This window comes from Phragmites australis, chromosome 22 (genome assembly GCF_958298935.1).
Source record: "Phragmites australis chromosome 22, lpPhrAust1.1, whole genome shotgun sequence".
NCBI lineage: Eukaryota > Viridiplantae > Streptophyta > Magnoliopsida > Poales > Poaceae > Phragmites > Phragmites australis.
In genome coordinates this window covers 5,589,014-5,661,102 of record NC_084942.1, presented here as the reverse complement: position 1 = coordinate 5,661,102, position 72,089 = coordinate 5,589,014, and the positions used below count along the sequence as shown (strand labels likewise).

At 42.7% G+C, this 72,089-nt stretch overlaps 1 protein-coding gene across 1 annotated transcript; it reads left to right on the top strand.

Annotated features, from left to right (window-relative positions):
* Window positions 1-32,713: 32,713 nt before the first annotated feature.
* On the top strand, window positions 32,714-34,676 carry LOC133905423 (amino acid permease 3-like). The gene is made up of 3 exons (XM_062347188.1): window positions 32,714-33,498; window positions 33,595-33,737; window positions 33,815-34,676. The coding sequence occupies exons 1-3, from the start codon at window positions 32,838-32,840 to the stop codon at window positions 34,448-34,450; spliced, it is 1,440 nt and encodes a 479-aa protein (XP_062203172.1). The 5' UTR covers window positions 32,714-32,837; the 3' UTR covers window positions 34,451-34,676.
* Window positions 34,677-72,089: the final 37,413 nt, after the last annotated feature.

Sequence of the window (72,089 nt, the reverse complement as noted above, 5' to 3'; positions counted from 1 at the left end):
CCATAAGAAGAAAGGCGTGAGAAAGGAGTACACCACATCTGGGAGTCGGGTCTTCTCTCCCAGTGACAAGCTCAAGCCCAACAATGCTAAGGAGGATGGCATTCACGCTGATAAATCTGCTAATGACAAGCTGGAGTCTCTGAAGGCTTATCGAAGAGCTAAGGGGCTGTGCTTTACCTGCGGGGACAAGTGGAGTAAGAATCACAAATGTCCTAATCAAGTACCACTGTATGTGATTAAAGAGCTATTGGAAGTTTTTTAGGTGGGAGCAGGTTCTCGATTAGACTCTGATTCTGATGAAGAGGTACCATCTGTGGCAATTTTGTCGATTGAAGCTTAGGAACCAAATGTTAAGAAACTGTGCAAGACCATGAGGTTTTAGGGTTTCATTGGTAACCATGCTATTCTTGTGCCAATGGACTCTGGAAGTGTTGGCACTTTTGTCGGTGAAGCTTTGGTTCAATGTTTGAAGTTACCTATTCAGTCGATTAATGCTGAAAATTCTCTGCTGTTAATGGGGGTGTCATGACATGTGATTCTATAGTCAGGCAACTGCAGTGGTTTATTCAGGGATTCAACTTCTCTAGGGATGTCCAGATTCTGCCATTGCAGTGCTTCGATCTCATTTTGGGTGCGGATTGGCTGGATGACCACATCCCCATGTGGGTTCATTGGCGGGACAGGCAGATGCACTTCACTCTTAATGGACGCCGTATTCTCTTACAATGAATTACTGATGATGTATCTCAATGTGCTGAAGTGAGTGCCCGCAAGTTAGATGGGTTTCTTCGGAGAGGATCAATGGCCTTCAGGGTGGAATTGCTGCATGTATGTTCCATTGTTGTGTTGTCAGTTTCCGCTAGGTTGTCCGTTCCAGACGAGCTACAATGAGTTTTCTGCCTTGTTTGCTGAACCAATAGTGCTACCTACTTCTCGAGCGTATGACCATCACATTCAATTGATTCCTGGGGCACAACCGGTCAACATGCGACCCTATCGGTATGACCCTCTAAAAAATCAGAGATCGAAGCTCAACTGCAGGCTATGTTGGAGCAAGGGGTCATTCGGCCAAGTTCTAGCCCATTTGCCTCTTCTGTACTTTTGGTGAAGAAGAAGGATAGTACATGGCGATTTTGTGTTGGCTATCATCATCTCAATGCTATCACAGTGAAGAACAAGCACCCTTTGTCGATTGTGGATGAACTGTTAGACGAATTGGCTGGTGCTTCCATTTTCACAAAGCTTGATTTTTGTTCTGGTTTCCACCAAATTTGTATTGCTGAAGGGGATGAGTTTAAGATAGCCTTTCGTACTCACAATGTGCTCTATGAACTTCTGGTTATGCCCTTTGGACTCACAAATGCGCCAACGACATTCCAGGGAATCATGAATCAAATCTTTGCTCCCTTGCTGCGTCGGTGCGTTCTGGTCTTTATGGACGATATATTGGTTTAAAATAGGAATTTTGCCGAGCATTTGGTTCATCTTCGACAAGTTTTTGTTATATTTTAGCACCATCAATTCTTGGTACAGCCGTTGAAGTGCGTTTTTGCTTAGTCCTCAATTGAATATTTGGGGCATATCATTTTAGTTCAAGGAGTTGCCACTGAACCTTCTAAAGTGTTGGTTGTTGTCAATTGGAATGTTCCTTCTTCACTCAAACACCTCCGTGGTTTCTTGGATTTAACTGTCTACTATCGTCGGTTTATCAAGAATTATGGGATCATCAGCCGACCCTTGACTCAATTGCTCAAAAAGGGTGTTGCCTTTCAGTGGACTCCTTACACTGAACAGGCATTTCAGTTGCTGAAAAACTCATTGAGTCAGGCTCCTGTTTTGGCCATTCTGGATTTCTCTAAACCTTTCATGGTGGAAACTGACACTAGTGATTACAGCATTGGAGCTATGCTCATGCAGGATGGACACCCGATTGCCTATCTCAGTAAATCACTGTGTGCGCGCAATCGTGGTCTTTCTACATATGAAAAAGAGTGTTTGGCTGTATTGTTGACAGTTGATAAATGGCGTGCTTATCTTCAAGTGCGTGAATTTACTCTTCATACTAATCATCTTTTTCTGACCGAACAGAGCGTCACCACTCGTTTGCAACAAAAAGCTATGCTCAAACTCATGGATTTGCATTATAAGATCCAATACAAACAAGGGATCACCAATGCAGATGCTGATGCGCTATCTAGGCATCCAGCTCATGTTCTGGTTACTGCAGTCTCTTCTTATACTCCTTGGATTGAGCGGCTCATATCCGGATATGCTGATGATCCTGAGTGCAAGCAGTTATTGACTGAGGTCAATGTGTCACCTGACAACAATAACAAATTCTCTCTTCTAAATGGAGTCATTAGATTTAAAGGTCATGTGTCGGTCGGTAATAACTCTTTGGCTTTAGCAGTGGAATTGGTGGTCATTCAAGGTTCCATGCCACTTATCACAAGATTAAAGCCCTGTTTGCCAGGCCAAAACTTAAGGAATCGGTCAAGCTCTTTGTGCAGTCTTGTGAAATATATCAGCAAGCCAAGATTGAGCATGTGAAGCTGCCAGGCCTGCTTGAGCCTCTTCCTATTACCTCTCAAGCTTGGAGTACCATTAGCATGGACTTCGTTGAAGGTTTACCCAAGTCCAATGGCTTTGATGTGATTTTGGTGGTGATTGACAAATTTACAAAGTATGGCCATTTCTTGCCCCTTGCTCATCCATTCACGTCTCTTCAGGTAGCTCAGTTGTTCCTCAACCAAGTCTACAAGCTCCGTGGCCATCCTCAGGATATCATTTCCGATAGAGACAGTGTGTTTACTAGTCATCTTTGGCAAGAATTGTTCAAACTCATGGATACTCGGTTGCTCATGATTTCTTCGTACCATCCTCAGACCGATGGTCAAACGAAACACCTCAACCAGTGTTTGAAAACTTTCCTCTGCTGCACGGTTCATTCTTGTCCCAAGCAGACTTTCCTCCACTGCACGGTTCATTCTTGTCCCAAGCAGTGGAGTAAGTGGCCGCCGCTCGCGGAGTTTTGGTATAATACATCTTATCATTCCTCTCTTGGACACACTCCATTTGAAGTGCTTTATGGCCATCCTCCTCGACATTTTGGGTTATGTCAATGCCGAAGCTTGCATTGTAATGGATATGGAAGATTGGCTGAAAGAAAGAAACTTGTTGACTCATCTTCTTCAGCAATAGCTGCATCGTGCCCAGCAGCACATGAAAGCGTAGGCTGATGCTCACAGCAGTGAACGTGAGTTCCAAGTGGGTGATAACATCTATTTGAAACATCAACCGCATGTGCAGTCATCAGTGGTTTTCCGAGGCAATCAGAAGCTGTCTTTCTGGTTCTATAGCCCCTTCAAGATTCTTCAGCGAGTTGGCCACGTAGCTTACAAGCTGGACTTGCCGTTGCATGTTCAAATTAATCATGTTGTTCACGTTTCCCACTTGAAATGTCATGTTCCTCCATGTCAGCATGTTAGCATTGATCTATCCTTGGTTAGTACTGACCCATCGCTTGTGGTGTTTCGACTGTCTGTGTTACAACGTTCCCTTGTGCCTCGCGGACCTTCTACTGCTCGTCATTGCCTCATCCAGTGGAGTTCGTTGCCAGCTCACCTGTCTACGTGGGAGGATGAATGCAATCTGCGCTGTCGCTATCTGCGCGCTCTAGCTTGGGGACATGCCTCGTCCAAGGGGGAGGGAATGTTAGGTGCCTGAGAGTCTAACGCTGGAATGTCCGGTGCTGCAGGAGTCTGACGTCGGAATGTCCGATGCTCGGAGTCTCATGTCGGAAGTGTTGATGCTTGAAGCTGCGGCGCTATTGTGTGGATCAGTTGGGCTTTGTCTGGACTGGCCTGGGAGTTGTTTAGCTATTGTGTGTGGGCCGAGCCGTGCTAGCTGGCGTTGGGTTGGCGGGGATTGCACCGTTGTTTAAATACTGGCGTTGTAACGATATGAGATTTGGAACAGAAATTAAAAAATATCTCCGGACCTAAATCTCTCTTCCTCTGCTCTCTCTCTCTCTCTCTCTCTGTTCCACCGGGTTCCCTCCTTGCTGGCTAACTCGACCGCAAGACAATCACACAATGGGTTTATTCTTCACTTCATATATTAACTAATGTGATGTCCTCAAGTGTTCTGGCTGCCACCGTGTTGCTCCTCGTCAGGCCGGCGATGGCGCCAGGGCTTCAAGCGTGCCTGCGCAGGGTGGCCACCCATTAGCACCTTGTCAGAGGGTTGCTTGCATCGCTGACGTGCCATGCCGGTCGCTCAGCTTCTTTCGGCTAGAGTCTCACACTGGGGTGGTGGCCTCGCCGTGCTCATCTGGCACTGCGGGCTTTGGATCACCGTGTGGCCTGGTCCCATCGGCGAGGCCGCCCGATCACCGTCGGCCGGTCGCAACGGCCAATCCGCACCATGGCCGGCTGGTTCTATGTGTTGGCGAGTGGTTCAATGTGGTGGCCGACCGATTCTACTTGTTAGCCAGTGGTTCGGTGTGGTGGAGGCCGGATCTATGTTTTGGCGAGTGGTTCGGTGTGGTGTGCTCTCCTGGCGTGGCGGATAGTTGATGGCACGCTGTGGGGTTTGTTGCTGCCGTTATGCTCGGCCCAGCTCTGTCAATGGTGCCCTGGGATGGTCCATGGCTCTCCGTCCTTGGTGGCCTCTGTCCCGGCGGTGTCGGTCCTCCCCTTCTCACGATGGACGCCTCTATGCCTCCCACCACTATTTGTGCTCCTCCCCTTGCTAGATGTATCTCCTTTCCCCCATTCCATCCCGTAAGGAGGCCGACGGCATGGTGATGGTTTAGGGACAGCGCTTGCGGGTGGGGATTACGACCGTTTTCTCAGTGGTTGGGTTAGGGGGCTTCAGGTGAAAGCCTTACTCGGCTTTCTACCGACGTCGATGACGGTGACGCCTTCGAGCGCCACTCCCCTCCCTGGAGGCGTTGTCGAGAACCTCCTACACTCCCTTGCTCACACACGTGGGTTTGGACTCTCTGGGTGAAAACCCAGCTCCAAGCATCTGGATAGGTGATGGTTGCATCCTTGGACGTCGTGCCCTCTTTGGAGGATTCACTTTGGAGGTCCTTTCCTTGGTTTGGAGAGGCAATCCGCTTTGGCGCAGACCTGGACACTCTCGGCGGCGGACTTCAATACCATTGGAGGCTTGGAGTTTTTTCTTCGATGAGTTGTTGCCTCAAATTGAGATGCTCTTCATCTCTCTCAGAGCTCGGCTAATATGTGTTGGGCTAGCTGTGCAGTGGAGAAGTTAGAGCTACTGCATCACCGGTGTTCGACGAAGCTCGGCAACGATGACTCGGTGCACAGTTGTCCCTACGGCGGTTTTAGTGGTGGCCTTTGGGATGTGTGCTTGGTGATTTTGAGGTAGTTGTGGTGTTTTGCCGTAGGAAGTCAAAGTTGCTCTCATGCTTGGCAACTATAACCTACGATGGACCCAGTCGATTGTGGAGTCCAAGTAGTTGGTGGTGTGCCCTTTTTGGGTAGTGGTTCCAGAGAGGACGTCTGTTGAGCAGGGGGTTTCTGGTTTTCCCATCAAATTAACCGTGCAGTTGTGAGGTTTTCGGGCCCAGTTTCACTTATAAACTAGATCAATTCTCACATTCTATAAAAAATCAGCAATGCTCTTGCCATCCTTTCAAAAAAAATGTCCTCAAGACTTCAACGATAGCTGTATGCATGCATGCCAAGTTGTCGTGACCTTTTTGACAAGTTGACTCCACAGCATCACCTTTTTTTCTAATGAAAAGAGATTGCACACTACATTTCAATGGCAAAGTGATCTAAACCATTTCTTTACAAACTTATCTGCACCTTGCCACCAAATCGATTGACTTTATATTCATGACATGCTGATTTCTTCAACCTTGGATGATCCATCTATGTATCTGTCGATGATTTATGAACCACCGATGTAACGAACTTGTTGAAGAATCGGGGATGCTTTGAGTACACGAAACACAAGGGAACACACAGGGGTTTTATACAGGTTTGAACCTCCAAGAGGATAATAACCCTACGTTATGTTTATCTTATATTGATCTGAGCCTATTACAAGGGGTATGTGGCTAGCCTAGATAGATCTAAACCTAGTCGGTGACTTCCTTACTTGGCTTTGGGTGTCTTCTGGTTTGTCGAAAAAGCTTCAGCAACTTCTCTGACTTCTACTAGTTTTAGTTCCACTTGTCTGGGCCTCCTCCTCCGTAGGGCCCCCTGGCTCCGTATATATATGGGGGTGTCGTATGTCCTCTAGAGTCCTCCTTCCCGTTTACAGGATGCCTCGGGTACATACGGGTAGTTTTCTTTCATCCAGGGATTCTCTTCCTGGAGATAGAGATATACCCCAAGAATTATGGGAAACTCTGGGGTGCCCGGATATGGTAATTATCCTATATTCATCGCTAATATCTTTCCAGAAGAAAAGAAAAGCTTGTGACAGTTGCATGCATGTGGATTCTTTCACTAATACAAAACCCTAAGTATAGTTGGTTCAAATACCATGATCGCAGTTAGTTTGAAAACTGACTCTGTGATCATGGTTATCATAGTCGGTTCTTTGCTTCACAGCCTTCTCAAATTGTCAAAGTCGGTTTTTAACCACATACTACTATCGGTTCAACCCAGAACAGATTGGATTTTTTTCCCAACTGCAAGTTTGCCCGATCCGCCATCAAGCCAGTTACTCAAGCCTTCCATGACATAGTACCTGGATCTTCGGTCACGCCTATCAGCAAGATATTGCTTCCTGTCACCTTTGGAAAGCACGATAACTTCCAAACAGAGAAGATTCTGTTTGATGTGGTTGATTTCGAGACGGTGTACAATGCTATCTTAGGACAACCATCCCTAACTAAGTTCATGGCTATTGTGTGCTACACCTACCAGTGTGTGAAGATCTCATGACCCAAGGGAGTCATCACCATCCGGGGTTGCCCCAAGGCAGGCCTCTACTGCGACAAGCCGAGTAGGGGGGGCGAGGAGAGACAAATTTGAATTGGTTACAGAAGCTATTAAATTGATCCTTGTTCAAAAGCGTAATTTTCTCTTAATATTGTTCAATAAAATTTCTATTTTTTAGAAAAAATAAAATACACATGTTACGATGAATCCATATTCCATGATCAGGTTAAAACATCTTTTTTCTTATTCATACACAAGTGTACGATCTTTCCTATAATAGATAATGATAGCTATCGATTCAACGTCTCGATACTGCTTTTTCTAGTTCAATATTGGCCTACCATAGAAATTGCTAAAAAACATCTAAAACTGAAAATAATTAGAGCTCATATCAATAAAGAGTTGAGCAATGTAACATAAATCATGACCATTAAGGACAAACTCTTTAAAATTGATAAAGTTTGGCAAGACAAAAACATTTTGTTTAGATGTATTCACAATAACCATGTGTAGTAAATTATACTCGATGAAATCTAATATCTTAAATGTTTTCCAAAAAAAAGACATAATACTCGAAACATATATAGTAGATAAAATGAGTTTGTATACCAATTAGCTCTTATGTTATTTAGTTTTTATATGCTACTAATTATATATATAGACATATATATATACATACATATATATACATACATACATACTGTATATATATTATTTGCCTAGGCTCAACTTTAGTTACTGTTGCGCCACTCCTAGTTACAATCCAAAAAATATAGAGTTACAATCTGCGAGACAAGGAGTTACAACCAGATGTAAATAAAAAAAATTGAGTTACAATTGCGTTATGAATGAACGTAACTCCTAACGAATTCCTTGCCTAATGATGTACAATCTAAGGAACACGATTATAATCATAGTATAATCTAAAACGTAACTTCGGTCCTTATATATATATTAATTGTAATTGATTGTAACTCATTATCTTCTCGTGTTGCAATTATGTACTTCTTAACGCGTGATTGTAACTGGTCTACCTAGCGGATTGTAACTGATAGTTTTTTGAGTTATAACTGGGGGTGTGCGCAGTGGTAAACTACAATGCGCCTAGGCGCATAATAGACTCACCATATACACACACATATATATACATGTGTATATATACATACATGTATATACACACACATGTATATATATACTATGGAACACATAAGCATAGGGGGGCCTGGCCCTTGGCCACCCCTGTCTCCGCCCTTGGTCTCAGCATCAACCCGACAAGGAGACCAAGAGCTCAAGGACCAAGGTGAACGAGAAGTCTTCATCGTAACCATGGCCAGAGCATCCGAGAAACAGACACAATAACCAGTGATCTAGTTCCATGATTAGTTCGGAACCAATGTAACAACATTTCACTATGTCCGAAGTAGAAGGGTCCTTATATATCGGTTAAGTCTACTTTGTGTCGTATATGTTCACAGTGCAAGGTGGTAGGGTCCTCAATAATTCATGGAACGTCGATTAACTCTGTAAGTCCATATGTAAGTACTAAGAGTACATTCATCGTAATAAAGATCATATTGCCTAAAAAGTTGTATGAATACAATTTTTGACCTTATTTGACGTCCCTTGCATCCTAATGCCTAGCAGCAGGATAAGTCGCCATTCAGGTACCTCTAGCCACGCATGCACCCAAGGTCGTGAAATTTTTTCTACGACTAAGGGGCAGTATGAGTTTATTTTATTTTATTACGTTATTTGTTTCCTAACTTTTAAACTGCCGATCCGAGAATTCTTCCTGGATAGACAGCCGGGGGCTTAACGGGTACTTAATACTAAAAACTGAAAATAACATATTGTGTAAGTTTTGAAAGAAAATTCCAACGAGAAGGGATGAAAGTCATGACTTTGGGGTTGCGAAAAGGTTCCTTATTTCGTTCATGAGTGCTTGAAGGTTATGATGCTTTCCACTCAAATCGGGCCTAAGGCCGACCATAATAAGTGCCTCAACTAGCGGCTCATGCATCCTGAACTAATCAAAGAGGGAAGCGAGTAAAGGTACCACGATATGTTTTCGAACGCATTCAGTACCAGGCACCCACGATGCTCCCAAGTCAAGCACAGAACATTTAAGATAAAAAGCTTAAGTCCTAACAAAATTACCAAGTTCTTATTACAGACTGCAAAGAATAAGAGTCTTAAGGTGATGAGGTAAACATCATCATATCCACGTATCCCTTGGCTGGCCCCAGCATCTCCTCCACCTTTTGGATCGCCGTCCTCCTCCGTTTCCACTGGGAAGTCTGCATGAATGACATCGGTGTCAATATCCCGGTAGTGCGCCTTCAAAATGGCCAGCACCTGGGTGACCGTCTCCTCTGCGCCCCATTGGTCCTGGCTTGAGATGTGGTTGGCCACGTTCAACTGGAAGCCTTCGAAGTTCTCTACAAGCTTGGTCACTCGAGCGGACAGCCTGGTGTTATCAACGTCCTCCATGGGCTCCACCTAGATTCTGACTCTGGCAAGGGCGTTTTGGAATGTATCCATGGCTGCGACAAGCTATTGTCGAATGAAGTTCATTTGGGCTCCCTCCTGGGCTAGGGCCTCATGGGTCTCGGATAGCTCTACATAAAGAAGACATTGAGTTCAGAACAAAAAGACAAGGCGCGATGTGTCCAAGATGTTGGAGGCTTACCCTTGGATTTGATCTCCAGCTCGAAGTGCATCCCCTCCTTCTCAGATACCTCCTTCTTAGATCAGCTTGTGGCGCCGAAGGGGAGAAGCCCTTGGCGGAATCCTGGAGACCGAAGACCATAATTGGATGGCGAGGCCTGCTTTAACTGCCCAGGGCAGAGTTGTAATTATGTAAATATGCTTGATTGTACCATAATGCCCCCAAATATTCTAAGAATGTAGCAGGTAAGGGGGTAGAAACTGTAAACCCCGCGTGGAGTGATTGAGTACGAGCTATAAATAGGACCATACTGTATCCGAGAGAGGGATTGAGACAGTTTACCCAAAGCACGTGTCACCCTAAGAACTCTTCGACATTCTCCATAAGCGAAGGTTCATCTTGTTCGGGACTTCGGTTCCAACAGGGAGGCGACGCTGCTACATGGTCAATAACTGCACACACGCCGAGCTCCAACGATAACTGCCCACCTCGACGTCACGCTCAGCTGTTCGTGGCAACCGTCGACGGCACGCTCAGCCTCTCCTTGTTGCACCTATTCTTTTCTTCTCTTTCTCTTCCCTTTATCTGTTATCTCCTGTCGACTCTCAGGTATTCCTACCATTCAGAGCCAGAGCATTCGAAGGAAGGGAATAGGAAACAGAGGGAAGAGGAGATTAACACCTGACCTCGGAGGAGTGAAGAAGGGTAAGAATCGAAATTGGCTCATCTGAACCTCTCTCTATTTGTTTACTGCTTTGAGTATCTTGCTACTTTTACCCCACCATTGATACTGTTGTATGCATTGATGTCGATGTTCATTTTACAAGCAAAGAATATTGGATGGATTTCTTGTGTTTTTTTAATTTATCCAGTAGATTATGGTTTGTGATGAATGTTGTGCATGTACCTCAGGACACATTGCGGTTTCATGCAGTTTATTGGCCAGCCATATTAAAAAATCATAACCTGCAATATATTAGGAAATTAAATTGCTCATCAAAAGTTGCTTGATGATATGTCCTGGTACGAATATTCCCTTATCCATACAAGGGAATTAATTTTGTTGCGCCCATTCATGTGAGAATGTCACTTTCAGCCGATTTTTGAGTGCAAAAATTGCAGCTGATTGAAAATGTTTGTTAGATTTATGTCTGTTTCCATATAGTTTTTTTTTTAAGGGGGACTTCTCCATATAGTAGTCACTCTGAAATCTATTTATGTTTTTCTCCAATGCACATGTTCTAAGGATAAAGTAGTTTTTCTCTGTAACTTTAAAAATCATAACCTGCAACTTCTTATACTGAAAATATAAGAGTTGACTGGATTGGCCTGCCTATGTCATTTTCTTTTATTGGTTTACTTCTGATTGTTATGAGGATCATGTGTTAGATTTCAAACTAATATAACATGTTTCGTATATGAACTTCACCATGTGTACAACCCGAGTACTCAAATAAAGTTTTTTAGCTTCATCTAAAGAGTAAACACCTAGCCCCAGAAACTTCGGTAATTTTGGCCTTTTTCTATTTGTTTTGTGGATGATTTTCCTGCTTTAGTACAATAAGGTTTTTACATTACATTTGTTAATTGAAACTATCTCTCTGTCTCTCTAACTAAGTAGCCTGGTGATTGTTTCATCTCATTAGCTCTACTGATCATCATATGGTGTTAATTTGTCATCGCGCGTGCCACAACTCAATTTGAAACAACTGTTTGAAGTTTGGTTTACTGAATTAGCATCCTGTTTTTGCCACTTGCTCGTGGCTTATATCCTTGTTAGCGGGCAATACGAGCTAGAAGGCAGTTCACTGAAAATAATCTGACTAGGCCGGTTTTGGATGAAACCCAGATTTCTGAAACCCTGACTGTAGCCTCACTCTCTAAACCTACTGATTGAGAAGACCAACAGGCATATATCTGTTTAAGCATTGTTGTAAGAAATATAAATAAAGATGAATTCTGAATGGCCTGAAGTCAGTTTATGAAAATGTATTTCCAGTCTAACACCACTCACTGAAATGTATCTTTCTTGTTATTTTCCTCTGTTTAATTGTGTATAGTAGTTAATCTAATTAAGTAATTGTTTCAACTTTGCCTTTTGGTCTCAAATCATTTATGTTTTCTGTAAATATGATGTTTTAATTCCTGGATACTTATTGAACGGGGACTTGCGGGATACCAATCCCCCTCTATTCTTAATGGATTCCAGTCCTGCAATTCCTTGTATAGTTTCCTCGGTTATAAATCCTCCTGCTCGCTCAACTGTTTTTCTTTCTATCATAATAATTTGGTTGGTGATGGTATGCCAAATTTGTTACCTTTGCATACAATGAAAAGAAGCAAAATTTTAGGCTCTACTTGAATGCATTTTTTATGACAAAATAGCATGCCAATTAGGTACCAACAAGATATACCATCAAGAAAATAGTCACATCTGACCGTTCCTTGAGAGTATGCAACTAGAATCACCAACGTTTCCAACAATGATACAATTGCCTCTAATGAGGACCACGCATACGTAAGTACCTCAAATTGTGAACTGTGGTATTTTTTTATGGACTCTATGTTTCAGCAATTGGTCTGTCAACTTGCTCAACTCTGATGTGATGTGTGTTTACCAATAAGGTAGATCTAACGTCTAAGCATGTGTTTTAGTGGTTATGCTAGCAACAATGCATCTTAACCTTACAGACGTTGAGACTTTGCTTCCAACTAAATATATTTTAACAAAGATTTTACTTTCTTGAACCATCATCTTGTACAACTAGCTCAATGGCGCCAATTAATGTTACCCAAAAGAGAACTTATGCAGACTTCTCCCACCGCCCAGTGGTTTCTAGGTGAGTTCAAATTCACCTGTCAAATCAAAACTAAAATGATTTGTAAAGAAATGAAGCTAAAATACATTTTTATGATACATATTCAAATTATTTGATGACATTGAAATTTTGGACTTGAAGAAATCATGGAGTGTCATTGTTATGATAGATGTCAAGTTCCCGGTCCAGCCTCGTCATCGTGATAGCCAACACTTTATTATCATGGATATCTGTGTAAGTCACTTGTATAATTGATAGAGAATAACAATCGTGTTATAAGAAAATTTTATCACTACCTAACATTGGTTGTTATTAAATTTTGAAGGGGTCTAAAATAGAAGCAATTGCATCGAACAACAATATTGAAAGATTCAACACTTTACTCGCTGAAGAATGTGTTTATACTCTACATAAAGTGAGATTCGATCCTAACTAGGAGAAGGTGGTGCAATTTTGGAATACTGGGCATCGATATGAATGTGTCTTGAACAATCGTACTAGGGTTGAGCCGTATACCATGCCTATTCAGTTTCTGCTCTACCCAAAGCACCTTATGCCATTCCCTGAAGTGTATCGCTGTACTAATAAGACTTTAGTAGGTAAGTTTCAAGCTTTCCATTTTAGACTTATAAAAAAAGCAAAGAAAAATTGAATTTACATGAAAAACCTCACCAAGAATAATTGGTAAATACATAGCTAGAGTGGTTGTGCATTAGGCGCCAATTGAGCATATTGGTTGTAGCCTCTATAGAGATGTATGAACACAAGGTACCTTTGAGTTCTGTTAGTAGTTTTGTTAGTACAAAAAGGTGCATCAAGATAAAAAATGCTATGACTCATATGCAGAAAAATATGAGTTTTCTATGTTTAAAGGTGCAACCTAATTGTTGTTGGGGTTTGGTGCCACCATTTGGCCCGATATGTGCTTAGCTGGTCATTGGCTAATGCTAACAATGACATAGCCTTGGTAACTATGCTTCAAAATAACATGAGACATGGTAATTGGTTCCTTATTAACCATGGCTACTTAAACATTATACATGTTGAGTTATTACAATAACTACAGATTTTTAATTTAACAACAGGGTGCTTGGAGACTTCAGACCATACAACTTTTAAACTCAAGCCAAGTCATTGCGCCACATGTGCATTGTAGACTGAGTAGTTCTAACACCATCAATAAAAGTCACTACATGCACAAATATTTTCACTAAGAAAAATATATACAGTTTAGTCAAATATTAATTGAAATAATCATATTCGAACATGCAGGTGTGCGAGGATCAGTGATCACAGGATCTATGGATCTCTGTTTCATTAACAAATTTCTTGAAAATAGGTGGGCATACCTAGGAACCCTGGTTTGATTGTGATGGGTACAAGAGCTACTGGTTCTTAGAAGACTACTATGGCTAGATAGTATTCACACATGTTAATGTGTCTATCGGTTATAAAGTTTTTTTTTTTGTTTCCATTGTGATGTTTGTGTATACTAGCATCTACCTTTCTCATTATGGTGTTTTTGTGTTTGTAATATATCCTAAACGCTTGTAATGATGTCTTATCTTGAAGGATCAAAATGCGCTTTCCTCACATTCTGAACCTTGTGTTTATCATCTTGATTATATTTACATGAGTGAACCATGCCAAATGACGTTCCTGGAAAATGTAACCCTATTACTATACTAAACCAAAACAACTTATACTACCAGGAACCAAATTAGAAGCATGCAGTAGTAAGTTGAATCTGAAGCATTCCTAAGATATGCACGAGCATGATCGATACAGTAGTGTACAATGTCGATCACAATAATCCTCGTGAGCATCATTATGCTCTAGACCAAATTAGACTCCTTTCTCTTCTATCTTCAATAGTAGTCTGTTTGTACTACGCATAAGATAGATGAAGTGAGGATTTTTCCTTATGCACTGTAATGTATATGCCTTATTTTCTAAACTATCGAATTATCAAATAATATATTCCTATTTTAGTGTATAGCACATTACCAACAAATTGCCAGAATGTCAGAAGATTGAAACCAGTCAAGAAGAAAAGGAAAAGAAGGTATGCATTTTAACACGCCTAATTGTAATGTTGGCTATATAGCCCATGCTACAACATTAAACTAATACTAAAAACATATGTGCTACTTTCGTTTTAATCTTTTTATAGTTATAGATGGACACCGCAAACAAAAGAGGTCTCACCACAACTATATGCCACATGGCCCTTCTAGAATTTCTATTCAATGAAGATGGGCCACATCAACTACCATCCTCATTTGTAATTCCTACCCAAAGTACCCTCACATCGGCGGGACTATTACGAGGCAAAGGCTCTAATGGGTAATGCTACAAGCTTAAATAACCTCTCATGTAATTTGATTAATGAAACATCATATACCTTTGAATAGGCGGGAATCATAACCTTGATTTCGTAGCAACTCCACCCATTGCTACACCAGAGCAGCAACTACAAACACAGTCAACAAACAACCACTTGTGGGAGGGCGGTGAACCGTGCAGAAGCAAGGTGACAACATGATAGAGCACGCCGTGCAAGCATGACGCCCAAGCAAGTTGCAAGTAGGCGGGCTTGTGCTAGGCAACGTTATGCAAATATGACACCTGAGCAGAGACAAGCAAGGCGAGATAAACAGAACCAATGAAACATGGGAAGACGAAGCACTCCCCATACAAATTGTGTCGTGGGTACAAATATTACCGATGCAACAAATGCTTCTACGGTTGGCTCCAACAATATCGATACAACCGAAGTTATCTACCAAAACCTACCAGATAGCACTCATATGTTGAAACCTCAGCCAGACTATCACCAATGTGGTGCGAGGAGGTTTGAATATGAGTCATTGGGATTTTGTTGCAAGGATGAAAAATTCAAAATGGAGATGCCAGAACCACCTGAAGAGCTTCGACTACTATACATGAGTGGGGATACTTTATCACAGCATTAGGTTTTTTAATGGTCATTTCTCGTTCACCACACTCTACTATGTTTATGACAATGAACTCGCAAGTGCAAGAGAAGGAGTGTACACATTTAAAGCTCATGGACAAATGTACCACAATATACACTCGCTCGGACAACGAGATGATGACCCGAGCCATTTGTAGCTATACTTCTATTATTACGATCCTTCCTTATTACATCGTTTTCGATGCACCTGAGATGAGGCATATAGAGCAAGAGATAGGAGTGTTATTAGAAGTTTGGTGGGCATCTTCAAAGACAACCCCTCCTCTGAAACATTCAGGAGCCTAGGACAAGTTGAAGACATGGACGAATATCGTATTATGCTAAATACTGAATACAAACTGGACCAGAGAGTATATAACTTGCCATTAACATTAGAGGTGGCTGCTGTGTGGGTCGAGGGGAATGAGTTGCACAAACATTTTGATCACGACATAACTCTCTTTGGTAATAGCAACACATATTATTCAATCAGACCTCATCATGGGTGCTATGATCCTTTGTCATATCCTCTACTTTTCCCAAGCGGAGAGCTCGGTTGGCATCCTGGGATACCAAATCAAGGTATTGATATTAGACAGATATAGAGGTCTCGGTCCACAAACCCCAACAACCCAGGTTAGTTAAGTGATATATAGTTGCATCACATCCATTTTCTCATGGTACTTATCAATCTTCTACTAATTAACTGACCATGTTTACTCTTTTCTAATAGACACTAATAGCAAGTTGTGCGTCACTATGTGCGAATATTATTGCTACAAGTTCTAGATGCGTCTTGGAATCTTCAACACCATCTTGCATGGGAAGCGCCTATTCCAACAATTTGTAGTTGATACCTATATAAAGCTTGAAACATTACGCCTGAACTATATTCTGCACAACTAGTCAAGAATACATATAGATCTTTACCAGGGCTTAGTGGATAGTGTATCTGTAGGGGAGAATTGAGCTAGTGTGGTGGGCAAAAGAAAGGTCCTTCCAGCATCATTTATTGGTGGCTCGAGGGATATGAGACGACAATACATTGATGATATGGCCTTGGTGCAGAAATACGGTAAACCAGACATCTTCCTTACCATGACTTACAACCCTAACTGGGAATAAATACTTAGGGAGCTTGAAACTGGCCAGACACCATAAGACCGTCATGATCTTGTTGTGCGAGTATTTAGAGCCAAACTAGAGGATCTCAAGTTTTAGCTCTTCCATAATCATATCCTTGATGTCGTTGCAGCACAAGTCCATATCATCGAGTTTCAGAAAAAGAATCTACTGCATGTGCCCTTCCTCCTTATCCTATAGTTAGGCTATAGGCTAACAAAAGGAAATAAAGGAACACAAAATTGAATATTCATCAAGTCTAGTCAACCTTGACCTGAGCTCAGAGCCAGACATGCATGGTCTCCTCCAGGTCAACCACCAACGGCATTGTGGTGCGAGTTGGTTAGGAACATCAAGAGCACTGACGAGCTCGATCAGAGTATGATAGCGAACGTACTAGCTGCATCATACACTACAAGAAAAAGGCCTTTTATAAAGTGTGTTAGGAGCGTCTCCCTATGGACCATGTCAAGATGTGTTGAGACGAATTTTGTAAACGTGTCTATGAGAAATAAAGACGTTCTATAGATACATTTACATTACGTGTCTATTAGCTTAGACACGTTGTATAATGATGCTTCATTGCGTATTAAATAATATAGATAATGTTTCATAGATACATTTATAGTATGTTTCTACTTATATAGGCATGTTGTATAGTGACATGTCGTTTCATGTTAAAAAATATTGAGCGCTAAGAAATATTGTGGAATTGGAAGAATTGATCCTTGAAGTCAGGACCATATGGACAAACAATCAGTAACCTTACTAACCAACTCACCCTCACATCACTATTTGCATACATTTATAGTATTATGCTTATCAGTAGTTTATAATATGCATCAAACATCTAAATATGGTGTCCCTAGATACGTTTTAGAGCATCTTTAGATGATATTAACAGTCAAATCGTGTCTAATATCGTGTCATATTAGACATGCTCTCAATATCGTATCAAAAGGCATCATATATGGCTAATAATGCTTTTCTGACACATTTTATGACACCTCTACATGATACTCACGCTCAAAGTATGTCTAATATCATGTCACTTTGAGACATTCTCAATATCGTGTTAAATAATATGTCTATTTGGCTAACGCTCGAAGTGTTTCTAATATTACGTCACTATGAGACGTCCTCAATATCGTGTCAAAAAATATCTTTTATGTGCCGACATAGAAACACTTATAAAGACGCTACTACATACGCGTGCCTACAAAGCCTTTTTTTTCTTATAGTGATAGCTGAGCACACGTGAGGCACGGCGAGCGAGGGGGCAGTTCTTCTGGACATGAACAGCAAGACCACTACTGCGAAAAGGATCGAAGGAATCAAGGAACCACGTAGCAGCGACCTAGGTAGTGGTGAGTGTCTGAGTGAGGCGATTGAGGAGCTAGTTGAGGGGGAAAAGAAAAGGCCGGCGTGTTCGATCATATTCATGGATGTATGTATGGTAACCCCAGCCCAACAAGAACTAAGGAACGTGCCACTCAACTGGAAGACAAGAACTGAAGAAGAGAACAAATTGCACTGCTGATGAACATCGCATGCAGTGCTAGGTAGGCAGCAGCACTATGGAAGAAACGCGGCACTAATCAGGTTCTAGTCTATAGTGCCTGCTTTTCATATCATGCTACTAATCATGAGAAGCTAGAATCTCTTCCTCCGCAAAGACAGCGAGCACCTAAACTGCGTACGTGCACGTGTGCAGTTCGCACATACCGCGCGCATCGATCAGAGGTCAGGTGACGCGGTGAAAGTGAGACGCACCGCGAGTTCACCGGGAGAATCTTCAGGGTGATCTTCCCGAGGGAGGATACGATGAAAGAAAAAGATTGAAAATGAGAGAGAAAGGAAACGAACCACACATGGCCTTGCTGGGTTGGCCACATCGCCCCATCTAATCTAACCAGGGCCTACAGCTAAAGAGAGAATAACTAGCCTTTTATATATCCACCAGCTTTCCCCTAAAAAAATCCACCTGCTTAAATCGCAGTCTTAATTTCCACATCAGTGAGTGAGACTGTGATATAATAATCCTGACCTCCACTGACAATTTTATTCCAAATCGAAAGGACCAAATAAATCACCAAAAGCGGCCGGAGGTGAAAGCTACGTGTTTAATGACCTCCACCATTGTATGTTACCATGCCATGACCAGAGTATATATATATCCGAGAAAACAACAAAGAAATACTCTCACGAAAACTGTAAAATTAGGGCCCCACTGATTGATGGATTGGCATAGGATTTTTGGAGGATTGAGATTCCCAAGGAATTTTTCTTATACACCCCTTTGATTCATAGAAATGGAAAAAAAATTCCATAGGAGTGCTTTCCTATAGCTCCATTTCACGGGAAACTTAGCAAGATGTCAGACCTCTTGAAAAAATTCCTTTGAAATGGTGTGCAAGTCTCTCATTTCTATGTTTTTCTTGCGGTGCTACCGAAGGGTTTCCCTTCTGCATTCCTGTGTTTTCAATTTTCATAGGATTGGAGAAGCATGACAACGCGAATCCTATGTTTTTTTTTTCTGTCTTTTGCCTATCCTGTGTTTCAAAGAGGCTTAAAGTGTAAAGCGCAAATTGTTTAAGATATCCTTTTGCTCCTCAACTCCTCGACAAAGTGATGATAAACGTTTCAAGAATTGCATTGGCTAACTAAAGTGACAAGATGCGTTAAATGGACGAGGATTGCGATTGCCTCTATCTTTTACTAGTAATGCTTATTTCTTAATGTTGATGCTTTTTAGGAAGAAATTGTGTGTCAATGATTGTTCAAGTCAATTATTTAAATACTTTTTTAAGTAGGAATACTTGATCATCAACTATGTATATCGAAGAAGAGGATATAGGGTTTTATACCGGCTCGGGTCTCTCTCAGGATGACAACTCTACGTCCTATTTCACTTTGAAGAAGAGGATGTGAGGTTTTATACAGGCTTGGGCCGCCCTCAAGATAACAACTCTACGTCCTATTTCGCATTGATTAATCTAAAAAAAGACAATTACAATGGGGATGTGTTGTCACGTCCCAAATTCTATAATCACATAATTAAGCATAATTATGCTTTTTAAGCATTATGTTTAATTTTGTGTAATTCGTTTGGTGACACTAATGCAATTCGTTTGAAATCATTTGGATGAGAGAAAGAAATCCAAAAGAGAAAAGGATTAAATTCGCAGCAAAAACGGATACTTTTCACTTACTTGTGGGCCCCACCCTCCAACCACTCCAAAGGGGCAGCCCACCTGCCCTCTCTCTCTCCCACCTGCTCCCTCACTCCCACACGTGCAGCAGTAGCTGCAGCTCCCCCTCCCACTCAAGCTCTCACTCCCTCTCTCCATTTTCTTTCAAAATTCGAGCTCAAGTGAAGGATTGGAGGTATGCATGTGGTACCATTGCATTCTAAAGCTCATAAGCTACTCATCCATCCAATTCATTTTCGTTTTCTCGAAAGATTCAAGCCGGATTTGATATCCTTTGGTGTTCATGGTTGAAGCTCAAGAAACACCGGAGCTCTTCGATTTCCCTCCATTTCCTCCACTCCCCAACGGTCACCCAGCTCCACAAGCATCTTGAGTAAGTCTCTTAGGCTTCCCATGGCAAGAATTTGTGGTTTGGTTGATCGATTTCGAGTTTTAGCTAAGTTCATGAGTTTTTGAGGTTTTGAACCAAAATGAGGATTTAGATGAGATTTGAGTTAGGAATCGAGTTGCTAGGTTGATGAATGAATTCTATACTCCATAAACCCTCTCAAACATGTTCCTCTTTAGTTGGGAAAAGATCGCAAATCGAGTTGGCAAATTTTTTCCCAAATCAGAGAAGTTCTGGGAAGTGCGGGGTATCCGCATAAAAGTGCGGATAGTCTGCACAAGTGCGGAGGTTCCGCACCCAAGTGCGGAGGGTCCGCACTTTCTGGAAAAATGGCAATTCAAATTGTATTCAAGATTTTCTTAGGGTTAAGCTGCAAAGTTAATCTAGGACCCTTGGTATGGTATATGCGCAGTTATATGTAGCATAGATTCAAGTTTAGAGTTAAATCGATCAGCGAATCGTCGAAAAACACATTTTCAGCCTAGGTCCGGAGTGTCTGGACAAAAGTCCGGAGGGTCCGCACATGTCTAGAGTATCCGGAGAAAAGTCCGGATAGTCTGGAGTTTGCCTGAGTTGCACAATGTCTGGATGTTCCGCACAATTGTGTGGATAGTCCGCATATGTCCGGAGGTTCCGGAGAATTCTCTGAAGGTTCCGCACTTTCAACAACTTTTCAAATTGGTTTGAGTCCCAATTTTGTTCTAGCTCGCATGTTTGCACTTTTAACATATTTTTCGCATCCTATGGCATACATTGTTGCATTTCTTCCATACTCATGGTATTGCACATGTTATTTTTTTTTTAGAGAATGTCGAGCCGGTGATCCAGGAGAGTGAGGGAAATTTTGGACAGCCATCTAAACAGCAAGGCAAGCATCTATCATATTGAACCCTGTCAGTTGAACTGAATAAAGTCTAAATATTGATAAATTATGCTTATGTATAGGTTTGCATGTATAGGAAATCGATGTCAGGCTTTTATGGGTAGAACCTATGTTGATCGCATTGTCTCTACCTTGAATTATTGTTGATCTATATCCTTGTAGCCTGGGTTTATTCATGATAAGGTATAACTTAAAAGTGATGCGAGATGCTTAGCAATGCATAGGTTCTCGGTAGAAGTCGAGCGGTGGAACGTCCCATCGTTCGCGAGCTATAGGTTAAATTACTTTCATAATAGTTACCGTGTTGGGTTGTTGGTGATGGTTGGTGAGTGATGAGTATGAGGCGAGATATGGGCAGTATTAGGGGTGTCATATGCCTCGGTGGAAAGTCTAGGGGTAGGTCGGGAGAGGAAACCGGAGCATCATAGACCGCTTGCATCGTTTAAGGCCGATCGTCGGGGTAGTTGGCTTTAGCACTTAGCTTACTCATCACATGCTGATCTAATGGTAAGGCGAGCCGAATACCTTCGCAGCTGTGGCTTTGTGGGCATGGACATCGAAGGTGTGAGCGGGCGGGCTTAAGCGATACTAGTTTGCTCCGGAAGTAGTTCTAGTACCGCTGCACCGAGCGATGCATGCCCCACATGGTTGGGGCTGGTTGGGAAAGGTTGTCACGAGTACCCCCTTTGTGCACTTTGGACGGTGGCACAAGCCGAATGGTCCTCATGTCGTGTGGGTCCAGGAGTATCCCCCTGAAGGGTGTATAAACAGTTCAAACTACCACGCTCTCGGTCATGAGAATGCTATTGTTTCATTTGCACCTGGTCGTAGAGTTCTCGTGGTTGGTTCGGTTGTATGGTTCGGATATGTGGTTTGTGGTTCGGATATGTGGGAGGTGGTCGAGATGGCACTTGGTATATATTGATACTAATGTGGTTTCAGTTCATATGATCAGTTGGTAGTTGCAGGGTAATTTCATATATGTTGGTTAAGTTAGTTGCTCACACATATGTCTAGGTTGTTCACCGCATATGTTTTACTTAACCTTGTGACCTACTCTTACTACTAGCTCAATGCATAATCCTTAGAATCGGGATATTATATACTCATATTATGTAAGTACCTTCGTACTCAGGGTGTTGCCCTTAAGTTGATGCAGGTTCACAGGTCGGCGAGGAGGGGGCAGTGTTTTGGCTACTTTGTGCTTGCCGATCAGGGTGGTGCGCAGGAGTAGCATACTCTACTCTGAACTCAGTGTTTTGATATGGAGCATAAGGGCATGTGGCTCCATATCCTTTTGTTGTATAGCTTTTAGTCTTCCGCTGCTTAGTTCTTTTGCTAGTTAGGAGTTGAGCAGGTTTTAGTCTCCTTCTAACTCTCTTTTGATGTAAATTGTGATAACTTATTGCATGCTTAAGAACTTATAATATAATGTTAATTACTCGCTCTTTTTTAAGCTTTGTTGTGATGTACATGTTGGAAAGACGTGTGTTCCGATCTTGGGCACAAAACACATGCCGGGACTACCGGGATGATATTCTGATTAATCATCGAGGTTGTGATTATGAATAATTATCCTCCTAGTGATTAATTAGAATATTATTTGGACGGTTCCTCACATGTGTCTAGATCTAATCCTAAGGAATTCGATAGATTCTCTCGTGTTCTAAATTCTAATGTCCTTGTCGGATGAATCTCATTGCGGTATATATGAATTTGTTATAGATCTCAAAGGGTTGTGTCTGCACCCATCCGACTAGGCTTGCTCTGCATGGCTTGTTCGGCTTCTCGCTTTGGATTTGATTGTTTAGCCTTGGTATCAGATTAGAATGTCCTTGGGCATATCTCCTCCCTCATTATATAGTTGGGATAGGGGAAACATAACATACTCGGAATCTTCGAGTGTAATATTTTTAGATTGTATTACTTTCGAATATCTGAAAGATTTCTTCTTAATCTAATGATCGTTTCTGTATAAAACAAGATGAACTAACATGATTATCGGTACATGCCTTATTTATCCCAAGGTGGTTAAGAAATCTACCATATCGGGTTAAGGATATGTGTACGATGGATACTCTTTTTTGAGCATATACCATATTTTGATTAAATATATAATTATTTATTCCTTGTCACTACGTATGTTGCACGACACGTGTGGTTAATTTGCATCCATTCGAATTGATATTAAGATATATTTGTTTATAGGGAAAATTAAAAAAAAAACCATTTGCAACTTTCACTACTACAGAAATGCCTGTAACACATGGTAGATCACAGATAGTTTTTTGTGAACCGTCACTAAGAAGGACGTCACATACGGTTTCTAACAAGAAGTGTTTGTGGTAGAAACGTGTCATTTACGATTTCTACATACATAAGATGGTTTTTTATTCTAAACCATCTATGGCGAGGCCACAGACGGTCAGATGGTTTAATGTACACCCGTCTAAAATCTTACAGACGGTTTCCCCAAAAACCGTTTGTGGTCATATTGGAGATGGGTTTGAACGTAAACTGTCTGTGGCTACCTATACTTCCCCACGCGCCATCCCGTGTCCTAATTTTTATATTGACCTCGTGGCTGCTAAAGATGGCCAAATGGGCCAATCGGGCCGGCCCGGCACGGGCCCATCTCGGCACGGCCCGAAATCGGCACGGCCCGATTGGCCCATTTACTGTTACGGGCCATGCCGTGCTGGCCCGCGTGCCGAGCTATCGGCCCACGGCACGGCCCAATTGTCACCGTGCCGTGCTGGGCCGGCCCACGGCACGGTCGGCACGATGGGCCCGTTCGGCACGATGGGCCCGTTCGGCACGGTGGAGGCACGATAGGCCCGTTTGGCACGACGGGCCCGACCGGCACGGTGGAGGCACGACGGGCCAGGTCGGCACGGGAAGGCACGACGGGCCCGGCCGGCACGGTGGAGGCACGTTGGGCCCGTCAGCACAAAAAAATTGGAAAAAATCAAAAATAATAGCTAAAAAAATCCAAAAAACAATAAAAAATATGGAAAATAAATACATAACATCTTTATTGATTGTTGCCTTGTTAAAAACCTTTCTACTAGAAGGAAAAAAGAGTACAACCAATGATTATGCTCCGAAAATTACATGGTTTCATTAGAAACCCCAGAATTTTGCTTGCAATTTTTAATATGCTTCCTCAAGTGTCCCGTTCCATGTGAAGATCTGGCAGCTATTTCTATACTGCATATATTACACTTAGCAAATCTTACCTGTTCCCCGTTAATTTCTTTGAAGACCTTTTCAAAATGTTGCCACACTTGGGACCATGCACCTGAGTTCTCGGCGTCTTGATCCATGAATTGAAATATAGAATTAGTTTCTTGATGTGAAGTGAATACTGGCTACTTGGCTAGCAAATAGGAAAAGAGAGATTGGTGGGCAGGGTGGGCAATGAGAATACATGGAGTTTGAGATGGAGTAGATGGTATTTATAGGCCACGATGAGAGGAGAGGTAGGTGGGGGTGGGGCCGCGGGGGGTATTTTAAAAAAATAAACAAAAAACATGAATAAAAAAAACTTAGAAATAATAGGGGCACATGATTAATTCTAAAAATGAGCTTTATTGATAGATTGCCTCATTAAAAACCTTTCTAGCAAAGGAAAAAAGAGTACAACCTAGCTCAGAAAATTTAAAATTACACGTTCTCATCAGCATCTAGATACAAATTTTGGAATGATTCTTCAAGCTCAGTATTTTCTGCAGTGTGTTGCATTCGTGCTTCAGCTTGTTCCCAATCCTTTACTATGGTGAGTATTTCAACCATCTCACTTGACAGATTTGTTCTTCTCTCTTCGATTATCCTTCCTGTAAGACTGAAGGCAGCCTCAGAAGAAACTGTAGATACAGGAACCGTTAACAAATCTCGCGCTAACAGTGAAAGGACTGGATAATTCGTCTTGTGCTCATGCCACCATTGCAGTATGTTGAAGTTTTCTTGTTCGTGGCTGATAACGTCACTGTTGATGAAGGTAGTTAGCTCCCCTCCGGATGTTGGAATTCCGGTGCCCGTAGACGATCGTGACGAAGAGTCTGAACTTCTTGATGAAGAACCTGCACCAAATATTTCCCCCCACGTTGTCGTCTTCTTACTTGTTGTGGGTGCTAGTGGAGGTCGTTGCAGGCGAACTCCGCCATACTTTGTTTCATATTTACTATAAACTTCGAATAACTTAGAACGAACATTAGTATAATAATTAGAATAATCATGGCCAAGAGCATCACCTAGAATTGCGAGAACTCTACAGAAAGCTGCAATTTTAGCTCTAGGATCTAAAATAAAGGCAAAAACGTATAACAAAGGAATTTCTTTCCAATACTTTAAGAATTTAGATTTCATAGGAACTACACAATCTCTTAAAAGATTGTCATTTTCATAGTTGTTTAAATGAGTAGCAATTTCAACAATATTATGCACTACTAAACAAGATGTTGGATAATAAACTCCTGATAAACTCACAGTTGAATCATAAAAAAATTCAAGAAACTCCAGTATCCTTTCAGCAACATACCAATGCGCTTCCGTGAGTAAAGTTTGACCCCCATGCTGATGGTAATGTGTATGAATAAATACACCAAATGTGCTCTTATATGGTATAATATTTTTAAGCATCAAGAAAGTAGAGTTCCATCTCACCGGCATGTCCAGAGCAAACTTACGTGGACGCACACCCATTGCAACATAATACTGTTTATATGCTGCAATTCGTTGGTTAGAGGAGTTCACAAAAGATATTGCAGTACGAAAATCTTCTAAGTATCGCGATAACCTCTTCAAACCGGATTTTACTATAAGATTGATAATATGACAAGCACAACGTTGATGTAACAAGAAAGATTCAGCATAAGTACTAAACAACGGAGTAAGAATATCCATTGCTCTAGAATTTGCACCGGCATTATCTAAAGTGATAGAAAATATTTTATTTGTGAGGCCAAAGTCTGCAACTACTTGAGATATTTTTTCAGCAATATTTTCACCAGTATGCGCGTTGTCAATCAAGCGAAAACCTATTATTCTCTTTTCTAATTCCCAATCATTATTAATAAAATGAGCAACCACACTAAGATAATCCTCTCTAGCCCTACCTGCCCATATGTCCGAGGTCAAAGCAACTGAAAATGTACATGTTTGCAACATTTCTTTAAGTTTGCTACGACACGTATTGTAGTATTTTACCATATCCCTACTAGTTATCTGTCTAGAAACATGCGTGAACCTAGGATTATGAGCTTGCTTAATGTAATCTTCAAATGCAGCAGACTCACCGATATTGAGTGGTAGATTCGCTCTTGCAATGAAGCGACATAGCTCTTTTCGAGCATTGACAGAGTCGTACTCCCAATGATGAATAGAGCCATCGGGGTTGTACTGCAACACCGTCTGCTTCATGGCTGCTCCACTCTTTCGCTTGCAACTTATGGCGTGCCTCTTCAAGTGCCCCGTTCCACCCGAGGGCTTTGCAGATAATTCATTTTTACAAATATAACACTTAGCATACCTGACACTTACCCCATCTTCCTCTTTGTAGATCCTTTCAAAGTCTTGCCAAACTTCAAAAGTACCGGCTCTTGATCTTTTAGACCCGCTGCTTGCTAATGTGTGCGCACTTGTAGAGCCTGACGATGGCACTCCTGCTGCATCACCTGGATCTGGATGTGAACCAACCGGAGGTTCACCGACGGGTCCATCATCACCTGCAGCACTAGTATCAAAGGGGCCGTAGTCCCCTGTGAGTCCTTGGAGAAAAAAAATCATGATCTATGGATGTATCATGATCACCGGCATCCATGATCAATGTCGAATGACACTACAAAAATTACAAATATTCAGAGTTAGAAATAATCAAATAATAAAACTAATAATAAAATAAGACTCAACAACGATGCAAAAAAATCACCAAGATTTCTTCAACTTCAAGATAGCAAGTCAGCAGGATGACGATTTTGGAATTGCTCAGATTTTTTTGCAACAATTCAAACTAATTTTGCCAAATTATCGCTAATTCTCACGAACTTTGAGACAAGAATGAGAGGAGGAAACAAGAGAGAAAATGGTGTTGCTAATGTTGCAATTTTTTTCAAATTTTTTGGAGCTCAAACGGTCACAAAACGGCTATAAAATTCAAAAATATCGGGTTAACGGGTTAAACAGGCCGGCCCGTTTAACCCGTTAACCCGCGTGCCCCCGCCGGCCCATCGTGCCCCACGTGCCGACCGGGCCGTGCCCCCCACGGTGGGCCGTGCCGTGCCGTGTCGGCCCGGCCGTGTCGTGGGCCGCCGCGTGCTGAGCCGGCACGGTGGGCCGTGCCGTGGGCCGCCGCGTGCCGAGCCGGCACGGTGGGCCGTGCCGTGCCGTGATGGGCCACCGCGTGCCGTGCTGGCCCGGCCCGGCCGTGCCTCCTGGGCCACCCGTGCCTGAGCCGGGCCGTGCCAGGTCGTGCCATGCCCGTGCCGCCCGTGGGCCGGGCCGTGCCCGTGCCAGCCCGACTCGGCCGGGCCGTGCCATGCCGGCCCGCCGTGCCGCGCGCTCGGCCCAGGCACGGCCCGTGGCCTCGTGTCGTGCTGGCCCGACCCATCTCGGCTCGGGGTGGGCCGTGCCTACAGTTCCGTGCCTCGGGCCGGCCCAGTAAGCACGGCCCATTTGGCCATCTTTAGTGGCTGCCTCTTGGGTGGTTGTGATTTTTCTGCTGCACGAGAAGGGAAAGGGGAGGGAGGGGAAGGGAAGAGAAGGGACATGGGAGGGGAAGAGAAAGGGAAAGGGGAGGGCTGTAAGGTAAGATGAGGCCGGGCCTGTCTCTCCACACATCTCCCTTGCAAATCGAGGCTGACCCATCAACCAAAGGTACATCTTCTTGCTAGCCAGCTCTTGTCAATTAGTTTCTCACTAAAGTAGAGGAAATCAATGCAAATGTACTGTAACTAGCGAGATTAATTAGTTAAAAAATGTCTTGAATGTTGATTTTCAAGATATATCGATTTGTTAGCAATTTTGCATCAATTTTTCAATTAAGTTTGTAATTTTCAAAATCACATATGGCTGACCGTAGTTGGATTTACCTGGAGAATCGTACTTGTGACGAGTACCTTAATGACGTATCTGGATTCATGCATGTTGTTGAGACGGATATGTTGAACAGGAATAAAAGATTTATGTGTTATCCATACATTAGTTGCAAAAATGAGAGAAAATTTCAAAAAGGCACATAATATATAGGCACACTTGATTATGCGTAAAAAATTTCCCTCTCACGTTTTTCCCTTTTTGAAAAAGTTTACACGAGAAAAGTTCGATTCAAAAAGTTTTGAGAAAAAAATTTGCACAAGAAAAGTTTTGCTCAAAAGTTCGGAGGAAAAAGTTAACAAGAAATGTTTTTTTCAAAAATTTTAAGAAAAAATTAATGAGAAAAGTTTTGCTCAAAAATTTTGAGGAAAAGTTTTCATGAAAAATTTGCGTGAGCCTACGCTACAGTCATCCACGACTTGAACAGGATTCCTGCATCGTGATGCATGACCAGGCTGATCAGCAGTGGTTTCATAAGCCAATATATACATTATGCCAAAAGGGCAAAGAATATATGAACACACGCTAAAGGAAAACATACCATGGGTCAAATTATTGATAGCAAAGCATGCGCTATTGTGTCAGGATAGTCAATCCTATTTTCAAGGATAAACTTCCCTTTTGAGGGAAAGTTGCCCTGACATATTGGCTCTAGGTGAGCCTAGCCTGCCTAAGTACTTAAAATTTTTCGGAGGACCACTCATGGATAGGTGAGAAACAATAGGACGATCGTTGCCCACTTACAGGTGTGAATGGCAAAGTATTTTGTTGGTCATTGAAAAAAGAAAAGAACGCACACGTTCAGACTCCTAAACCGACAATTGCAATCAACATCCATTTTGGGGGAATACTTTATGTACAATCCATTTGTGAAGAAAATCATTTTGCAGACATGATAAAGCTTTCTATGCTAAGAGTTCTGACATTATATATACCTAGTGCTACTCTCTGAACCAGAAGTGCTCCTCAAATCTCAAATGTCAAATTACTCATGTACGTGACAATCATTCTTCAGTCAATAATATGTACAGATGTTACATGTCAAAATACGTGGCCAATTCCAACGCTACATCGCCACGGTTCTACGGTACATTACACGGGTACGTCCAGTTCCTGATCTCTTCTTCTTTCGGTCATCGTTTTATCTATCTACTCTACTCGCAGGTGTGTGCCATATGGGTCGACGCATGTAAACACGCAGAAAGACAAAGCAAGCAGCACGCTAAAGGCCGGATGGACGCGAACTAACACCTCTCCAACATGTCAGGGTAAGGTACACGTCAGAGATGAGCGCCAAATTGTCCGGGAAACTTTTGACCGTTGAAAAAGTGGTATCCGTTTGATAAATCGCTTGCGAATACGATGGCTTTTCAATATTGAAGTTCCCACTGCTAAAGATCTCTCTACCCTGGAACCCTTATGCATTCCCCTATCATAGGAACATCTGATCTGTTTCATTTTTTTTTTAAATGTGAAGTTTTATTAAGTCTCATCGTTATATTAAAGTGATATAACCGCAAAAGAGTCTACTTCGGTTTCTGTATATCAAAGATGTACATAGTCAAAACACAAAACACAGCACAAATGCTAAGACAAAATCAAAATGAGGGTGAACAAACTGGAAAACATATACCCGCAATAGAAGTTATTGATTTTAGGTTTGAATGTGGAGTTTAGACTACCATCCAAACTAGGTAAAGAAGGTCCTTGGCTACTCTCAAGGCGTGCACATGATGAAGTAACTAGTTCACGGTGCTCCTACTGCTGTAGCAAAGACCATGACCGGAGTCAGTATGTACAAATAAAATATCCTGTAAAAGAGAAAAAGATTTCATTTTATCAAAGACAATATTATTTCTACATAGCCATAGGGACCAATAAAAAGTGATCTCCACTGCCAGTATATTGGCTTTAAATTTTTTACTATGACTCCGAAGCCAATCCCAAACATACTTGGTACACTTTGCAGTTGGTAAATGTTTGGGGCCACCTGTACTATAAACCCTGCAAAATGGGTGAATTGACAATTATAGAAATGATACTTTATTGTCTCTGATTTATGACAAAAGTAACACTTTTGATCACCTACCTATTTTCTTTTACTTAGGTTATCCTTTGTTAATAAAATACCTTTACATAAATACAAAAGAAAGATTCTAATTATAAGTTGTAATTTTCATTTCCATATTTAACTGTTCTGAGTGACTTGTCCCCTTACACTAGTGTGCTATAGTGAGTTTTGACTGAAAATTTTTCAGATTGGTTTAAGCTCTATTTAAACTCGTCTCATCCCTCAAACAAAGTGATGTTGTTGAGGTGTACCATCAATCATTCCACTCTACCAATATCGGGCCAATTAGATCCCACTTAAAGGATATGTTGAGGGGGAATGACTCCAGTGCCTTAGCAAATGAGCCTTAATTGTTTTGCACAATGTTATATAAGGAAGGACCCCGCCTGAAGGATATGTTGAGGGCGAATTGACTAACCAAATATTCTCCTAAAATCTAATTTCAGAACTATAGAATGCCTTTTACTTTTATTAGTCCGGTCCAAAAGTAAGAGCCATCCAGTTTACTTTGACTTGTGAAAGTGATTTGTCCCTATGTATTTATTACATATTAGGTCTTGCCAGATCTCATCCTTGGTTAGTAATTTGTACAACCACTTATATAGGAGAGATGCATTTTGAATATCGAGGTCCTAGATCCCTAGTCAACCTAAGTCTTTGGATTTACAAAAGACTTTCCATTTCACCAATTGGTACTTTTTTATAACTACCGTTTTGCCAGTAGAATCTAGAGCAGAAGTAGTCAATTCTTTTTAGTACCCCAGGTGGGATTATGAAGAAGGGCATCATATATGTGGGTAATCTGGTAAGAATTAAGTTAAGAAGGACAAGTCTGCCACCTGTCATTAAGTACTTGGCCTTCTAGCTGCTCACCTTTTTTAATTCATTTCTCTACTCATTTCCAATTTGAGGTTCTGAGTTTTTGATAATGATTGGGGTTCCTAGGTAGCTCAGGGGCAGCTCACCCTTTGCACATCCGAAGATGTCAGCATATTGATCTATTTTTTCTTGAGCTGCACTAAAGAAAAAATTCATTTTTATGAAAATTAATTTTTAGACATGAAATGTGCTCAAAGGCACACAGAAAAAGCTTCATATTATTGGTCTTTTTCAAATCATCATCCATAAATAGGATAGTGTTATCGCCATATTAGAGGATTGATAGCCTATTATCTACCAGATAGGTACAACTTCTTCAACCTAACCGACATTTTTAACCCTATCAATCAGTACTGCTAACATATCGGTAACAATGTTAAACATAATTGGAGAGAACATGTCCCCTTAGCGTAGACTCTTTTTTGTTTGCAAGAAATGGCCGGTATCGTCATTGACATTTACTACTATGCTTTCCCCTAGAAATGAAGCTTTCAACCTATAAGCATCATTTAGGTAAGAAACCTTTCATCCGAAGGAGCTATAACAGGAACGACTATTTGACTCTATCCTATGTCTTCTCGAAGTCAATTGTAAGTATTACCCCACTAATCCTTTTTTGATGGAATTCGTGTATCATCTCATATAGAATGATGACCCCTTCTAGGATGTTTCCTCTACGCATGGAAGCCATTTGTGTGAAAAGAATTATACGGTATGCAACACTGTTTATTTGGTTGGTGATCACCTTAGTAAATTTTGAAGCTAATATTTAAGTAGACATATTGGTTTGTATTATACTGCTAAATGCGACTAGCCTTTTAAGGTTTGGCAGTAGCATAATTACTCTGAAATTTATGCTATATATCGAAAGGTTCCTAGAGTGCATTTCATAGAATATATTCATCCCATCTTCCTTGATGATATCCCAATAGTTCGGGTAGAACTCTACAGGAAGCCATCAGGTCCCAGTACTTTATTATATTCCATATGAAATATATAATTCAAAATAATGCCAGTACCTATCAAATCTACACAACATCAAAAAGCGTTTTATTTTGTTACCACATGCATTCACGAGTATGGGGATTTCTAATTCACGCGCGCCAGCTACAGAGGTAGAAACTTTCAAACACCCCTCCCATCTTTTTGTTTTTAGAAAACTTTTCCTCCCACCATTTTCTTTTTTTAAAAGTTTTTCGGATATCTTGTCCGGACAAGTTTTTTAGAAAAATTTTGAAATTTTTTTTAGAAAAGTTAACGAGAAAAAATTGCTTAGAAAAGTTTTAAGAAAAATTTTTCGAAAAAATCTAAAAATGAAAAGTGGGCCCTATCAGGGGACGGCGTGAGCAGGGGACTCCGCGCGTGTGAATAAAAATTTGCGCACGAGTGCAGTCTCAGAATGCACACGGTCACAAGCGTTTGTTTTTATCTCCGTGCATTTTAATACTTTTTAGCACACTAGCAGCGTGCCCAAGACTAGAGTCGCCCAAAGGCAACGCAAAACTCCAAAGAGAGAGATAGAATGATGTAGCCAATTCAATGGATTTTGCAGCCGATAAGGAAAAGAAAAAAAAAATAACACCGAGACGCAGGCACCCGCGCCGACCAGCGGCTCTCCCGCGGCGACGCCCCCTCTATATATAGCCTCCTCCCTCACCTCCCGTCCCACGCACCCCCGCTCACCTCACCCCTAACTCCTCACCACACTCTTACGCGCGAGCATCCAAGACCTTGATCACTCGCTTGGCTACTTCAATCCTAAGAGGAGAGGAAGAAAGCTGAGAGAGAAACGCAGTGACCATGGCGGCGCACAACGGAGCGAACAAGCAAGTGGTGGCGCCGATGGAGGTTTCGGTGGAGGCCGGGAACGCTGGGGACGCCGCGTGGCTGGACGACGACGGGCGTCCCCGACGCACGGGCACGCTGTGGACGGCCAGCTCGCACATCATCACCGCCGTCATCGGCTCCGGCGTGCTCTCGCTCGCCTGGGCCGTCGCGCAGCTCGGCTGGGTGGCAGGCCCCGCCGCCATGCTCCTCTTCGCCTTGCTCACCTACTACACCGCCACGCTGCTCGCTGAGTGCTACCGCACGGGTGACCCTGCCACCGGGAAGCGCAATTACACCTACATGGAAGCCGTCCGGTCCAACCTCGGCGGCGCCAAGGTCGCCTTCTGCGGCGTCATACAGTACGCCAACCTCGTCGGCGTCGCCATTGGGTACACCATCGCGTCGTCCATCAGCATGCGGGCCATCAGGAGGGCCGGCTGCTTCCACACCAACAGCCACGCCGACCCGTGCGAGAGCTCGAGCAACCCGTACATGATCCTCTTCGGCGCCGTGCAGATCCTCTTCTCGCAAATACCGGACTTCGATCAGATTTGGTGGCTTTCCATCGTTGCCGCCGTCATGTCCTTCACTTACTCCTCCATCGGACTCTCCCTCGGCATCGCGCAGACCATTTGTATGTTTAGTACTCTCATCGCATGGAAATTCATCAAGATATTCAGGATTGATCGATGCTTGATTACTGACATGTGCTTGCTGGATGGAATTGCAGCCAACGGTGGGTTCAAGGGCAGCCTCACCGGCATCAGCATCGGCGCTGGCGTCACCTCCACGGAAAAGATCTGGCGCAGCCTGCAGGCCTTCGGCGACATCGCCTTCGCCTACTCCTTCTCAAACATCCTCATCGAGATCCAAGTAAGCGACCATCCCGGTTGTTCTGTTTTCTTCGATTTGATTGCTCTGTTTCTAATACGGTTGCTCTGTTCCTTCAGGACACTATCAAGGCGCCGCCGCCGTCGGAGGCGAAGGTGATGAAGAAGGCGACGCTCCTGAGCGTGGCGACGACGACGGTATTCTACATGCTGTGCGGTTGCATGGGGTACGCGGCGTTCGGGGACGCGGCGCCGGACAACCTCCTCACGGGGTTCGGCTTCTACGAGCCCTTTTGGCTGCTGGACGTCGCCAACGTCGCCATCGTCGTGCACCTCGTCGGCGCCTACCAGGTGTTCTGCCAGCCCATCTTCGCCTTCGTCGAGCACCGCGCATCCGCCACGTGGCCGGACAGCACGTTCATCACACGGGAGCTCCGCGTGGGTCCCTTCGCGCTCAGCGTGTTCCGCCTCACGTGGCGGTCGGCGTTCGTTTGCCTCACCACCGTCGTCGCCATGCTGCTGCCCTTCTTCGGCAACGTCGTCGGTCTTCTCGGCGCCGTCTCCTTCTGGCCGCTCACCGTCTACTTCCCTGTCGAGATGTACATCAGGCAGCGCAAAGTGCCACGCGGCAGCATGCGGTGGATCTGCCTCCAGACGCTCAGTGTCAGCTGCCTCGTCATCTCCATCGCCGCCGCGGTGGGCTCCATCGCCGACGTCATCGACGCTCTCAAGGTGTACCGGCCGTTCAGCGGTTAATCAACTTGGCAGAACATGATAGATAACCCTAATGTCAACAGCGAGCAAGTATACAAAGCAAGCATAGCAGTTCGCTTGTAAAAAACTACAGAAGGATGTCTTTTCGCTGCTCGTCAATTTTTGTTTCAAATGTCAGTGAATTCAATCTTAATTCTTAAATTGTTATTGGATTAAATTTTTAATAATGAGGAACCTGTGTTGAAGCCTCACCTTCACACTCCAACTACTAGTTGAACTGATGAATATTTTGTAACATTGTGATGTGTTGATGAACATGCATTGCCATAATATAGAAAAAAAATAAGTCGAAGATAGAAGAGCCCAATTCTAAATGAAGAAATAAAAACTCGAAAAAGATCCTTCTAATTCTCAAAGAATGAGGGGCAAAAGCATTGATACCGAGAAAGATTTCTTCTTATTATAAGACGTGATTTGATCCACATTAGTTTGTTAAAGAACAATCTTCTCCTTTAATCGTAAATAAAGGTGTTCAATTGGAACATAAAAATGTGACTCAATTGGTCTTAGTTATTATTCAGGACAGAGTGGAAGAAGGACAGAGACTGTCGAATAAGAAAAATGATCCCTTTGTAATAATTGAACGAGGAGTTGTATGAGTTGAAACTCTCCTGTACGGTCTTATAGGGAACGGTAAGGGTGACTTAAATGTCAACCTCAAAAAATCTAACTATGCCTATGTAAAGTTGTCAGAGTATGATAAACCTCTAGATTTGAAATTATTGCTTATATACCTGATATTGGTCATAATTTACAAGAACATTCTGTAGTATTAGTAAGAGGAGGAAGGATTAAGGATTTACCCTGTGTCAGATATCGCATTATTCGAGGAACCTAGATGCTGCCGCAATAAAGAATTGTCAACAAGGGTGTTTTAGTGCGTTGTAGATTCTTATCAAAGACTTGTATCATTTGATGATACCATGTGAATCGATAGAAACATGTGAAGTTTTTATGGCTAACCTAATAATGAAAGTTTTATAAGGGGACTAGAGCAGGTTACTATGAGACAAAAGATCTTCTTTCAAAAGAGATTCAATTCGGAACTCTTATATGCCCAAGGTCAATATGGAAATTCTTTAAGAGGTTTTTCCTTATTTTGTTCATGTCAACAAACAATTAAAAATATCTCAACTTTATCAAAACTGGTTTGAATCAAATAGCAATGATCCGAAGCACTTCTTTTCCTATTACACTATTTCGGAAACCTAAGGACTCGATCATATGGGTATGGAAAATACATGATTTCTGATCCTAGCGGGAAAAGGAGGGAAACATATACTCAATTTAATGTGACTACATAATTCCATACTCGATCTCATAGATTCCTATAGAGTGGAAAGTTGTATTCGATGAAAGTCGTATGTACATCTTGGAGGGAGATCTTTCCTATCTTTGGAGATCCACCCTACAATATAGGGTCACAAAGCCAAAAAAAAGTGATTCGTTTTTAGCCCTTATAAAAAGAAAACATATTCTTGACTTGAACCTCTTCTATGCTCATGTCACATCAAGGTACTGCCAAAAAAAACTACAAAATCCAATCCAATTTTTCATAATCAATTAGTTAATATAGTGGTTAACCATATTGTGAAAGACGAAAAAATCATTGCCTTATCAAATTCTCTATCGAGCCGTGAAAAGATTCAACAAAAGACAGAAACAAATCCACTATTGATTTTACATCAAGCAATACATAGAGTAGTAACTCCCAATATAGGAGTACAAACAAGATGTAATAAAAAAGACATAAGAACCTGTCCTGAAATCAACCCCTAGGGATTGACGCAGAAATTTCCTATTGAAATAGGATCTAAACAAAGGAAGAGCACTTGCCATTCGTTAGTTATTAGAAGCATCCCAAAAGCGTGTGGGTCGAAATATGGCTTTCAAATTAAGTTCCGAATTAGTAGGTGCTGCGAAGGGAGAAAACAGAACCTATGTGCTGCGAAGGGAGAAAACAGAACCTATGTATTTAGACATATGGATCCATATATCTAGATCGGAAAAGAATCGATAGAAGGAGAATCGGACGATATCTTTTTCAAAACAAACAAAAAGGAAAAGAAGGAGAAAATAGAAATTATGATCAACTAAGCCCTCTCAGGAGCTTGCTTAAGAATAAGAAAGAGGAATCTTACGAAAATAGCATGGAATAAAGTTTGATCCTATTCATGGCGATTCTGTAAATATCCTATGCAAAAAATCAAAACAATCGAGACATTTCGGAGATTGAATGCAGTTACTAATTCATGATTTGGCATGTACAAAATGAAAACTTCATTCTTGATTCTACCAGAATTTTTATGAAAGTCTTATTGCAGGAGGAAATAGAGACAATGTAGAAGTAGAACAATGGAATAAGAGATTAGAGAATCTTCTATTGATTGATGCATGATGTACATATTTATGCAATGTGAAGGGGTGGCAAAGCACCCGTTGGGGAGGTTGGTTTCCCCAACGGGTGTCACTTCATTAGTTAGTACTAATTACAAAGATTAACTGCTATGACAGTTAAAAACTAATTGACAATATGTATGTCTTCTGTAGAAATCAATTTCCATATGGCACATGCAGTATAAAAAAATCGAATGATTGTGGGAATTTAGGAGTATTCATGCAATGACCAATTGAATTGCCGATAATTTTTCGCATCAACCCAACGTCGGGGATTACTAAGGTGATCATGCCATATTTGGAATGTGTCAACATTATGAAAAATTACCATATATGCTACATGTGGTATGGGTTTGATGTATGTGTAGTACAATCCTGAAGATAAAGAGGGAATTTTCTTTAGTATTTGTTTGGTATATCCGTTATTTTTTGTAATGAGGGGATATTCCTCTTTGTTGTTATTATGGGTTTCGATATGGAAACTATTTTGATGGATATCTTTATAATTTAGTAGGGTACAAATTAAATCGGAATACAATAGTGCATCATTAATTGTTATTTAAGTATAGAGTTAGTGGTATAGCTATCCACTAATCATATTTCATCTTCCATCAGATTGTCCCCTGTAGACATCTATATATAGAAATGGAGAATTTAAAGTAAAATTCTTCATAGATATATAGAATACAAATAACTTTATTGAGTATCAATGTGCTGGTACATTATTGGCATTATTGGAATATACAATATAGTATAAGATGACAACAACCTATTACAACACTATGTAGGACATAGATATAATAATATATAATTAATTGGGAGATTAATTATGGTCTCCAAATAAGTCATTGGAAGTAAATTTCAAGGTCATGTTGTTGGTGCTCTCAAGGTCCTTATGCTGTTGCAAAGTGATGTTGTTGTCCGAATCATGAGGAACACTTTGGGAACAACTGGCTGTCCTGGTGATGTTAGGTTGAAGATTGAAATGCACTTCAATTCTTTCGTCTTAAGCTGGTCGACTTCGTCCAACGGATTTGAGATAGAGATCAATCAAGTGTCTTTGGGTATGGCATTTATTAATTGTATTGCTGTAGCAACCACACTTACGACAAATGTCAAATTTGTCTTTGTTGTTCTTGGAAATGCGCTTCCCCTTCTTGTGTCCATGAAATTTTTGCTTCTTATTGTGGTTCTTCTTGCCTTTGGAGTTCTTTGGGCGGCATTTATTGCCGTCGAACTTCTTAGTATTCTAAATATTAGAATTAATTTCAGGTAAAGGAGCAGTGCCTGTAGGGCGCTCGTGATGATTCTTCAACAAAAGTTTATCATGCTTTTCTACCTAAAGTAAATTATGAATTAATTCAGAATAGTGCTTATAATTTCTAGTACGGTATTGTTGTTGCAATACCCTATGAGCAGGAAGCTTTGTAGATAAAGTTTTTTCAATTTTTTCCTCATCTGTGGGAGCTTTGTCACACAATAGCAAACTAGAGTAGATCTTGTGAACAACATGGTTGTATTCTCCAATGGACTTAAAGTTCTGGAGGTGAATGATGGACAACTCGCTTTGTGTTTCAGGTAGAATGACTGTCTTTTGCTATTCATAACGCTCTTTGAGCGAGTTCCATAGATCAGATGGATTCTCATCCATCAAGTATTGATCTCCTTCTTGACGAGGAATAACCGTTGTTATAAGCACGTGATGAGAGACTTATTTTCATGTCCATTGTCCAAGTTAGATAGTTTCGGTCATCTAACTCGAGTTTGTTGAACTCGACGTTGGACATTTTGTCCTACAAAAATGACCAATGATTGAATGAATTTACACTTCAGGTAAATTGAACAATCATGGTAATGTTGTAAATAATGCAAAATTATGTAGAGTCGAGATTGAATTATATAGTGTAGACCTCAAATTATGTAGCTAATACGTTGAAGACAATCACAAAAAATGGTGTAGATTTTGCAGTAGTAGGAAGCATAATCTGATATTTGTCAGTAGATTCATATATTTCTATTACGTTGTGTTATGCTAAGTAGAATATTTGAAAGAACACGTTAAAGGTGATCATTAAATCAAGGTGATAAAATATAGACATCACAGTAATGGTGGATAATTTGCAAATATGTAGTAGAGGCCATAGTTCCATTACCTTGTGTTTCATAAATATTAAATTGAGGTAATCACTTAAATATTTTTGCATTAAATCCTGCTTTGAATTGAGATCTTTGTGTGAACACATTGGGCTTAATTAAATTGAGTGTAGAATTTATACTTTGCAATAAAAAAAATTAATTGAAAAATAAATAAGTATTGCTAAGTAAATTGCATGTTATAGGATTGTATGAAGCAAACACATGGAACAGTGTAGGATTCCAGATAACATAGGGTCTGGAATGCATATTTACATAATGTAAATAATGTACAATACAATATTTATTAAAGCCAAAGCCTTGGTTGTAAAACAGATAACTCAAATATACATAGTATTCTAAATAAGATATAGCTTGAGGGATTTTTTTTGTTAAAAATGGTCGAAAGAACTGGAAGCCACATGGGCCAAGGCCCAGGCATCGGTTCGGCCCAGCCAGCCCAAGCGGGTGGTCGACTCATGCCATATAAACACATTGAGGGGTGACAGTTAGGGTTTTCACCCGCCCTTCCCACTCAGCTGTCGTAGCTGCCTCGCTGCCGCTCACCGTCGATCATCGCCCCTCCTGCTCCGCCTGAGTCCTGGTGGTAGTCAGCCGCCACTGTCGCTGTACGCTTGAGGCAATGTGCTGGTGGAGGGGGCTCAGTGCGGGTGCTTGAGGCGGCGGAGTCGGTGAAGAAGGGCGGGCTTCCATGTCAAGCCGCCAGCGTGCTGCCGTTGGTGCCGAAGGCGATGATGGGCAGTGCAACATCGATGGAGGTCTCATCAAAGAATGCCTCCTCTACATCGAAGCTAGAGTCGATGAAGGCAAGCACAAAGGAAGGTCCAGTCGCCATGGTGCCCTCAGCCCGGCTGGATTCCATTCTGGCCACTGTGAAAGAGACCACCGAGGGTGGTCCTGTAATGGGGCGACGACCGGCTTGGATGCCAAACTCGGCGGCGGCCATGGATCCCTATTTGTCTCTTGTCAGCGAGTTGTGGACAAAGCCGTGGGAAGACGATGGAGGGGCGTAGTCTGCCATGGTGCAGGGGAGAAAACGGCTGTGACGGATCCTAAAGATCCAATTTCGGTGAGTTTGGTTCTCGGAGGAGACCACATTGATGGAGCCCGGAGCAGCCGCCATTGCTTTTTCTCGTGGAGTCGGTGATAGAAGGGCGTCCCCGTCCTCGTAGCCTGGAGGAATGGCCGTGGTGTTTTTCGGGGAGGCCGTCGGGGAGCCAATGCTCGGAGGAGTTGGTAATGCGACGGGAATGGCTGGTGCAAGAGTGTCAGCGACATACACTGGAACGGTGGTACGACCACGGTGACAAGCACGATCACGGCGACGAGCATGGCCACAGCGACGAGCACAGCGGAGGCCATGGTACAGGCGACGTCCTCGGCCATGGTGGGAGCCATGGCGACGTGTACCGATCGATAGCAGCAGGACAAGGAAGATGGTCATCTCTAGTGACATGGGAATGGAAGGTATGGGGTTGCCATGGATTGGGCAGTGAGGGCAAGCCTTCGATCTTACCCTGGATGGATTTTGAGGCCAATAGGCCTCTGTTCTTGGTTTTGTTTGGCTGATCAGGGGTAGAACTAAAGTGTGTGATAACGTATTGCAGTAGGAAATGGAGACAATGTAGAAGTAGAACAGTAGATTAAGAGATTAGAGAATCTTATATTGATTGATGAGTGATGTACATATTTATACAATGTGAAGGGGTGGCAAAGCACCCGTTGGGGAGGTCGGTTTCTCTAATGGTGTCCTTTCATTAGTTACTGCTAATTATAGAGATTAACTACTAATGACAGTTAACAAACTAAGTGACCATATGTATGTCTTCTATAGAAAGATGTCGGTTCTTAACAAATTTTCATTTGCTTCTCTTCCATAGAAGTTTCATTTTTTCAGAATGTATCCCAATTTTTGGTCTAATTTTTCTTCGGATGATCGATTTAACCTCTGATAAAAAAGATAGACATTGATTCTATTTCATCGCTCCAACAAGTTTAGTAATAAGCATAACAGAAATATTGTTTGATGGAAAGAAGAACCTGTAATTAGTTTTTTGGGAAATTTTCAAACAAACAATTTCAATAATCTTTCTATTTCTTATTTTGTTATGTTTATTTTTATATATTCCTCTATCCGTAGAGCACATTGAAAGCACAGAAATGGCTATAACTGAGTTTCTGTTATTCAAAATGGCATATATAATCAGTGCTATCTTCCGTGACAATGATGATTCAAGGTACGGTGCTAATTTGTCTGTTCTTCACTTGATCACTTCGTATGATTATTTTTTAGGACTCATATGTTTTTAGGACTGGTATGATTGACTTGTGATGTCTTCAACGATAGCTGCATGCCAAGTTTCCGTGACCCTTTTTGACGATTGGGATCCTGCAGCATCACCATTTTCCCATGAAAAGCGGTTGCACATCCACTACATTTCCACAGGAAACTTCTAAACCATTTCTTTTTACATAACTTGTGTCTGCGCCACCTAATTGATCGACCATATATTCCTGGCTGCTCAAGGAGCTTGAAGTAACTATCTATATATATCCATGACAAAAGGTTTGTAGTAGTTGCATGCATGCATGTGCTTTCGTTACAATATCTTATTAGGGTATATAGTATTCTTTCGTGTCACAGAAGGGTGTTGCTTTGGATATTGACAACAATCACCAATACATTATTTTGACCACTAATTACTAGTGTAAATGTATGTAAAATATAGTAATGTTGTAATATGTTAAAATAACTTTTCAAGATAAATCTAGCTATACCATTTTTAAAAGTTCAATCAAAATATTAATAGTCAAAGTTAAAATGTATTGACTACACATACTTCAAAAAACGACATTCTTTTATGGCTAGAGAGAGTATGAACAAAGCGGCTACACCGTGTATATTTGTAGTAGCTGATAGTATCAGTCTACAGATGGATACATCTCACTACACCAAAACACCTCATCATTGACGGTTCCAAAACCTTATTATTGTTGGTTTTGGAACCGGCACTCTATAAGTGGCATTGATAGTCGAGGACTATTAGTGCCTGTCACGGCCCAGAGTTTCTAAACATGTAATTAGGTTCTAATGGGTATCATTAGCATCATTTGTTTTTATTTTGAGCAGTATAAGCGTGCAATGTGGATTAAACCGAATTTAGGTAAACCAGGTTTAACTGATGCGTTGTAAAGCATCTCCCAAAACTTTTATGGAACATAGGGCTGGTGATAATTTTAGAAATTAGTAGATACCAGGAGAAGAATATAAATGAATTTTCCCAAATTTTTGGGAAATCTTTAGAAGGCATAAAAATTATCACAAGTTGGAAAAGATAGCATCTTTGAACAATTTTTATTCAAAATTGGCTCAAGCTTTCTGGGTCAAACAAGTTCAAATGGGTTCCTTATGAATTTTAGTTTCAAACAAAATTTGTTTTACCAATTTTGGACCTTGGGAAGGTATTCAAGTGGATGGCTAAAGTGGTGGGGATATTTTGCCGGCTGGTACTGTTCATGGCCCCACCTGTCATCCGCTTCGCACTCACAGCTCTCTGCTCCCCCTTCTCCCGCTCTCACAGAGCACGCGGCGGCCGCCCTTGTTGACTTCGGTGGCCAGGCCATGTCGCCGGAAACCAGGACACGGCGCTGTGTCCTTATCCTCCCCTCCCCGCCCTCTGCTTTCTCTCTCTCTCTCTCTGCTCCTCCTCTCGCGCGGCCGGAAAGCAGAGCGCAGAGCACACACACACGCACTGGCCGCCGGCCAAATCACCGCGCCACCGACGGCCTCCACCGAGCCCGGGCCAAGAGAAGCGCAGAGGAGGGTCGCCGAAGCTCTTCCCCGCCGTTTCCCCTCCTTTCCCGGCATTTCCCGTGCGGATTGAGCTCGGCCGAGTCTTCTCCCTCAACGCCGGCAACCTCCTCTCCGCCCCTCTCCGTCGCCCCGCTATTCTACAGCCTCACCGGCCCAACCCACTGCACGGTGAGCTTCCCCATGCTCCTGTATACCTTATGCGTGCGCCGTCTTCCCTCCGTCCTGTCTCCGGCGCGGTGGTCCGCGATGATCGAACCGCCGCCGCCTCCCCGCGCACGCCGTTGGCCGTGCTGCCGTCGAGCTCGTCGGCTGGGAAGCACGCCGTTAGGTCCACGCGCTCGCGTAGAACGCGTAGGTGTGCTCGGCCGAGCTTATTATGCCGCCGTTCGCTGTCGGCGCGCTAAAACCGTGCCGCCGCCGTGTAGTTTCCGCCGTCCGCCGCCGCTGGCCATTCTCCGGCCGTCGCCGGCAACCAAGTATGCCTCAAATGGATCCACGCGCACATGCTGGAGCCGCAGCTGCCCTTCCCCGCCGCCTGGACTGCACCGCTCGCCGCCGGCGGGCACAACCCGAGCCCCGGCCGGCCGCGCTGCGCTGTGTTCTGGGCGCGAGTCAATTTTGACTCGGGTCAAAATATGCCGGCCCCACTGTCAGTCACAGCGGCTGGCCGAACCCGAGTAAGAAAAGGTTTTAGGGTGTTTAAGTATTCGGAAAAATCGGAAATTGCGAAATGAATATCTGTTGAGTTGATAAATCGGCTGAAATCCTGAAAAATGCATAGGAATGTGTGCTGTGAATTATTGGTTTTGTTATAACATGATCTATCCATTAAAAATACCAGTGGCCATGAAATGTGTGCTGTGAATTATTGAATTAATGAAATATGTCTAGGCTTTGATAATTCATAGTTAAAGTTTGGTATTTCCAAAATTGATGAATCCAATTTTGTTATTCTTGTTTTAATACCCCCTGTTCAGCAAAAATAATCACCCACATGTTAGATGTTGTTACAATTCTATATAGGGTTAAGCTTAATTAATCCTAAAAGTGTTCAAAAGTTTAACAGTAATCCCATTTAAGAAAAATCTTCGATGCTTTAGAACTCGTGCCCTGAAGATTTGCACTGTTATCACATTCTATGGAGCATCCTTCATTTCATAACATTCATATTCATTACATTGCACGCGTGATTCTTTTAGGGAACTTCGACGAGGCGAACGAGGCTGTCCCCGGAGGTTCCCGCAGTGGTGATCGTGACTCGGGTAGCTGTGAGCAGCAGCTAGGGCAGCAAGGCAAGCATCTATCATATTGCACCGTGTCTACTTAAAAATCTAATATGTTATCTACGCTTATGTATACATTGCATGTGTCGGATACCGAGTTGGGTAGAACCTATGCCTATGCATTCTCCCATTTCGGTCACGTGTCATGTGTTATTCCTTGGAGCCTAGTGGTGTCGTCGAGGTCTAATTATAGTTTCGCTATGCTTAATGGTACTTAGGCTTTCCGGTAGAAGTCGACGACGGCGTCCACCGTTGTCGCGAGCCTAGGGCTTATTACTTGTTCACACTTGTGTTTGTGTTGATGATGAGTCGGTTTGGTGAGTGGTGAGTTGAGACGAGGTGTGGGTGGTGTTAGGGGTGTCATCTGCTCACGAGGAGTCCTCAGGCAGTTCGGGGAGGGAACCCGGACACCGTAGACCGCTTGCACCGGTTAAGCACCGACCGTCGGTGTAGTCGGCTTTAGCACTTACCTTACTCACCACATGCTGATATAATGGTAGGCGAGTTGATTACCTTCGCAGACGTGGTCATGTGGGCCTCATCATAGACGGTGTGAGTCCGGTTTGAGTCCGGACTTTTAGCGGTATTGGTTTGCTCGTGGAGTAGTTCTAATATCGCCGCGTCGAGCTATGGTTGATCCACATGGTTGGGCCTGGTTGGGAAAGGTTGTCACGGGTACCCCCTTGTGTGTATCTTAGCGGGTGGCACAAGCCGTATGGTCCCTGTGTCGTGTGGGTCCAGGAGTATCCCCCTGCAGGGTGTATAATCAGTTCGAATTGCCGCGCTCTCGGTCATTTGCATCACTATCGCTTATCTCCACCGAGCGACCATGTTTTGGTCGTAGAGTTTCGATGTGGGTTGTGGCATGGTTGGTTTGGGGTGGTTTGGTCGGTATGTGGTCGGTGGTTTGGTGGGAATGGTTTACTTTCATACACTTGTTGTTCGTATATCTGTTCCGATCAGTTGGTTGGCAGGGTTTGAGTCGGTGGTTGGTTAAGTCAGTTGCTTACACCTAGAGTCTAGGTTGTTTACCGCTTAATGAACTTAAACATGTCTTAATCCTTGCTACAGCTTTAAATGCATGATCCTTGGAGTCGAGAATATATATATATATACTCATATTGTGTAAGACTTGCTAGTACCTTCATACTAAGGGGTGCTGCCCTTAAGTTGCTTTCAGGTTCGCAGGTTGGCGAGGAAGAGGCAGTGTTCGGTTAATTTGTGCCTACCGATCAGGGTGACGGGCAGGAGTAGCACCTTCTACTCCGAACTCCGACGCTTTTGGTATGGAGCCTAAGGGTATACGGCTCCATACTCTTTTGTTGTATAGGTTTTTCTTCCGCTGCATAGTTGTTGTTGTTCCTCTTTTGTTGTAAATTGTGGAAGCAGTTGCATGTTTAATAATTGTAATCCAGTTTAATTATTTGCTCTCTATTAAACTGTGTTGTGATATTTGAGTTGGAAGACATGTGTTCTGATCTTGGGCACAAAACACGTGCCGGGACTACCGGAATGGTATTCTGGTTAATCGTCGAGGTTGTGATTATGAATAATGATCCTCCTGATGATTAATTAGAATACTATTTGGACGGTTCCTCACAGTGTCGGTTACCCATCCGTCACTATTATCAGTTTCAGAGAATAAAAAAAGAGAATTGGCGGCGACAGGAGTGGCAAACAAGCCGGCTGGGATGCCGCTCCCATCGCCGTCGCCGCTGCCTTATTCAACATCACACAATGAATCGATTCAATCACACAAACTGATTCAACATCACAAAACATGATTCAACATCACAGAAACTGATTCAACATCAGCCCAATGAATTGATTCAATCACACAACTCCGCCCTGGATCCATCCGCCATCCTTGTTGACGCAGTTGAAGATGAGTGCCGTCAGCGACACGAAGATCCCTGTAAAACCCCACACCCAACGAAATCACACCCATCAACTCCGGAGAGAGAGGCGCTCGAGAGCACAACTTGCGAGGAGAGTCGGAACTTGAGTAGATCGAGATGATCAACTAACTTGGGCAACAATCCGGTTGATTGTGTCGACGAGGGGCTGGATCGAGAGCATCTGCGCTCGAGGTCGCCCGACAAGGTGCGCTACGAGGGGACAAAGCCGATGGGTGGGATGCCGATGACGGCGACGCGACGTGCGTCGGCACAGACGAGGTCCTGGATCTGGATCCCGCCGGACGCGGCACCAGGAGGCGGGAGTAGGAGGCGTGGTCCGAGGATAGGATCTCCAAGGCCTTAGCGTCCCTGGCTCTGGATCCCGCTGGACGTGGGGAGATTTTGATTGGGAGGGTGGTTGGAGAGAAGAGGGAGAGATAGGGGAGAGACTGAGCATGCGCGCGTGAGGATAAGGTTGAGACCGAGCCGAGAGGACGCGAGAGGGGTGAGCCAAAATCATATTCCATTGAAATTTCAGGTCGAGGCTAGGCATCAGTATCAGTTTGTATTAAAAATCGGTACTGCTACTATCAGTGTCAGTTTTTATTACAAACCTGCACTGATAGTCCTTATCAATGTCGTTTCTTAGTAATTCTACCATGATTTGAGCGTGAAAGGTTAAGAACTAGCAGTAATACACTTTCACTGTCGGTTCTTGTATAACCGGTAGTTATGAAATGCTATTTATAGTTGGTTTTGTAGTAGTGTCTCTTTAGTACCTGTGCATTCATAATTAAGCTACCCTACTTTCCCCCAAATAGATTAAAAGGTGGTGTTGTTGTAGAAATTTAGGTTAGCATGCATTCATGGGACTTGTATACGAACATAGTCATTCGCAAAAAAAAAAAAAAAAAAAAGTATGGGAACATAGTCAGATAGACTTCATGCCATCTTGTGTATTATTGTACTGAGATGGACGCGCCTGCGCTCTAGTAGGAGTTTGCATGCAACTTTTTGCTGGTCAATTGTGTGTTTGACATTTGTAAGAAATAATGATCGATCGACCACGATGTCGACCAACTCTTGTACCTATCTCCATTCATTAATTACGTCTTCTTTTTTACTCTTGACAAGCACTTTGCTCTCAGTTCATGAAGCAGTTATTTGCGGCTATCGGCTCGGAACTTAGGATTCGACAGCCACGGCTTTGAACATAAACTGAAGTATTGGAACAGGCAGTATATATTAGAGTCCATATATATATTTTCTGATCAATTAGTTTTTTGCCTTTTGCGCGCGTATAATGGTCAATGCACCTATCATACGCATAGACACTTCACCATTTGAAAACGGAGGATAATTTGGGCTTCAATGATTTTTATTTTTTTGCAACGAAGACTTAAACGATTCTTTAACGCTAGAAGTGATTAATTAGGTAACGGAGATGAAGCAAATAAACACGTCATTTACTTGCGTGTTTGGCTTTTTGCCCATCGATCAGCATGCAGCTCCTGTCATTTTAGCCGTATACATGCCCCGGAAAATTGGAAATCGAAGTCAAAGAAACATTTTCAAATTCATCGTAAGTGGGACACAGAAAGGTGGCTGCCCTGATGGTAGAGTGAGAATGTATGCCTGCCGCCAAAGGATAGTATACACACAAAGTAGCTGCCCATAGATAGGTATTGAGCCGATATAATTAGGGGCATTTTAACCATGCTTTTTATCCCACACAATTTATTTCTTCCCTCCAACACGCAGGTATTTGACTAGTGTCTAATTTCCAACCGCCACAACGCAAACGGACAGTGGAGTGCTAATTTTTATTGGCGACACATCAAAAGTCGACTAGGACCTAGCATGGGTATAGTACGTATAACATAATCCAATCATTTTTTTTTTCATATGCAGACACTAGACACATTATTGCACCAAGAAAAAAATTACACTCCCTCCCGCTCTTCCTCCTCCTTGCATCGTAGAACAACTATATGAGAAAGATATGGTTGCCACGCATGCAACACAGGAGAAACACGAGCTAGTATTTAGGTATGTTTAGATCTTTTATCTAGCCTTACCTGCTCTTGGTGGGTAAGAATATACTCCATCCGATTGCAAATGTAGATCGTTTTAGACTTATGTATAAGGATTAAGAAAGTAGATCAAATGATTTTGTTGCTCTTCATTTATTTTGTATTGGAAAAGATAACTTATTTATTTGTGAGAGTGGTAATATTTATTAAACAAGAGCAAGACAAGAATAAAAGGGAAAACAATACATAGAAGTTCGAGAATAATTTATATTTAGAAAATAGTTAAAAAGACTAAAACGACCTATATTTATAATTAGATGAAGGATGTTTGATAGTAACATTAAAAGCTTACTTTGGTATGTGACCTCCTTCTTGTTGCCGTATTATTTTATTCAAAGTTCCTCCATGCAGGTACGAGTAAGAAATGTCCAAGTTTCAAAGTTAATAATTGCTGCTATTTACGAAGCGGGTTGCTCACCGAGAAAAAAACAAACGCCATGTTTGATCTATGGGCTAAACAACCAAACAATATCCCTCTCCTTGCCTTGCTTTGTCTGGCCGGAGAGCCGCCGGAGAGGGGAGGGGAAGCAGGATCTTGTGGCCGGTTTATTTCTAGGCCTAGTTTGTATCTAGGTAGGTTTTCGGTGCTAGGTTGGTCCATGGTGTTACGTCTGCTATGGATCATTTGTTTTCTTGTTCTTTTTTTGTGTGGCACTTCTAGGTGCTGCTCTCTTCGACAATGGTGCTTCGGTGGCCCATGCGGCATGGTTCTAGGATTGTTTTTGAGGTCTCTCGTGGTGGCTTCTGTGCAGGGGTCCGTTTTCCTCTGTCGATTCCCTTGTCATTGCTGGACTTTTGTTCCTCCTAGCGGTTTTTGGTGACGCTGGTATATGTGGCGTTATCTCCAACGGGAGCTGTGCCAGGTCTGTTTATGGTTATATAATGTGTATGTTAGGTGCTGCTTTTGCTGCAGCACCAGTGCCGCTGCTGGTGATGTTGGTTCTATCTGCGGAGGGTTTGGATCTTGTTGTCATCTTTTTGGTGGGTTGTAGCTCTGAGCCATAAGCTTCTTTGCGGGTGGTTGTGGAGGATTAGATTTTCCTGTGCTCGAGCCGGCGACACAACGGCCGGTTCACTTTTAGCGATTTAGATGTGCTTCCAAAGTGGTTCCGAAGTGCTGGATGTTGCGGCATTTCCAACGCTTAAAGTTGGTCGATGGTCTCAGTGTGAGAGGCTTATTTTATGGTCTCGGCTCATGCAGAGCAGCAGAGATTGTCGGAGCTGAAGAAGATGTAGGAAGAATCTAGATATGTTTTACTTGTATTTCTCTGATTCTCTTTATGTTTTTCTAGGTTTTGGATATACTATGCTCCAAATTAATTTAATCTCTTACCCTTCGAAAGAAAACTAGCCTTTCTCGGCAAAGGAATCAAGCATGCCCTTCGTTGCCATATCACACTCGAGGTCATGACTCATGAGCGTGCGATACTACTCCGTACCATGCAATCACACTCGAGGTGACGACCAGCCACTGCGAGGAGGATCAAACGGGACCCAGCCCACGCGTCGAGGTGACCGCCGAGAGACTCCACATGGTTCACGCTGCCGGTCGCCACTTGACTTGGGTTGGCTCAGCCGGAAAATGGCAGGTCTCGCGGTCGGCTCGGACACGGTCGGTCTGCCTGCGCGTTGGACCCACTCGACTGCTGCGTACTCGCTCCCCTCGATGGAGCCTGCCGCCACTGTTTGTGCGACACGTTTCTCCTTGGTCGCCAACTTGAGACCAGACCAGACTTTTAGGCACCAGCAATTTCTCTGATGACAGATGGAAACGTGCTTTAATACAAATCACGGGTCACCCTGCCACTAACCATCTAAGCTAACAAGGAATTTCGAAAACATGCATGGTGTTCGACACACTACTTAATTACATTAAGATTCAGAAAAGTTCCGAAAGTAGACTACAATTTGCACATTATCGTTAAGCGATCATGCTATGACCATGTAAGAACACAAAGCGAGTTACTTTTTTTTCGAGAACCAAGGCTCGTAGTGACTTGTTTTGAGAATCAGGGTTCGAGCCCTAGTTGGTAGCCTCACACCTAAAGGTTTTACCACCGTGCGGTTCACATGTTCTGACACACACTACTATAGAATCAGCCTTTTATACCGACTCATCACTGCTTGTTCCTAATGGACCGGTAGTGATGGGTATCATTGCCGGTTCATAAGCCGTGCGGGAAGAATTAGTTATCGTAGCTTATGAACCGGCAGTGATAAGGATCATCATTGTCGGTCGATTGCTTAACCTGATAGTGATACATAGCTCCCTTATCATTGCTGGCTTAAGGCACCGACCGGCAGTGATAGCAGGCATCACTGTCAGCTAGTTATATGAGCTGGAAATGATGTCTCGGCTATATAAAAGTCACTATCTCCTTCTCGAAGCTTGAGCACAACATATGATGAGCCCATGACTCCTTCGGATACGACCAATACCGTCAATCATCCTCAAATTATACAAAGTCCAATTACAAGAGCACATGCACGACAATTATACCACCAGGTGAACTCGTTTCTCGTTGTTCATGCTTCCTTCGATGGATTCCTACTAAATTCTTATGATGTTTTATGGCTTAGAAATGTGGGAGAAGCACCACAACCTTACCCGGACGTCACCCTCGAAAGACAAGTCTACTCGGACTCAAGAATGAGCTTTAGTTGTGGTTGTGGTCAAAGTCGTGGTCGTAGTCGAGTAGCAGGATAGTACATTAGTAAAACGGATATAACTCTCTCCTACGAAGTCTGTTTTAGGCAATCTTGGATATTCTGGAAAGCTTACGACGAGTCCTTCCCAGTGGATAAGAGCTCAACCAAATATTCCTTATAGTTTAGTCAAAGCCAAAGAAATAAGGTGTTGCACCACTATTTTGGACCCTGTTGGGTTTTGTAATCGTGTCGGGGTCGGAGTTCAGGTTGTGCACGTCTCTTTCCATGGCTGCACAACCCTATATCGACCTCCTCATGTCCCTCCTATATATACACAGTAGCCATCGTAGTTTAGGCTTAGGTTTAGCTTAGATTATTTTGTTTTAGACAGTTTTGCCATTTATCGGTTTGTTAAACCCCAACTCGAGGGCTTCATTGGTAATTAGCAATATTCAAATTACATCTACCTGTTTTTGCTTGTGTTCTCGATTCGCTTGCAGGAAAAGCCTTCTTGGCGAGGTCAACCGAATCTTGGCATGGTTGATAACCACGGAGTAGTGGTGTAGTGGTTGTGAGGGTTATCGATATGTTTTATTCGGAGCCTTTGGATCATCAACGTCGAAGCTCCATCAATCAATTTATCATATTACCTTTCGTAAGATCGGGCAAACGCGGATCAACAGAGAAGAGCTCTATTCTTGCTCGGTGGCAGCCATTTTTGTCACCAAGTTCTTAGGGATTTCAAATTTTTGAGGAATCCTCATGCCCTAGGTGTTCCAACATATGTAACTTCATCTCCAATCTATTTGTAGTTGAATTTTATTTGTTAAATTGTTAGATTTTTAAATGATGGAGATGAACCTATAGCCATGATGTTTTAAGACAACGTAGATACAATTATATCTTATTTATGATATGGAAGCATCAATTAGTAGCTTATGGTGGAAAGTATCTTTATTATTGATTTACATTAGCTATATGTATGAGCATATTTATTTTTTATTCTTAATGAATTAGAAAAATTAGCCATAAAATTAAGATATATAGAAATCTCCAATTATATTTTTATATTTTAATTAATTAGCTAGCTCTAATATAGAAACTTTAGGTATGACCATATTTATTTATGATTTTTAATGAATTAGAAAAATTAGCTATGATATTTAGATACATAGCAAGCTCTGATTATATTTTTTATATTTTAATTAATTAGCATGCTCTAATATGGAAACTTTATATATGAGCGTATTTATTTTGATTTTTAATGAATTAGAAAATTTAGCCATGATATTTAGTTATGTTGCAAGATCCAATTATATTTTTATATTTTATTTAAATAGCAAGTTTCAATATAGAAATTTTATGTATGAGCATATTTATTTTTCATTGTTACTTAATTAGTCCTACATAATGGTTGGATAATAATAAATTTTTTTAGGGATGTTAGCAACAAACACTCATCGGAAGTAGACGCGAAAGCATACAAAAGGCAGCTCCTCCTACCCAGGCCAATTGTCGATAGGAGATGATGAGGTAATTTATTTGTTAGTGATTGCAAAATCTTCTAGATATTATGAATATGGATTTACAATATTGATATAATTATAGATGGACAGAAGATGGATGTACGATGTAAGTCGTGTGAGCGTAGAGTACAAGAACGGCGAAGAGTATTTCGTGGTACCAACCGCGGTGCATAAGTCAAATACACAGTCTCAATACATGTGTTGTCCATGTGTTGATTGTGAGAACAAGAACCAATTTCCCACCACCTAGTAGATACATTCCCACTTGATGTCAAGTGGATTTACACATGGCTATACCTGTTAGACCGAGCACGGTGAAGCTGAGATCGTACAGGAAGGGCAACACATTAGCAGAGAAGACGAAGATATGTGCACCGATATGTTGGCTGACGAATACATCGATATACTGCCTGTCGGATATACGTTGGTCAATGATTGTGAGGAACCGTCCAAACAGTATTCTAATTAATCATCAGGAGGATCATCATTCATAAATACCACCTCAATGATTAACCAGAATGCCATCCCGGTAGTTCCGGCACATGTTTTGTGCCCAAAATTATAACACATGACTTTCCAACATGTACATCACAATATAGATTAAGAAAGAGCGAGTAATTAAAGTTATATTACAAGTTCTTAAGTATGCAACTATTTGCAACAGTTTACACAAAGAAAAACTACACAGCGAAAAATTAAAACCTTAACAACAACAAAAGGAGAGTGGAACCATATGCCCTTAGGCTTCACCCCAAAAGCTACGCCTCACCAGAGTAGGATGCACTACTCCTGCCCACCACCTGCATCGGCGGGCACGAAGTAGCCAAACATCGTCTCACCCTCACCAGCAGAACCTGAAAGCGCAGGCATAAGTACGAAAGTACTCGCAAGACTTAAACTATATAGAGCACATATACTTAGCTCAACTCTAAGGATTATGAATTGAGCTTTTAGCAAGAGTAGGCCACAAGGTTAAGTAAAACATATGCGGTAAGAAACCTAGACACATATGTGTGAGCATTTATACTTAACTCAAAAACAACTACCTTTCTACCATGTAAACCACAACTTGAACATGTATGTATAGCAACCATAGTATCTCATCAACAAACTACCAACCAAAACCATCATACCGTAACCTTATCCCACTTTCGTAAACTCTACGACCGATACAAATGAAACAATATCATGCTCATGACCGAGAGCGCGGCAATTCGAATTATTCTTACACCCTGCAGGGGGGTACAACTTAACCACACGACTCAAGGACCATTCGGCTTACGCTACTCACGAAAGTACACACAACGGGGTACTCGAGTCAACCTTTCTCATACCTTGAACCACCCACTTGCAATGCCCCTATGGCACCGGGGTTACCTCGAGCGTGTCCCGGACACCTCCGGCTCCCCGCCACCTTGCTTCTCCTTTTCTTTTTCTCTTACGCATCATAGAGTCGCAAGGCAAGTGTCGGCATGGCATATGATAATCGGCTTACCTTACCATTAGATCAGCATGTGGTGAGTACGAAAAGTGCTAGAGTCAACTGTACCGATGGACGGCCTTAAATGATGCAAGCGGTCTATAGCATCCAGACTCCTCTCCCGATCTACCTAGAGGACTCCTCCTGGGTAGAAGATACCCCTAACACCATCCACATCTCGCCTCAATCAACCTCATCTTTGTATATGTAAATAATGATTAAGCCCTAAGCTCGCGAACAACGGTAGCACCGTCGCTCGACTTCTACCGAGGACCTAAGCATTGCTAAGCATTTCGAATAAACCTTGAAGCTAGACAACAACTATATCATCAAGGCTACAAGGATAAGGATTCATCAATAAGTCAAGGTAGAGATAATGCATTAACATAGGTTCTACCCATATCAGCCCGACGCTGGACTCAACACATGCAATAATTTATCAATTTTAGACTCCATTTAAATTGAACAAAGGGTGCAGTATGCTTAGATGCTTGCCTTTCTGCTATAGGGTTTACCCGATACTTCCCGAATAGAACTCCTAGAAGTGGTGTGCCTCGGTGTCACCCTCGATCACACTCGCGTCACGCTCTAGACCTTCGTTCACTAATGAAGAACGTGTGCAATGATGAAAATGAAGGAGGTGCAATGCTTCATGATATGAGTCTAAAGCATTAACAATTTCCTTAACTTTACTTATCGTTAAATATTTACTATTTTTTGGATTAATTATGCTTAAAACAAAGCTAAGCCCTAATTAGAAAATTAACTATGCTTAGCATGAGTGTGTGTATTTAACTGAACATGGCATAAATTAACAAGATTTACAAAATTTATTAGGATTAATGAAGATCAAACCCTTTTTATTAACCCATGAGATTTAAATACATATTTCATAGCTCCAAGTATTTTTAACATGTAGATTATGCTCACACAAACCCAACAAAATCAGTTTCACTATTTTTGGAGCAATATTCTATTTTCTATGCATTTTACAAATCTCAGCCGATTTAATAGTTGAACGAATATTCTATTTGGCATTTACCGATTAAATCTGAATATTAAATGGGCTGAAAACTTTTTGCACACAGGCCGAGCTAGCCATGGTCACTGACAGCGGGCTCGGGCACATTTGACCACGGGTCAAAATCGACCCGCGCCCAGGGCACACAGTGCTGGCGGCACGGGCGAACTCGCCGGCGGCGAACGGCAGCACGGCTCGGTCAGCGGAGGGCACCCGCAGCACCAACATGACATGGGGGACTCGATTGAGGGTCGTGTGGTTGCCGGCGACGACCGGAGGGCGGCCATCGACGGTAAATGGTAGCAATCAATGGTGGCGGTTCGGTCAATTACACTGGCGGCCAAACGGCGGTGTAATCGACCCGGCCGTGCACTCCTACAGCATCTACGTAGGCATGTGGATTCAATGGTGCAGCTAGTTTCCGATGGGCCCGACGATGGCCGGGCCGGTAGCATGTGCCGAGGTGGTGGCGACGGGTGGCTCACGCGGAGAAGCGTGCCGGTGTCAAGCCAAAAAGAAAATGGCGCGCGCACTAGTTATACGAGGGCACGAGGGAGCTCACCATGCAGCAAGATGGGCTGGAGTGGCAGCGGGTCAGCGGCTCGGCGTTAAGGTGCGGGGTGGAGCTGCCGGAGCCGAGGAAGACAACGCCCGCGCGGTGAATCCGGCCGAGGAAGGGTGGAATCCGCGCGAGAGGCGGTCGATGGTGCTCCCTAGGTTCTCCCTCTTGCTTCTTGGTGAGAGAGGGAGAGACCGAGAGAAAGAGAGGATGACGGGTGGGGCCCCCCCATGAACCGTGACGACCGAAGCAAAATATCCCCCCACTTCTTCTATTCAAAAGAACACATTCCCATGGTCCAAAAATTATGAGACAAATTTTGTATGAAACTACAGTTCATGTCCAACCCATTTTAACTAGTTTGACCCATAATTCCTGAGCCAATTTCAAACTAAAATTCTCCAAAATGCCACCTTTTCTAACTTGTGGTAATTTTTATGCCTTTAAAACCATCTCCAAAAATTTGGGAAAATTCATTTATATTCTTTATATTGTATGGACTAATTTCTAAAATTGTTTCTAACCCTATGTTGTATAGCAATATTGTGAGTTCCTTAACAATGCACCAATTAACATTGATTTTCACAAATTATGTTTAATTGAAGATGCATGTTCATAATTCATCAAAACAATAAGCATGATGCCAATGATAATTATGATGCTTAATGACATGCTTAAGCCATTTGGGATATTACAATGATGATCTAGAGCAGATGTTGGTTGATGACGACGACGATGATCTAGAGCAAATAATGCGTGATGCGGAGTGGGACTTCACTAATGAAAGATATTTTCAAAAGTTTCAACGTATAGTAGCGGACTCTAAAACACTGTTGTTCACATGCTACAAGAAAGAGAACACAAAGTTGCATATCGTGCTTTCACTATTATAATTGAAGGCAAGCAATAGGTGGCCTGATACAAGCTTCACAGAGTTGTTACTATTCTTGAAGAAATTGCTTTCAAAAGGAAATATCCTACCATAAAACATGTAACAAGCTAAGCAGGTTATGTGCCTATTGGGGTTAGGAGTACAGAAAATACATGCATGTCTAAACGATTGCATGTTTGTATCGTGAAGAGCATGCTGACTTGCATGTGTGTCTCACCTGTGATGCAATACCGCACAAGTGTGATGGTGATGATATCAATGGTGAATGAAATAAAAAATGGCCTCTGTCAAGGTGATGTGGTATTTTCCTATTGTCCCTAGTTTGAAGCATTTATTCACAGACAAAAGGCATATCGAATTGATACGATGGCAAACCGAGGAGCGCAAGGATGATGGAATGCTTAGACACCTTGCTAATTCTACTAGTGGAGGAAAATCGATAGGAGATACAAGAAGCCATTTGCAGAAGATGTGAGGAATATAATATTTGGGTTGAGTACATATGAGATGAATCCATTCAGCAACATGAGCAGTAGTCATAGCACTTGACTTGTGACTCTATGTATCTACAACCTTCCTCCTTGGTTGTGTATGAAGCAGAAGTACATTATGATGCCGATACTGATACAAGGGCCGATGCAACCTGATAACCATATCGATGCCTACCTGAAACCATTAATGAAAGATCTTGTAACACTGTGGAATGATGGTGTGCAACTATGGGATGAATACAAATGAGAGAACTTCACCCTACATGTAATGTTGTTCGTAACAATCTAAGATTGGTAAGCCTTTGGTAACCTATCGGGTCAGATTCTCAAAGGCTACTTTGCATGCGTGCATTGCTTAGATGAAACAAAGAGCTTATGGTTGAAGAACTGTTAAAAAATGGTGTACCTAGGTCATCCTAAATTTCTTCACAAGGTTCACCCGTACCACAGCAATAGGAGAGATTTTGATGGGAAAGTTGAGACTCGATCATTTCCTAAGCACCGCATTGGGAGAAAGGTATATGAGATGGCAAAGGGACTTAGGGTTATCCTTGGAAAGGGACGCAGGAATACACCGATTCCGAAATCTAATCTTCAAGCTCCTATGTTCAAAAATAAAAAAATTTATGACTTAGCTTATTGACCAAATTTGGTGGTTCGACATACAATTGATGTCATACACATTGAGAAAAATGTGTGTGATAGCTTGATTGTTATGTTACTAGACATACCTGGCAAAATAAAAGATACACTCCAAGCACAGAAGGGCTTGAAACGTTTTAAACTCAGACATTATCTATATCTCAAAGATATGAAAGAAGGTGACAAATATCTTGGTCCCGCTAGCTATAGTCTGAGTAAGGCGGAGAAAATTGCAATGTGCAAGTGCTTGGATTGAATCAAAATTCCATCCGGTTACTCCGCCAACATAACGAGACTGGTAAACATGAAAGATTTGAAATTAACTGGAATGAAGTCTCATGATTGTTATGTGATGATGATACAAATATTTCCAATTGTAGTTAGATGTATTCTGCCGCTGAAGGTCTGGAACTTAATCATAAAGTTGTGTTCATTCTTCAACGTGATATCACAGAAGGCCATCGATCCGACCAAGATAGATAAGTTGCAGAAAGATGTGGTTGAGACTCTATCCCAGCTTGAAGCATGTTTCCCTCCATCATTTAATTTTTGATATCATGGTTCATCTCATTGTTCACATTGTGAAAGAGATACAGATTCTTTGCCCCGTATTTCTGCATCAGATGTACCCTTTCGAGAAGTTCATAGGAGTTTTGAAGAAATATGTTCGTAATCGAAATCAGCCGGAAGGCTGCATGGATGAGGGTTGGGAAACTGAGTAGGTTATTGATTTTTGCGTCGACTACATGAATCTCAAATCGATTGGTATGTCTACATCTCGCCATGATGGGAGGCTATAGGGGAAAGGGACTATAGGTGCAAACTCATTCTGCACTAATGACTCTGTTTCATTCACGGAAGCATATTTCACAGTTTTGCAACAATCAGTTGTAGTGGGCCTATATGTCAAAGAACCATAGAAGATGCTACGTACCAAAAACTCAAGGAAGTTTGATGTTTAGATTGCGCGAGAGCACCAAGATCATTTTTACGCCTGGTTATGTAGATATGTGATGGATAAACAGATAAAGTGTGCTCAATTGAATATGTTACCTCACGGATCATCAACTACAATCCTCACATTCTAAACATATGACATAAATGGCTATACATTTTATACGAGAGTACAAAATAATAAGAGCACCAACCAAAATAACGGTGTTTATATAGATGCCTATGACTGTAATGGCAATAGGGAGACCTACTATGGATTCATAGAGGATATCTGAGAGCTCGACTACGGAGTGTTAAATGTTCCTCTTTTCTGGTGCCAATAGGTTAGACTCTTAGGGGACGTGAAGATCGACAACTATGGTATGACTATAGTGGACCAAAACTTATTGGATACATAGAAGAATCGTTCATATTTGCGAAAGATGTTATGCAAGTCTTTTATTTAAAGGACTCCGGACCCAGCTAACAAGAAGGAGCACCACATTCTTCTTCAAGGAAAAAGAAGGATTGTCGGAGTGGAGAATGTCGTTGACGAGTAGGACTACAATCAATTTGACGTGCAACCTCCTTTCAGAGAGGATATCGATCTAGGTTTTAGGGAAGACACCGATGAACCTCCCTATATATGCCATGATCATAATGAAGGGTGAATCGTTAAGCTAGATTAAATAGCATTATTTGCATATTAATAAATGACATGAATTACTATGTGTTAATGAAGGACTAATTTGATTTGTTTATCTATTGCAATAAAAAATATATCCATGAAATTTAAGTATATAGCAAGCTCCAACAATATTTATTTTCCATTTTTTAAATTAGAAAATTTAACCATGAAATTTAGGTATATAGAAAACTTAATTTTTTGGGTATATAGCAAGTTTAAATAAAAATAAATATGTATTAGGAATGGAGGTCAACAAAATGTTAATAAATATTGATAGATCAAACACTATCGAATACACTTGAGTAACACAGCGGTTAGTTTGTTCGAACTTGGGGCCACAGGTCGCAGGTTCGACGCTTGTGCTTAGCACAATTTTTTTTTCTTCGTTGTAGGTTTCACTGCCGGCTGACATCATGGGCTGGTAATGAATCCACCCATCACTGCCGGCACATATTTGAGTAGACAGTGAAGCCCCTCCTTCACTGCTGGCAAACCCATTGTGTCGGCAATGAATACCCCTCTTCACTGGTAGCAGACCCTTTGTGCCGACAGTGAAGTGCCCCACTATATAACCGCAATGCCACCTGCAACCTCCCAGACTTAAAAAATTTCCCCCTTCCGCAGAATTGCCTCCCATGCCGTCCTCAAGTGCTGCCGCGTCCGCATTGTCCTCGCCCATGCCACCGGAGGACCACAAGCCTGAACCGATGAGCCCAAGCCCGCTGTCACTATCCTCCTCGACATCGTCGTCCTCCTTGACATCGTCATCCTCCTTGACACCGTCATCCTCCTTCACGTCGTCGTTCTCCTCAAAGTTGTCGTCCTCCTCCCTGACGCTGCCACCGTCCTTCTCCTCGACGCCATTCCCGTCCTCCTCAACATCATCGTCCTCCTCCCCGACTACGACCCTGTCCTCCTCCCGACACCGTCCCCGTCCTCCACCCTGATGCCGTCCCCGTCCCTCTCCCCGAGGCCTTCGTCGAGGACCAGCACCCAGTCATTGCTGTCTCCTCCCCCTCCATCGTCGTCACCTGCGTCGACGAGCCCAACCGTCGTCGTCACCCGCACCGACGACCCTGACGTCCTGTCCCTCTCCGTTTCCTCTCCCTTGGTCTAGGTACACCGCCATGTCCCCCTACTTTGGTGTATTTATATGATAGAGTTGGACTTGTAGATCCTTCATGTTAGTAGAGTTGGACTTGTAGATCCTTCATGTTAGTAGAGTTGAACTTGTTGTTCTTTTATATTAGACCATCAGGAAGTGTAGTTAAGGACCCAGATGGACACTGGTATGGGATATTGTATTACTTTGATCGGGTATATAAACCATCACAAAGTTTCTCTTTACTGTACCCAGTCATGGAAAGCCCTTAGCAAAACCAAAAGAACTAAGCTTTTTCAGTGACAACGGCCTTCACGTAACTGAAAGGACTCCACTTGTGAATATTGGCCCATATAATGAGGTAATAATGTTGATTCATAAATCTGCTGCTTACATGAAACTTCATTTAATTTATTATATGCTGAAATTTTAGTATTAGGTAATGATGAGCCTATATTGGGGCACATGTAAATAAAATAGAGAAAATCTATGATTCGTCATCGAATAACTACTGATTCTACAATTCGCCATCGAATAAATTATGTTTACTTCTATACCATCGAATAAATGTTTCAGTTCCTTATATGCTATCGGCTTTCGATACTACCCTCCGCTATACTGTTCATAAACAGTACCAGAGAATAAAAAAAGTCAAAAAATGTCGATTTTTGTGCACGCTCTATAATTCATAATCAACCCATTTTAACTGTATTCACCTAAAAATACTGTGTAAAATTCAAACTAAAATATCTCAAAATGACCTACTTTTGTAATACTGTGCTTTACAAAGAACTAATTTTTTCACCGCGGGAGATAATTTTAGAAATTATTACATCACATTAGAGGAATATTAGTAAATTTTCTCAGATTTTTTGTAAATTTTTATGAGGCTTAAAAATTGCAAGAAGTTACAAAAGTAGTACATTTTGAAGAATTTTAGTTTGAATTCTATACAGTATTTTTAGGTGAATATAGTTAAAACGGGTTGATTATGAATTATAGAGTGTGCACAAAAATCGACATATTTTTTGTGACTTTTTTTATTCTCGGGTACTGTTCATACTGTTTATGAACAGTATAGTAGAGGGTAGTATCGGAAGCCGATGGCATATAAGGAATTGAAACATTTATTCGATGGTATAAAAGTAAACAGAATTTATTCGATGGCGAATTGTAGAATTAGTAGTTATTCGATGGCAAATCGTAAATTTTCTCAATAAAATAAAATATCCTCCATCAGTCTAGAAAATTCTTTGATAAATATGCAAATTATTAAATGTTTCTGCTAATAACGTGTTTTGTGGGCACGGCCAATATTTCTGCTTTTACCTATATGCTGCACTAGATGGTTCTAAACAAGAATCTTTGCCTGGTTTTGTCGGAATATCAATTAACTTACTATTGTGATTTAGGGATTTTTTTTCCATATATTCTCAAAAATCCTTGTGACTGGCACATCATCTCATGTTTTTACCGTTCTTCGTTGGTGTTTGCACATTATATGCAATAGCACTTCATGAATCGAATGAGCTATCTTTGTTAAATACCACATGACCTGCAGTCTTCATGTTGCATAGTTCCCGTCCGAGCTGCATGATTTCACAGATACCGGAACACATGCAGTTCCTTTGTAGGGCATCATGCCTCGTACTACTCTTGTCTTGGACGATTTCATAATCGCAGAAGATCAAGGGGACTAAGGAGCCAACCAATTTACTGAGATCACTGTTATGAACTTTTGTTGTTGAATTTGAAAATTAACATATCTGGAGGAATGCTTTGTAGAATTTAAAGTGTTCTATCATATGAAAGCACCATCTTTGCAAACATAGTTTTAGTTTCATGGCTTCTCCAGTAAGTGCTATATATTTTTAACATTTGGGGTAGCATGCATTGGAAGCTGGGTATTTAATCATTATGGCCGCTGTTATTGATTACCATTTTTTGCTTGGCTGTGATCTTTGGAATTAGAAATTGAAATTTTAGCTTTATTCTGTGGATGTGTCATTAGAGCTTGGTATTGTCTTATCTGGGATCCTTTTGGCTCATTATGTTTTACTCGTTTTTAATATATCGTAGCTCCTGATGTCTGAACTATTGCTATAATGAACTTTTGTTGGTGAATATTCAAATTAACAAATACATAGATCACGAACAATATGACAAGCCATATTGTTCTTTTATTGAACTTTTGAAATAGTATTTGTTTCAGGGATTCGAAACTTGGCTTCGAATTGCATGTGTATGATTGTAATGTGATATTTGCGGGCGTGCCAGTATACAAGAGACAGGAGACGATGTAATGAAATTGTAAACTTTACTCATTCATATCGAATTCATAAAGTACATCTTTCGATTACAAAATTTTACTCCACAACGCGCACGCTATCTAAGTATATTCATGATCTGACAATTGCTTTGTCTTGGTTCCCGGGGCTTCGTGAAGTTCTCCGGTTAATTACGCCCGTCCTCGGGCTACCTCCGATTAAGCTGCGCTGGCAGTTGTTGTTTAGAGGTCGTCTCCGAGTCTGCAAGGCTGTAGTCACACGCAACAAAGACCAAGCAAAGTAAGCGTTAGCAACAAAATACGGTAAAGTACGGGACAATAGTCTAGCATAAGCCTTTTGGACCGTTTATGTATCCTGGGTCATCATCGGCCACGTAGGTCTCAAAATTGTGTATGTTCTACGAATAGGTGAGCTAGGAGCACGACAAGACGCGTAGCTTCTACCGGAAGTGGCAGCATGGCCACAACCAGGAGCTCCGACGTCGTGCTTGACTCACTAACTCACTCTTCGAGCCTCGGATTTGTCCTCATCGGCCGTCTCCGAAGGCAACACACCACAAAGGCAAACGTCACAAAGGCGAGGGTGATCACTGTTTGGGCCACGCAGGCTCCAGCCACAAAGGCGATAATCTGGTTAGCCACAAAGGCGGCGATAAGCCACATAGGCAAAAGGGCAATCACCTTTCTTTTATGCTGGTTGCTTATAAATATCAGGGAGGGTAATGTAGCCATAGCATCAAACGACAATAACCAAGGCAGGGCAAGATCAGCAGCATAAGCAAGATTGAGCCACTGTCAGCATATCCAGTACCATCAACACCAAACTAACAATAGCGACTTTCTATTTAACAAACACCAGGGACAATGATGAAGCTAACAGAGATCATGAATCAATCATGAACAAGTAACGTCGAGCACCAATATGATTGAGCTATCACCAGCATGTGTCAAGCAACTATAGTCAATCAATAGATGGAGTGACCATGAAGATCACAGCCGATTAACATCTTCTCAGCACCAAAATAGCACCAGGCCAGCGCCCAAACAACACCGGGACAATACTGAGAAAGGGGGGGGGGGGCATCACATGCCAATGCCCACAACCATCAAAAGATCAGACCACATCTTAGTGAAAAAAACCAGCAGCTAAACCATGATCGAACCGACTCAATGCCGAGCAATAGAACTCCATCAAGAACAATACAGAGAAAAGGGGTTGCACGACATCAATTTACCGGCAGCCGGCCTGAACAGCAAGAGATCCACGGCACGACGCCAGCACCATCAAAGGCTCGCTGACTTGGCCATGGCCAGGGGTCAACTAAGCATGGTGTGGCACCGGCCGGTCTCCATGTCACAACAGCAATCATCTAGAGCATGAGCACAACCGCAAAGAGCACCACAGCACGAAGGCCGGGGAGAAGCATAAGCGCAACATAACGATGAGCATGCACAGCACGATGGCCAGCCAGCATCACATACCATCACCATCAGACCTGGACCGGGGAATTAGAAGGAGGGGATCACAGCCAGGACTCACCTCGGAGGACAACAGCATAGACAGAGCTAAAACCCATGGCAACAGAGATTGATTGGCCGACGGTAAGGGTGCCGGTGTGGGAGCGGGGTCCACCGACGCGGTGTTAGAGGTCGGTAGTGCGTCCAGGAAGTGGCAGCGGTGATTTGTTGATGCAGCAGAGCCTCCAGCCAACAATCTCCAATCATCCCCCCCTCGGGCACCCCCTCCCTACACCTTATATAGGCACGGCATGGGGTTCCCTTGCGAGGAGATAAGCTCGAAACCGCTAGGATTTGGGGGAGGAGATAGAGTCCGAGCAGTTAGGATTTGGGGAAAATTCGGAGGCCGATTTCCATCTACCCAAATCCACTCGAAACGCACAGGATAGAGATAGAGGAGAGGGAGGCAACTCGGTTTGAGGCTGCTGCCGTGTCGTGCGGGGTGGTGACATGCTCGGGAGCTCGGTTTTGATCGATGTGGAGGCAGCTCGGCTTGGTGCGGCATGGGCGAGAGCAGGCACAATGAGGCGGCTCAGGGAGGGGGCGCTAGCTCAATTTGGTGGCTCGCACATGAGAGGGGCGAGCGGCTGGTGCAGGTGAGGAGAGAGTGCAGCGGTGCTTGCGGGAAGAAGAACATGCACCCAAGCGAGTGGATAAGGGTGAAGGGGAGAGGAAGGAGGCCGGGCCGACTCAGTGAGGGAGAAAAGAGGGGGGGAGCCGGGCGAGTTGGGCCGGGCCTGGTGCGGGAAAAGAGAGAGGAAAGAAGGGCCGGGCCGGCCAAATACAAAATGGGCCGGTCAGATGCCCGTTTTTTTTCTTTCTTTTATATATATGAGTATACCTTTGACAAAATATCATCGTACAAATGCCCCCCACCAAGTTGAGGTCACACGAGTAATAGGAGCAAGGGCTCGACTTGGTGCCCATAAACTTGAAAGAATAAAACAACTACCGAGTATCACCCCAGAGCCTTTCGTTGCGTCCGCTTTACAGAACCAGCCAGCGATGATGATTTTGTTTTTTACTTGTGGCAGAAAGACGCACCACTCCTCAAAGAAAACATATCAACTCTACTGCGACCTTGGGAGGTGCCAGCCAGTATCATTGAAAAGGGTTTGACTCCGCTGCGACCTTGGGAGGTGCCAGCCAGCATTGTCATAAAAAACACAGAGGACTCTACTGCGACCTTGGGAGGTGCCAGCCAGTGAAGACCTCTAAAGAGAGATTTTATCAACTCTATTACGACCATGTAGCAGCCATGGTGCCAGCCAATAGTGTTGGAGAGTTTCACAGCTTCACGCGAACTGCACTGGCATGCTTCACTGCTCCGATACTCCTCAGCTCCAGTGAAGCTTGACACCACCTCCGAGGGGATCCTTGACTCCACTTCGGCCTTGGGAGGTGCCGGCCAGTGAAGATATAGAATAAACAAAAGACTCCACTGTGACCTTGGGAGGTGCCAGCCAGTGAAGGTGAAAAACATAATAAAAACTCCACTGCGACCTTGGGAGGTGCCAGCCAGTGAAGATGGAGACTTCACAAATTCGTAAACACAAAGATGGTGTACTTCTCTGGTTCATCAAGCTGCAATAGCTATGAGAAAATGGTTAAGTGATAATAAAGGGGAAATACATAGTAATAGCCCTGTTTGATGCATTTGTTGTTTTGAAATGTGGGCTTTTCTTGTGTCACGATCTATGAGGTGACCCCAAGATACAGCCACAAGAGAATCTTTCCTCCGGAGATGGCGAAGAGTCGTGACAGTTGCATTTAATTGTTCGGCATATCAGTGTACGTGTGAAGAACACATGTTTGAAAGTGCTTCTAAAAATGATGGGGGTTCCCCAAAACTGCCTCGTCAGCTAGAGCAAGTTGACAATCCTGTACTCCTTGGAGGCTGAATTTGTATGTGGTATGGATTAAAGATGGGTAGGAAGCAAGCTGTGGCATTGTTGCCTCCATTTTCTGCGAGGGTGGTGAATGATGGTCACTTACCGACATTCACAGTCTTCATGCCACCCATTGATGGTTACTCTCTTGCACTTTGATGTTTCTTCTCCCTTAAATTTGGGAGGACTTTGACTGGATGATAAATTCGATTGGATGTTTTGATCATTGGTTGACCTTCATTTGGTCTTTGTATTTGCTTGAACTCGAGCTTGATCTTGGGAATGCGAATACCTTTGAGATTCCACCATCTACGCTCTGTGGTACTAAACCTCGTGGGCAACTTTTGGTGTAACAAGGCTCTTATTTTGATCACGTTGGGGTGGCAAGAAGCTGCACACATACCCATAACTTGTGTTGGGAAGGTAGCCCTCTCTTGCTCTTTTCCTATAGTCATCCCCCGAGTGAACTTATGCTGGGGTGGAAGAGTACAGGATTAACAACGGCTGGTCGCTTCAGAGGCAGAATGAGTCAGCTTTGACGCCCAAGCGTAGACAGAGGAACATGTGTCTTTTGTGTAGTGTGTGTTTATTATCACAGCTTAAAACCACCATGACATTTCATACATCTCTGGAGCAAACTAACAGACATAAAAATAAGACAAGAAGTACAGTAAGCCATCAGGTGTGAATGAGTCACCATTGGGAGCGAACATGAACAGCCGACAACATCTCTTAATGGTGTGCGCTCTAGCCCTGATGGTTGTCGAAGTTTTTACGCGTCCATGGGAGTTCCGGGAGCTAACTCCATCACTTATCCCATGGATCACATCACAACACAGACATCTTGTGAACTAGACATTGGTGCTAAGAACATTACCATCAAGGTGGCTTTCAGCGTGGCTTATCCTTGTGGCACCCATGAACTTTTGCATGAACGTCTGATACCAAAGGGCTACGCAGTGGTCAAAATAGATGAGGTAGTTGACCATTACCATCATGTTGAGGTGGAGTACCCCGCAGAGGTGGGGGCAAAAACTATAAGAGAGAACGATCACACATTCATCGCATGGGAGAAGGCCTACATAGTGTTTTCACCAGGGGCAGCTCCCAAGAACCACTACTCTCCACGACACCCCGGGCCGTCATTACCTCGTAGATCTCCATCTCCTCAGCGATCTCCTAGAAGAAGTCCACCTCCTCAGCCATCGCCTCGAAGAAGTTCACCACTCAAGAAGTCAACACCATCAAGAAGCCAGCCATCATCTCAGAAAACACGATTAGGTTCCGTAACATCTAAGAATACAACATCATCTAAGAAGTCGGTGCCATCTAAGAAGTTGGCGGAACCCAAGGATGTCTATTCACTAAATCTTGAGCAAACCAAAAAGATTGTGGACGCTAGTGTAATGGCTCATTTCCATCCTCCAGAACCTCCACCAAAGTCTGTTGTGCCTAAAGATAGCATAAAATTTTTCGTGAATATAACCAAAGTTAAACAGATGGGGGCAGCTTCAAGTAAGCCACCAACTGACTACGAATGCATCAGCAAGAAGCAGGCCAAGAACAAATCAGGTCCAATTGTTGAGGATGCTCCAAGCATTGGGGATGAAGGGATTAATGACGTTCTAAGATGAGGGTGAATTAGGACAATTAAAACTAATCAGCTCCAAAAACTTCTCAAGATAAAATCTATATCAATTTCTATTCAAATGTGCTCTAGGTTAATCTATTGTGTCTACTGATAATTCAAAAAGGTTTGCAACCTATAGCCAATCCTGGCAAACTACTCTAGGAAGGTAAACATGCAAAGGTAGATTGTAAGTATGTAAATGCGGGAATATAAAGATGGTAGAGAGAGCAAACTCGACATAATGGATTTTTATCCTGTGGTATCGATGGCATAAACGCCACCACTAGTCTACGTTGGAGTCGCCACCTAGTCTATAGCTCTCGAGCGGCACCCGCTCACTGCCCTTGAGCCACTAGGCCTCAAGTAGGTTTAGGCACCAAGATAAGGTCTCACCACAAGCCTCTCTTCTGGCCACTTGCCATCATCTTCACTTCGGAGCTTGAGCCACCAAAGCAAGGGTCTCCATGTCCCCATATAAGAGTCTTGCCACAGCTGCATACCAAGTCGGAGGATCAAGAAGCATGAGCCAATAAGCCTCACAGTGCCGACAAGTCAACAAGACTCTAAGGTAATAGTGTACCACTTGGTACAATATAGGATCACTCTTTGATCCTCTCTCTAGGTAGCAATACCTAGCAACAACTCTTTGTAGGCCTATTAGCACTAATCACTCCCTAATCTTGTGCTTAATTGCCTTGGAATTGATCACTTTTAGCACTTTGATGGCTTGAATATCTTCTCAAATGTATATGAGCTTTTCTGGACTCTAACACACTCAAATGGACGAGTGGGAGGTATTTATAGCCTCAAACCTGCGAACTAGCCGTTGGCTCCAACGATCACAAAAGACCGTGAACACCGAACGATGCGACGTCAATAGCAATACAAACACCAAACCATTCAGCGTGTACAGTAGTAGCAACTAGCCATTGGAACTCCACTTGAACTCATTTGTGAACACCGGACGTTCCGGTGTAACATTGAACTCCATCATTGGACTATCCGGTGTGTATAATCATCTGATCACTGGACCATCGTGTGTGTACAACCTCGCTAGCTATTACAACATCGTCTGGAAAATGCTCCAGTGAAGCATTCAGTGTATTCGCTGTCGAATATTAGTTCCTGATAATGTGTCCGTAAATTGACTAGGTACCTTCGAGTGCAGGGATTAATCATGAGACGGGAAAATTGATCTATACAGGTTCGGGCCTCCGATTGGAGTAATACCCTACGTCCTGTGGGGGTGTTCCTGATGTATATTGATGATCTCGAGTACAAACAATATGGCTAAAACCTATTACAGAGAGTATATCAGATCTGATCTAACCTAAAGCTAAAGTCGTTGAATATCTTCTCTGCTAGGATCTTGATGCTTGTCTCGAGTTCCCTCTTCTCTTCCCTCCTTTTTTTTCTCTCCTCCAGCCTTTTCGCCTTATATAGGGGTGAGGTACCGACTCCTATCTAGCCGTGATCGATTGGGAGTTGTCTTCCATGACGTCCAAGTCTGTTATGAGTATTAATCGTATCGAGTTAGGTAACCAATCGTAACCTTCCTGATATGTACTTCCTTGATTCCAGTTGTATCAGGTACCGCTGATTCGGTTCCGTGATATTTAAAGCTTCTTAATATGTGTTGTACATATACAGTTCGTATATGATATACTCCTTATGCGCATATACCCCATAGTTAGATATTCGACAGTAGCCCCCTAACTCTACTCAGGAGGAAAGGTTTCCATAAGCGCCCACTCGAGTACCGCCAAGTTTAAGCTTGGTCGAGTAAAGTGGATCAGTCTCATAGTCGAAAGAATTGAGCATAGACGGGTCCTTCCTCGAGTATCGAGTGGAAGCTCAGTCGAGTCGAGCGTCCTACGGTCTACCGCACTCGAGACTTGAAGGAAAAGACTAAAGAACTCAACTGATCAACACCTAACTCCAAGTAGAGTTAAAAAACCTTTCAAAATTTGAAATGATGGGTGTGAGTGCATTTAATGAGGGCAGAAGTGCGTGCAAACAATCGCATGTCGCCATCACACTACTTTTCATGCCAGTCGAAGCATGGTAAAAACAGGTGTGGTTGTCGAAGAGACAGTAAACTTTTGACTTTTTACCCGTATGACCCAGACTTATGGTGGCCATTCCTCGTCATTGCCACCAATCTTCCTGCCCAAGCCTTTCTGCTTTCTCCGCACCAACACGTACTACCGCCAGAAAGAACTTCTAGATCCATGGATCCCAACTCTTCCTCAGAGATCCCAACTTGCTCCTCGCCGGAGAAGCAGTCGGACGTAGCAGCGGCTGGCACCTCGCCCGATTAGTATGACGAGGCGAGGTTTATGATCGAGGCCTGGACACCCTCGGCAATGCAAGAATCTAGGCTGGTAGAACTTGAAGCAGAAGGAGTGGTGCCGTCGCACAACCTGATTGAATGGAGGGCAGCATCTGGTGAGAGATTCCTTTCCTGCAAGATTGGGCACGAATTTGTAGTTTTCGAGTCCTTCTTCCATTGTGGTTTTAACATTCCTCCTCCATCCAAGTTTCTCCTCAATGTACTCGATCAATATCAAATTGAACTTCACCATCTGAACCCCAACTCCATCACCATGTTGAGTATTTTTGTTCATCTTTGTGAGGCTTTCCTTGGTATCGAGCCAAGTTTGAATCTTTTTCAGTACTTCTATAAACTGAAAAGAATTACTGAGAACAAATGTGTAGGGGGTGTGGTTTCCAATTGAGGAGTGGAATGAAGAACTCCTATATCTTGGTTCCCCTAACCTCTTCTTGGTCAAAAGATTGGAAAAAACTTTGGTTTTATGTCTCCAATCCTGACCTGATTAGTTTTCCATTAGTGTATAGAGGAATTTTTCCCATCCAAAATCCTTATTGGACACAAGATCATCGAGAGTCCGACCACACCACCTATTTCACCAACAGGATTGGCATGTTGAGGAAATTTTGCCTAACCGGGTGGCATGTGGCTAGAGACTTTATTAGTAAGAGATTAAGTCCCTTGAAGGCGCGAACACGCCTGGCTTGGGAATACGGTGGGGATGAGGATGCTTCCAGGGATGCAGCCGGATGTACGGCTTAATTAACATTTTGCCCTTTTCGTTTTGCTATGAATTTAGAGCTTTATCGAGTAAACCTTTCTTCTCTTTTTCAGCTCTGCCTACTCAGGATATCACTGCCCGATTGAACAAGCTTTTCTCTTCCGGTGCACCAAAGTGTGATATTCTGCCTTACTCCCTTGAGAATCCTCAACCAGATGTAAGAGTTTTATTGGAAAAGTAGGACGGTTATCGTCCATGTGATCTGACTTGTTTGTATGACCGTAGGCTCCAGTCTTCCGCCAAGAACACATCCTCTCAAGAGACGTCTTTGATCTCGACGGCACTTCTTCCACTGATGCTGTTGACAAGGGGAAGGAATCAGCCAATGAGGAGGCCGAGGGGTCTCTTCGACCAAAGAGATTATCCCCATCTTCTTAACTGCTGCCTGATCCGAGCCCTCTCAAGTGCAAGCGACAGAGTCCTTGGGTATGTTGATTGAAGTTCTTATTATCTTCTTATTTCCTATCAAATTATTAAGTATATACCTTAATGCATTCGGTTTGGATGAGTGGCCTCTTGTTACGGAACGGCGAGTATACCAGCTCAATTACCTCCTCGAGCAACCACCGCTCTCGATGACCCGGTTGAAAAGGTAACTCTTATCGAGTCATCGATTTCCTTTCGGTCATTCTATTGATGACGAGTTGCATGGATGGCTCTCTTTTTTAGGGGACATCTGGCGTGTCCTCGCAATCGCAACTCGAGGGACCATCATGCCTGATGACTCGACTACAGAGGTAATTTCAGTTGAATTATCGCTCTTTAGTTGGTCATACTTTCACTCAATAATGCATTCTTATTATTTAGTTCATTGCAGGCTACTGATGACTTGACTTTGCCTAGTCCATATGTAACTTCTCCACCGGCTCCGCCTACAGGACCAAGAACAAAGAAGGTGACCACAAAAGGCAAAAGCCAAGCATCATTTCACATTTTCCGATTTCAAAGAGGTTTGTCTTGGATTTTGATCTCGACTGGTCAATTAGCAATGCTTTCTTTTCCTCTTCTCTTATTCTGTTGATTGCAGACTATCGACTGAGGTGCAAACCAAGGCTGCCAGTGCCTCGACCAGTCATCTGAGTTGACTCCCCCGGTTGACTTGGCCTCGGCTCTAATCAGACATCTTGCCTCTAGCGTGCCCGAAGAAGATCCGCAGCTCAGGGGAAGTGAAACTTCAATACCAATTCCGACTGATGATCCGTTGGTGGCGATAAAAGCTCTTCTCCAGGCTACAAGCACTCAGGTAGATGCCGCCGAGGCCAACCACCACAAGAAGCTCAAAGCCAAGAGGGAGAAAATTGAATGTAAGTCTGTTCTTGGTCACAAGTGCATGATTCGATTATTGGGTGACTAGCAAAGAATTATTGTTTGGTTTACCTTTTTTAGGACTTGAGTCCTCCTACAACAGCAAGGAAAAGCTTCTTGCTGACGCAATCAAGAAGCGTTAACGACGATGTCAAGTTTCGGGAGAGACTCAGGAATCAAGCGAACACTGCTTGAGCTAAAAAGAAGACGATGATGGCTGAAAGGGATGCTACAGTTCTGGCTCTTCAAGACCTGAA

Coding starts and splice junctions, on each gene's coding strand:
- LOC133905423 (XM_062347188.1), top strand. CDS start 32,838: ATGGCGGCGCACAACGGAGCGAACAAGCAAGTGGTGGCGCCGATGGAG. Junction 33,499..33,594: donor CGGCATCGCGCAGACCATTT/GTATGTTTAGTA, acceptor ATGGAATTGCAG/CCAACGGTGGGTTCAAGGGC. Junction 33,738..33,814: donor ACATCCTCATCGAGATCCAA/GTAAGCGACCAT, acceptor CTGTTCCTTCAG/GACACTATCAAGGCGCCGCC.